Below are 72,089 nucleotides of genomic sequence, written 5' to 3' on the forward strand. Positions count from 1 at the left end.
ATGTTTGAAGCTTTACCTTGTGATGGTGTGTATGAAACAGTGACTTGTGTTGATAGCTTAGGAAATAGTGTACTTAATATTGACTTGTCTAATAGTGTAGACAAGGCATGCTTGTGGCATTGTCGTCTTGGACACATTAACAAGAAACGCATATCCCAACTCCAAAAGGATGGAGTGGTGGAATCATTTGACCTAAAATCAGATGATATGTGTGAATCTTGTCTTTTGGGAAAGATGACAAAATCACCATTCACAGGGTCTTGTGAAAGAGGTGAAGGTCTGTTGGATCTCATACACACAGATGTGTGTGGGCCCTTCAGATCAACTACAAGAGATGCTAATCGATTCTATGTGACTTTCACTGACGATTATAGCAGATATGGATATATCTACTTGATCAAGCATAAGTCAGAAACTTTTGAAAAGTTCAAAGAGTTTAAGCATGAAGTCGAAAATCAATTGGGCAGAAAGATAAAGATACTTAGATCCGATAGAGGCGGGGAGTATCTTAGTATCGAGTTTAACGACTATCTGAAAGAATATGGGATAGTCTCACAATTGACTCCTCCTAGGACACCACAGTTAAATGGTGTAGCTGAGAGGCGTAATCGAACCTTGTTAGACATGGTTCGTTCTATGATCAGTCGGGCTTCGCTTCCCATTCACTTCTGGGTGTATGCCTTAGAGACAGCCGCCCACATCCTCAATCGTGTCCCTACAAAGAAGGTTGCCAAAACACCTCACGAAATGTGGACAGGGAAAGTTCCCTCGTTAGCACATATTAAAGTCTGGGGTTGTGAAGCTTTCGTAAGACGAGAGACTCACGACAAGCTAGCAGCTAGAAGTGAGAAATGTGTTTTCATTGGTTACCCAAAGCAGTCTTTTGGATATTTGTTCTACAGGCCTAGTGAGAACGTGGTCTTTGTAGCACGAAGAGGAGTCTTTCTTGAAAGAGAGCTCATATTCAAAGAGGACAGTGGGAGCACTATTGACCTTGAAGAAATTCAAGAGTCAGCCAATGAAGGAACCTTATATGACACTAGCACTCAACCAGAGGAAACAGTTCCTGTTGAACCAATCGATAACTCATTACCTCTTAGAAGATCCACTAGGGTGAGTGTGCCACCTGAGTTGTATGGTTTTCATATTACTTCAGATGGTGACACATTCATAAGTGACAGAACACTGGTAAACTTAGATGAACCAGTCACTTATAAGGAAGCAATGGCAAGCCCAGAGGCTTCCAAGTGGAAAGAGGCAATGGACAACGAGATTAAGTCCATGTATGACAACCAAGTTTGGAATTTGGTTGATAGTGCACCAGGTCGTAAGACAGTTGGGTGCAAATGGATCTTCAAGAAGAAGACAGACATGGATGGAAATGTGCACACATTCAAGGCTCGACTGGTTGCAAAAGGTTTCACTCAAACCCCAGGGGTTGACTATGATGAGACCTTCTCGCCAGTGGCTAAGATTAAATCTATTAGGATATTGCTCGCCATAGCTGCCTTTCATGATTATGAAATCTGGCAGATGGATGTCAAAACTGCTTTCCTTAATGGGAAGTTGGCTGAAGATTTTTACATGAGTCAGCCAGAGGGTTTTGTTGATGCAAAGTTCCCCAATAGAGTGTGCAAGCTTGAGAAATCCATTTATGGATTGAAACAAGCATCTCGCAGTTGGAATCTTTTCTTCCATGAGAAAGTCAAAGAGTTTGGTTTCTCTAGAAGTGAAGATGAGTTCTGTGTGTATATCAAGGCTAGTGGGAGTATAGTAACTTTTCTGGTGTTGTATGTCGATGACATATTACTCATTGGTAACGACGTTCCAACCTTGAAAGAAGTTAAGTCTTGGCTTGGAAAGTGTTTTGCCATGAAATACCTTGGAGAAGCTGCCTATATTCTTGGGATTAGAATATTGAGAGATAGAAAGAAGAGACTAATTAGACTTAGTCAGAGCACATACTTGGATAAGGTACTAAAGAGGTTTAGTATGGAAAATTCCAAGAAGGGAGAGCTACCTATCCAGAGCAATACCAAATTGAGTAAGACTCAATGCCCGAGTACAGATGTTGAAATAGATGACATGAGTCGTGTACCTTATGCTTCCGCTGTCGGATCGATCATGTACACTATGACATGTACTCGCCCTGATGTGGCATTTGCTTTGAGCATGGTCAGTCGCTATCAGGGAAACCCAGGTAGAGCTCATTGGATAGCAGTTAAGAATATACTCAAGTATTTGCGAAGGACAAAGGACTGGGTCCTTGTGCTTGGTGGCAGTGATACTTTGAGAGTAGATGGTTACAGTGATGCCAGCTTTCAGACGGATAGAGATAACTTCCGTTCTCAGTCGGGCTGGGTGTTTTTACTGAATGGAGGAGCAGTTACTTGGAAGAGTTCCAAGCAAAATACGGTGGCTGATTCTACTTGTGAATCAGAGTACATAGCAGCAAGTGAAGCGTCGAAAGAAGCAGCTTGGTTGAGGAACTTCATCGGGGATCTCAGAGTTGTTCCAACCATCCAGGAGCCTATGGAACTGTTATGCAATAATGAAGGAGCGGTTGCCTTGACAAAGGGACCGAGAGATCATGGTAAGACCAGACATATCGAAAGAAAGTACCATTTCATCAGACATAGAGTTGAAGAAGGCCATCTTATAGTAAAGAGGGTGTCATCTGAAGATAACCCAGCAGATCCCCTCACAAAGGGTCTGAGTAGGGCTAAGCATATTCAGCATGCTCGGAGCATAGGACTGAAAGATGATATTAGTTTTAGTAGTTATATTAGTTTTATTCTGAAACTTGTAACAAAGTAAATGTAATTGACTTTTGGTGATTAAATAATAAAGTATTATTTATAAGTTTGATTTCTGCCTTTTGTCAATTGTTTATTATTGTGTTTCATTTTTGCATGTTTTACTACTTCCCGAATAATAAGATTATTCAAACTCCACAGTCACTCATACTTTTGGAAGTAAGTAGTGAATTAAGACTGTCATGAACTGGATTGTAGATTGTCTAAGGATAGACATGGCAATAGAATTGCTGCAACGTTCATGAGTACTCAGAAATTGAGATTTGAGTACTGGATAAACCCTCGCTCAGAGTATCACTTCATGGAATTCATCACGAGTAATACTGAGATGATAATATCTTATAATCTTGAAACGAAGATATATGAGTTGCAATTTACAAGTCGGTCATGCATTGGTGATACGAAAACGCATCAGTAACTTGGTGTTATAAAACGTATTGTCATGTATAATTTGATGAGTAAAAGATACAAGCATATGAGTCAACGTTTATTCGTTCCTTTTGCCCTAATAGGAAAAGCGATATCTGTGGGCCCCTCGATGATTTGGTGTTGACTTATGTGCTGGGCCCAGCCAGGACTAAATTGATGTGTTCAATTAGAAGTCCTACATCATCACAAATCAGGAATCGGGAAACATAGATTCTGGACAAAGAGATTGATTACATTCCATGTCTTTTGTCTAGGGAATCTAGCAGAACGAAGGATTATATGATCACTTATCTTAGCACACGTAACTGACTGGGTCAGAGTTCGACAGCAGCTTTTGGAAGCTACAATTTGCTGGTCAAATTTAGAAGGCATACTAGCAATTATAGTTACAGACTTATCCAAGTGGGAGACTGTTGGATTAGGTGTCTAAGCCCATAACTATAATTGGTATGTACTTGAATTGATAGCAGCACAGTCCTTTTGGGTTGCCCTCAACCTAGCAACTGGACAAGGAAATTATGAAAGGAGAGATATTAATTTATAAGATTAATAAATTAATATATATAAATGATTTATTAATATGTTAAAAGATTAATATATTAATTAGAAATCATTATGTTTAATTAATAGTTAGCCAGAAATTAATCAGAATTAATTTTGGGGTTAAAAGAATTAATTATAAAGTGCAGGGACTAGTTTGCAATTAACTAATAGTTGAGTGGAAGGTTCCAGAACCCGCTTGGAAGGAGGTGGACGAAATTCTTAGGGGAAACCCTAGAGATTTCGTCCAAGGGGTCCAAATAAGGCCTTTGGATCTTGCTTAGGCCCTAAGCAAAGGATAACTAGGGTTTTCCCTAAACCCTAGATCCCTCAGCTATTTAAGGAGCCTCCTGGCTCACATTTGAGGTCACTGATTTCTTTGGAAGAAACCCTAAGGCCGAAATTGCATACTCTCTCCATCCTCTCTCCTCCAAGTTTCCTTCTTGCTAGTTCTTGGGTGTGATTCCATTAGAGGCATTACATTTGTGGTGCTAAGCTTCCAAGAAGATCAAGATCAAGATCAAGAGGATTATCAATTGTTTGCTATAACAATTGAAAGGTATGTAACTCCTAAACCCTAGTTTGTTAATTTCGAAATTAGCCTCTCTCCTCTAGGGTTCTTGTTTTGCAATTCAAAGTTATATGTTCAATAGTTAAAACATAGATCCAAAGTAGGTTGCATGTGAACTTAGGAATTGTTTTCTAGTTTATTTGTTTTACCTAAAACCCATCACTAGGTGGCTTCCGCGTCAAATGCACGCATACGAGTACGCTGAGCTTACACTCCCGTACACCCCGCGTACTCATTCACCACCTTATTCCATAAAGGGACTAAAAGGGACAATCATTCAAAGACCAAGGGTTACGAGGTATACCTGGACTCGGGATGTTACACGTTTACACCATAGTTTTCAAAACATTTTCATTATTAGAGTTTCCCAGAAATCATAAGTTACAAAAACACAAGGATGTGTACGGTCAAGACTTCACCTAGCCACGATCCACTGAAGTACCTGAAACCATAAACCAAAACTGTAAGCACAAAGCTTAGTGAGTTCCCCCAAAGTACCAACACAACAATAACACATATAAAAACAACATACTCTGGGTCCAATAATCCTCACGACGGAATACCCCAGACCCCTCAACCATCAGGTTGGAATGCCAACATACTATGTGTCAAATCAACCATCGGGTTGGAATACCCTAGGCCCCACAACCATCGGGTTGGAATGCAAACATATTATGGGTCCAATCAACCATCGGGTTGGAATACCCCAGGCCCCTCAACCATCGGGTTGGAAATCCAACATACTATGGGTCTAATTAACCAGTGGGTTGGAATACCCTAGCCTATTGGCTTACACACAAAGCAGAGAAGCCTCAGCCACCAATCACACATATGCACATATAACAAATAATCATATAACAGTATACAGCCAGTCAAACAGATCTAATAGGTCACTGAGCATAGTAACATCCTATTTACCAGGATACCGATCCAACATATCATAACAACATAGCAACATCCTATCTACCAGGATACCAATCTAACAGATCATAATAGTGTAACAACATCCTATCTACCAGGATACCGATCTAACAGATCATAACAACATAACAACATGCATAACGGGATATCAATCGAATGGGCCAACATTGGTGCCTTTGACCCACAAGTATAGTGAGGAAAACTCACATCTCGATCTGATCCATAGCTGATGAGGTCCCAACTCTGAATCTTAGCTCCAACCAATACCTACCCGTCCAAATGACCAATAACCATCAAAATCCCAAAATACCAAAATACCCAAAATTCCCTCACGGTCAAACTTGGTCAAAGTCAAAAGTCAAAGTCAACATGCTGTGTTGCCTCGTAAAAATGGTTGAGAATAGGGGAATCATTCTCAGCCAATCATTTATTTTTGCCGCAAAACTCTTTGGCGTACCGGGCCGACGGAGGATGATTAATATTCATATATGAATATAAATATAAATGTATTCATATATGAATACACCACCTCCCTCCACCACCACCACCACCACCCCCACTACAACCAACCACCAACAACAACCGCCACCTCCGTCACCACTCACCGCCGCCATATTCATATACTTCCTCCGTCCTAAAGTTATTGTCCACAGACAAAAAACACACAAATTAAGGTAACATTAATTACTACTAACTTTATTATTTGAAATGACGGTTTTTACCCCTTTATTATTATTTTGGGACAAACCAAAAAGGAAACATGGACTATTAATATGGGATGAAGGGAATATGAATAATAACTTCTGTTATACTTATTCATATATGAATATGTGTATTCATATATGAATACACTTATATATATATATATATATATATATATATATATATATATATATATATATATATATATATATATATATATATATATATTATAATGAGTGGCCCAAATTGAGTGGCCCAAATTCAAAATGAGTGGCCCAAATTCATTCCCTTGTTCTCAATTTTTTTTTTCAATTGAACATTCCCTATATATATATATATATATATATATATATATATATATATATATATATATATATATATATATATATATGAAAAAGTTTCATAACCATATCAAAAGTTATTTCATAGTAATTTATAAAAGCTAAATCATAAATTAAAATAAGCTACTTTTATAGTTTTACTAAATAAGAAATTAAAATAAATTAATTTATTTTTGTCAAGACCAAACCAAACCTTAGTACGATATTTGAAATTCTTTTGATTTTGTCAAAATGTTAAATGTAATCATCTTTGTTGTTTTGTTCGCATTTAAGCAACTTATCTTTTTTGTACACATTTGACTATTTAACTTGTTAAATGTGTGCGCATATTACTGTAACGCCTGCAGATTCGGGCTAGTCAATTTAAGGACAATGAGCGTCAAAAATGACTTTTTGATGGAAGATTATTTAGAAGGATTAATCTTAACTAATTTGTAGTATATGTTACAAGGATTCCGTACATATAAAGAACGTTGAAATTCGAGTTATAACGAAGAAGTTATGACCCGTCGAAGTTTCGCGACAGAACCGGCACGACACAACGCGACGTAAACAGTGAATTTACGATAGAGCGATATTTGGCCTTAGCGATCTAAACGAAAGTCGTAGAATACGTTAAACCGAGAGCGTGCATAAAAAGAACGCCCAAATCTGACTTCGTATGAGGAAGTTATGATTTTTCGAAGTTTCGGTTTAGCAGTATGCAGCCCGAAATTCGAATAATAGATCGAGCGGTTTTTAGCCGACACAACCTAAATGAGAATCGAAGATCTCGTTAATAGTAGCGTAACGATAAAAAGACAGACGAAAACGAACATCGGATGAAGAAGTTATGAAATTTTAACGGACTTTTCCTGTCCCGGCCCGTTAAAAATATAATATAATATAATATTAAAAATAAATTTAAATTTAGCCGATGGAGTCTAAATGAAAGTTGTAGAGCATAATCTCACCTATGCGTGGATATAAAGAACGTCAAAAACGGAGCTCGTATGCGAAAGATATGGATTTTTGAAGTTCGGAGCACAAACTTCGAGAATTTGACTGCATTCACGACGTGAACACAGTGTTCACGACGTGAACTCAGTGAACAACGCGTTTCGAGCCTAGAAGACACACGGCAAGCCTAGGGGATGACCAGGATTAAAGTCACGACGTGAACATACCTGGTTCACGGCGTGAGAGTCGATTTTTCAGCCTATAAATAGAAATCGAGCCCTCCGATTTTATGTTACCAATTCTCATTTCTCTTTCACTTTAAACACTCTTTTAGCCTACTTTTAACCCCCCGAAGTCCCGGTATCGTCCCTAACACCCGAAGCTGTCCAGTCGTCGTCTTATCAAGTGAGTGTATAGTCACTTTCATCTTACACATAGATATGAAGTATTTTATATAAAATACGTGCTATATGTATATATGTTGTTTGTTTATTTGAGATGGATGTTGAATGAATGTTTTATACATGGTTAAAATGATTTAAAATGTATATATATTTTTATCTACAAATATGTTGGGTAAAACATGGGTAGATGAAAGAATGTTTTATACAGATTTTTGAACTGTATATGTATTTATATCTACGAATATGTTGGGTAAAACATGGGTAGATAACGAACGAGAGATGAAAGACGGAATAGATGTACGTTGGTAGCTATGGATTTAGTATCGTATAGATGTACGTTGGTAGCTATGGATTTAGTACCGTATATGTGACAACCCGAAATTTCTATTCTGTACAACCATTCACTTCAATAGGAGTCAAAACTGTTTCTGCTAATTTTCAAGCTTTTTGGAATAAGTTTGAGTATTTTAAGATTAATACTTCAGGAGATAACATGAGAGAGGATGGCCTAGGGTTTATTGTGCAACCATATTATTCCAAAACTCCAAGAGTTTGGAGTTTACGGCCTAAACAAAGGTGTTTACGGCCGTAAACCCTAAAAGAGGGTATAAATATGACACTTAGTCATTATTTATCACTTTTCACAATTTCAAGATCCAAAACTCAATTCTCTCTCAAGTATCATTGACTTTTCTTCTTGATCTTCAACATTGTAAGTGTTTCTAGCCCTAAAAAGTTGATATCTTACTTAATCTAGTGATCTAACATGATTCCATCCGTGAAATCATTCCAAAAGTGTAGATCTTCAAGTTTCACCAAGAACACACACTAGTGTTCTTGGACTTTTAGCACCTTTTCAAGCTTCTACCTAGTAAGTACTTCTATCCTAGAGTATTATAGAGCTTGTTACACTTCTAAACATCAAGAAAACACCCAAGAAACCAAGGATCAAGGGTGTTTACGGTCCAAGATGTTCTTGGACCATAAACCCCAAAAAGGGTGCCAAAGTGTGCCCTAGTCCCTTCTAAGCCTTGGAAACTAGCCTAGATCCATTCCTTGATGTGTTTATTACTTAAAAACATCAAAAGACCACAAACCATTTGGGTTTACGGCCGTAAACCCAAAGGGAAATGGTCCAGGGACCGTAAACTCCTAAAAGGAGTGAAATGGTGCCCTAATCCCTTCCTAAGGCTTAAACATGAAGTAGGAATGCTTCTTGTGATCTTTAAGGCTTCAAAACACAAGAGGGTCAAAGAAACATGAGTTTACGGCCGTAAACTCATGGGTTTACGACCGTAAACTCAATGAGTTATGGTCACAAAACCGTAAACTCAAATAAAGGGTTCCCTTGAACCCTAAACTCAATAGCAATGTCCTACAACACTTAGATGCAATCCTTACGACTTATAGCACTTACATAAGGTGTTTTACATGTCCTATGATGTCTTAACTTTGTTAATTAGTAGTTTAAAGACTAATTGGATACATACATGTGATATTATATGTTAACTAGGATCATCGTGGGTGTACAAGTCTTCACTTGACACCTAGCATCCTATACTTTCCGTTCATCCAAACCACTCACTACAGGTGAGTTCATACCCCTTAATTAACCTTTTAAATGTTTTTAAATGTTTTTAAATGCTTTTATGGGGGGGGGGATACAAGTTGAACTATTATAGTTATTATATCAATCACATGTGATTAATAACTACCAAACAAGTGGATTTCTTACTTTTCAAACTGTGTTATCAAACTGTTTTACTTCAAACTCTTTTACATATCAAATACTTTTATTAAACTCTTTTAACTTATATTCTGTGTATCTATATGGATATAATTATATAAGTAGGATTGAAAGGACTTAGGACTGATAGCTCACCTTACTTCTTGTTCCTTGTTTGGTTGTAGACTTAGGGTATTCGGGTTATTTGTCCGAAGGTCGTTTGAATCCTAGTTATATATCATGTATATGTGTATAGATATAAAAGGTTACTTCTTTCATTCAGTTCAATGCCTTTGGGTAGCAAAGGTATACAAACATGTTCATATACACAAACAACATTACTAGTAAACTATAATAGGTATAGTTTAGGAAGATATTATTACTAGAACAATGAAACATACAATGAGTCAGTTCATTCATGAGTAATACATAGTGATGAGAAACAAACATAATACATAGTGATGAGAAACAAACATAATACATAGTGATGAGAAACAAACATAATACACAGTGATGAGAAACAAAACATACAGGCTAGACAGAGAAAGAACACACAATACAGCTAGCACATACATATACATATACATATACATATACATTACTTACAGTTATGTGAGCCACTTAACGGGGGCATGACACTACCTGTCATGACCCGTTTTGTATCCAGAATCTCCTTAATTGGGGAGCGTATGAGTTTGTGTATAGATCTATACTGGATTGACTATCCTACACCTTGTTGCTCGCTACAGTGGGACTTGCAAGTCTACGGGTGCCAAACGTCATTTCTTACGACGTCTTACATCGTCGTTTTACTATAGAGTCGGTAGCAGGATACAGGCCGATCACATGGTACTTTAAATAACAAATAGTTTAAAGTAATTAGTACAGCAGTAGTTACTTAATACAACACTACAATACTATTTCATTTTCCCTTTACATTTACTTTGTGATATTCACACAATAAACAATAATGTAAAAACTATATTTTTGGTTAATGATAGTCAAATTTGGGAAAATACACACTCTTACAAGAGACACACACACGGATACTAGATGCCTTGGTAGAAGGCTACTTTTAGTAGGAAACATAGGGTTTTCTAGGAGAGTTCAAACAATTACAAACTTTTACAAAACTTATATATTTTACAGACTTACAAACACTTTCATACAAATACAGATACTAATATACTTATGATCTCACCAGCTTTAAAGCTGATAAACTCTTTCAAAATAACTTGTATTCTCAGGTCACCAGTAGACAGGTACCAGTGCCAGGTTCTGAGAAGATGGAGCTCGTTCAAGACTCATCTTTTATTTTTGATGTATATTTTTGGTGTCTATATAACTTGACAGAACACACTTGTATGAAATTATATTATTAATGCAATGGATGATGTTGTTGCTTGTTTACTACTTTGCATTGTTGTGATACTGAACATGACGTCCTCCACCCCCGAACGTTTCCGCTGTTCCGGTTTTGGGGTGTGACGGTATAGATAAATATTGGTAGCTATGGAATTAGTACCTTGGCAGCTATGGACTTAGTGCTTGTTGTATAAATCTTGGGAAGCGATGGACTTCGTGCCTATTCCTTTGGTTACCTTGGCAGCTATGGACTTAGTGCCTGTTGTATAAATCTCGGGCAGTGATGGACTTCGTGCTTATTCCTTTGATCAATCCTTAGGAATGAAGGATAGATGATTCTTAGGTGTAACAACGTAAATTTCCAAAACAATTTTTCATTTTTAAAACATACTTTTATTCATAAGGTAATATCAAAACATAATGTATCCAATGTTATCATAACAAAACATATCCCAGAATCTCAAGACATAAACTCCATGAGTGTGTACGGATCATGCCGGCGCCTTCCCGCGATCGTCGCTAGTACCTGAAACACATAACACAACAACTGTAAGCATAAATGCTTAGTGAGTTCCCCAAAATACCACATACGCACATACGCCACTCAAGGCTATAAGACCTTCCGGTCACTGTGTCTCAGAGGACTTCCGTCCCACAACCCTGGTAGACCTTCCGGCCCTACCCGTAATGACCTTCTGGTCCATATCATCCTGACCTTCCGGTCCACATCGTGATGACCTTCCGGTCCTTATCATTCATAACATACATAACACATACATATCATACAACAGCATACAACACATACATCTCATCGCATATAAGACCTTCCGGTCACACATATGTACCACTCTAGGTACAGTATAGTGAGAAGACTCACCTCGTACGAAGTCGGATAAACTCTCGTGCTTGACGTCCCGACCTAGCCTCCTCCTATCATACGAATAACATTCCTAATCAATACCCTCTCATAGCCTCATCTCTAAAGATTGGGTAGAAGGCCATCCTACCCCTCCCTGAACTCTCCTGAATCAGCTTGACCAAAACCCTAAGGTCAACTGAAGTCAACGGTCAAACTTTGACCCGACTCGTCGAGTGCACATGGGCGACTCGGCGAGTCCATGCGGGTCCTCAGAATCCTTCTAGCCTCACTTGGCACGTCGAGTCATCCCTTCACTCGACGGGTTACACCTGTCACGAATCGCGGGGCAACCCCGACTCGACTCGTCGAGTCCACTTATGAACTCGGCGAGTAGCGTCCATGGCAACACTCAAATGACCTTCTAAGGTCAGATCCGCTTCTCTAACCTATAGATCTGCCCTCCCCATTCACAATAATCAGGTAAAGGTCCGACCTTTACACTCATGCAACACACATAGGGCTCTCTTTGGTGAAATCATCTCTAAAAAGGCAACCTAAGATCATTTCTTCCATGGAACAACATAAAGCAGGTTGGATAAGGCTCTTTGGACCTCTAAAGGTCCAGATCCAGAGTCTAACACTCAAAGGGACAATATACTCATCATTTCAAGCCAATAAAAGGGTATAGAAAACCCTAAATTCAAGGATCTCATACTAAACAGAAGAAGGGATCGATTTACTACCTCAAAGTTGCAGATCCAAGCTGGAAATCCACAGAATAGCAATCCCCTTGACCTCCTCTTGCTGGAAACACCTTCTTCTTTGCAAAATCACACTAATAAGGATCAAAAAGGCTCTCTCTCTTATACCACTCGTTCAAGCTCTCTAGGGTTTCTCTCTCTAGAAAGGTAGCCGCAATTGAGGGCTATAAGGACCCTTAAATAGGGCAAAGGCCCAAAGATTTAGGGTTTCTATCCACAGCGCGGACTTGTCGAGTCCATCCATCGACTCGTCGAGTCCCTTCATTAAATGGTTTTAATTTTGAGTTTAATAATTGGAATTATGACGTTTTGTTGAATAGTTCAAATTAACTCTTATGGACTTTATTAATAGTTAATTAAAGCGTTTAATTAAAAGAGTATTATTAATCCATAAATATATGGTTTGAGTTTAATTAAATTAAAAGTCTAGTTTAATTAATAGATTAAACCACCAAGTATTTTAAATGTCTAAAATACACCCTTATACTATTATAATATTAAAAGTTTAATATATTATATGTATAAGAGCAAGTCGTCTTACCATTAGTAGGCCTCATTCACGAAGCCGGTCTATAAGGGGGGTATAAGGTTACTGCCTATAAAATGGCAGTTTAATGGGTGTCCACTCTCACTCACCGCTTCCTTGACTGGTGGATGGTCGTTAGCCGAACAGGTAGGACAAGGACTATAATTCTCCCTTCATTATAAGTATAATGATAAATACTAAGTAACTAAACACTTATAAATTCCCAATCTTAGTTACTTAGGAAAATGTGAATAAGGTGCTAATCCATGAAATTACACTTTGCACTTTGTTTAAGCTGTTAGTGGAGCGTGTGTGGTTAACCGGCACACTAACCTGGACTTAACAAGGTAGGCAAAGGGTAACTTAATGTTTATCATAGTATCGTTGGAGCGTGTGTGGTTAACCGGCACATCGATTGAGGGGTAAATATTAAGGGTACCAAGTATATTTGCATGGTTACTTCACACCTTGTTTTGTGATCCTCGGCATCCCAGTCACAAAACCTGAAGTGCACACTCGAGATTGAAACATGCCATTGAAAAGTTCAATGAATCTCAAAAGAATCTAGGAGTTTCAAAACCAATTAAAACCTAATAATACATTTCGTTTATCTTGGTGGAAATTGGTGAATCGTCATTCACCTACCTTCAAATATTTTATAGCTTGGATTACGGCATCCCTCTTCCAAGTTATAAAATAGTTTGTTGGGTCCTAGCCTTAATATATCATATTGGGTGTTATATTAAGGACTTAAATCAACTTTACGTGAATTTCTCCCATTGTTGATGTCTGGTTTAGACAACAATGATCTTCCCAAACCAAGCTTTCCTAATGAATATGACTTCCCAAGTTTGGCTCATGGAAGTCATACTTCTCTTCCTCCACCTCCTCCAATTATTCTCCCTAACCCACAAGTTCAAGGTCACTCAAGCCCTAATGGCAAGCAAGGTCTATGTGTGATCACATCTTAGAGATGAAGTCACATATTGACAAGCCGGGAGAGTTGGGTGTCAAAGTCTTGAGAAAGTTGGATGTTCAATCACTTTCTAAGTCACATAGTGAGTTCCTTTGGGACTACTATGAAACAGACTATGACATGAACCTTAATGATCATATCTATTTGCTTGGTGCTGCTGAATCAGCAATGATTTGGAACGATAGTAAAACAAATTTGATTAGAAGATCAACTTTCCAAAAACTTTATGGACAGTGACAATGGTGACACTGGAAATCCAGAAAAAGCATTCTCTTCCCAATGGAAAGGGATTTGGCCATAGTCAACCCGGTTGACCAAATGGTAAAGAGAAAGGCTAAGTCTGAGATAGTCCCATTACCAAAGGGTCCATATGTTTATTTTGCCAAAGGAAGGGCGTTGATTGCAAAGCTGCCAAATTTACCTAAGGATGTTAAAGTCAATAAGTTTGACTCTACATCAGGTAGAGCCCATTATCTAACTCTGTTAAGTTCTATTCTGAGATCCTCATTACATGATGTGACTGGGTCACATGTTGATGTTTTAAGAATCAAAGAATAGAGAGAAATCTTAAAGGAAGTATATGTTGATTCTGATCGCGAAGGTGGATTTCGATCGCATCAGAATTTTGAGCAGTTGCTTAAGAAGTTATGATATATTGCTAAGGAATAGATAACAACAATTTTCCATGTGGATTGTAAGGATAACTTTTTCCGCAAAGTTTTAAAATAAAAGAAAATTGTTTAATTTTATTTATTTGAAGTATCCTTACAATGGCATTTGTGGAAAATTGTTGCTTATATGATTCCACTGACAGCAATATTGGAAAATGGATTTGATTCTTTCATTTGTGGTAGTGTCTAAATTTACCAAATCAGGAAAGTTCCTTATCACCCAAGTTTCAATTGGACCGAAACTTGGAATCATGCAAGTTGAATAGTATGATGAATGAGAACTTTCAAGCATTGGAAAATCAAGACTAATTACTTGTTCACATGGATGTGTGATTCAAGTGAAGGACTAAAGGGATCGATTACACATTCTTGTGCACTGGTCATGTCCACCACAAAGCTCGTTAAGACTATTTGATTTACTAAAGTTTAGTAAATATGGTTATACTTACAAGTTTAAGTATAATTATGAAACATTGGAAAAGTCTCAATGTATGGCAGAACGAATGGGAAGAATCAAATTAGGAGAAAGATAAAAGTTTCTAAAATCTGAAAAGATGGGAGAGTACTTTAGTATCATGTTTGTGATCATCTTAATGATTTAGAAATCATATCACAATTAGTCCTCTAAAGGTCATCTTAGTGCATTTTTATGACTAAGAAGAGGAGTCATGAATTGTTGAAATGGTTAGATCAGGAAGATGAGTCATACTTCGTTCCAAAACAATTCTTAGAGTCATACTCCAAGATTGTAACTTGAGTAACATATCTTAAAGAAAGGTTTAAAACACTTGTCAAATGTAAGAGTAAAAGTGTCCTACTCTTGTACATTTGAAATTGGTAAGTTGTGATGTTTTGGATAAAACAAAGACCAACTAAGGCCAATTGTGTGAAGTGTTTGTCTTGATAAAGAATCCGAACTATCTCTTGAATATTTGGCAAGATAGTCTTATATGTCAAGACGATAGTGGGAGTCTTAAAGATCCTAAAAAGAATTTCAAGAACTAATCAAGAATAAAACTTGAGGTTCTTCACTAGCACACGATTTGAGGTTTATAACCTATCGTGTTGACATATTCTGTGCCCATTCCAGTTAAAGTTGGCTTTGCGAAGGAGTTCTGAAAGTTATCAATTGGTTGCATAACAACTTGGAAGCAATGGCAGACCCTGTACTGCCAGGTGGCAAGAAGTTAAGATTGCATAAGTTCAGTCCATATGAGTTTGGACTTGTCATTATCCTTGTCTTGTGACTATGGTTTTGACGATTCACATGGATAAGAACACATACACCATAAAATCTAAGGGTCATAAGGTTTCTCTCCGATTCATGAAAATGATGGTGAGGAAACACTTCCACCAAGTAGATTTGAAGCAGATGGCAAAAGGTCTAAACAATTGAGACTATGATTACGGCATTCCTTTTCATAGTTCTGAAATTGTTTAGACACACATGCATGCTATCTAAGGAAAGGTGTATGATTTTGATAAAGTTTTATCAAAGCATCTCGTATCAGAAATCTGAACTTTGGTAAGAAAGTCAATAAAGTATTGATTTCTAGAAGTCCAGCTGATTTCTGAGTACATGTCAAAGCTAGTGGGAGCATAAGTGTTATGCTAATAATCATCATGTTAGTGGGAGAATAATAATTATTGTTAGCGTTGCAAGTTAGCAATGTTAATTATAGAAAACAAAAGTTTCAATTCGTGAGGCTGCAGGGATTGAAAAAGTTGTTTTGCTATAATTAAGGGAGAGGATATACTTCATCAGTTCTAAAGGCTTAGATTGAGACCTTAATCATCTTTAGTTAAGAATATATATATGAATTTCATGTTGGATTGGTTCAACTTAAGGAAATTCTATATATTGCGTTCTCAAAATTCGATTATGATTACGACATCCCTCTTCATAGTCAAATTTTGAAAACATGGCAAATAAAAATATTGTGGCAAATAAAAATATTGTAACAAAAGACTGGTCTAGAATCTTGTCTTTATGTGAGACATCATGAATCGTGTACCATTTGCTTTGGGTACAGGATCGATTGCATGTGCTATAATATTTGTCATTTCTAAATTTTTCCAAATGCCCAGAGGCATTAAGAAGGGAAAAGGTCTACAATTGGATATGACTAAAATGATTAAGCAATTGTCGAGGACAATCTGAGGTTTACCAAAGATTGGTTGCTCAGGGACAGTTGGAAGTATAGTGCTAATTTTGGAAGGACCATATTGACATATTCTGAAAAGAGGCATCTCTTATTCAGAAGTGATAGTCAAAATGAGAATATGGAGTTGTCCCCATAGGTGGAAGTTATCTGTGTAAGATTAGAAAACTTAATGCAAGAAGCATGTCCAAAGCAATGTACTTTAAATATGAGACTTAGTTTCCATGGAGTTGATCTCCATTGGAATACCTTATAATGACTGTTGACAAGTCTTTGTGACTTTGTACATATTCATTACAGGAGGGTCAGTGCATATAAGTTTAAAATCTAAACAGATTTCGATAAATAATAGGAATTTGAAATTCTCACATTTTTTGATAAGGATTTGGGAGTGTCAAATTAGAATCAATGAAATTATGTTCAATTGGTTTATTTCACAAAGTAAGGATCATAGACAAACATAGAGTGCATACTTGGTGTATGGCAAAGCTATTGTTTAAGAAAAACATAGTGTACATGCTTGGAGCATGTAACAACTAGTGTTTTTAATTCAAGTATAAAGTTGATAAAACCGAAACAATGAATAATGAGTAATCAGTATGGTGATAAATAAAAGTGTTTATTTATATTCATAGGGTTTGATACCATATTTGATTCATTTATTCTTGTGTTTCACTTTGCATGTTTTGACTTCCAGAATAACTAAGTCGCTCTTCCTGAATGATTAAGTTATTCAAACCATCCACAGTCGGTCATATGTTGGAAGTAGATATGAATCAAGACTGTCATGGGTTGGTTTGTAGAGGTCCAAGTTGGTGGACAAAGTAGTGCTACAACACTCATGAGTGCTCATAAGTTCTGAGTATTGGATTCAACCCGCGCTCATTTGAATCACTTCATGGATTTTATCACGAGTGATCATGAGACGATAATATCTTATATTCTTCAAACCTAGAGATATGAGTTGTTACTATGAGTTGGTTATACATTGATTGCACAAAAACGCATTTGGTAACTCGATGTTATAAAACGTGCCTTTGTGTATGATTCAACAAGTAGTAGAACAAGCCATATGAGTCGAAGTTTATCCATTCCTTTTACCTTCGGGATAAAAGCGATATCTGTGGGCCCCTCGATGATTTAGCGATGACACATGTGAGTGCTTGGCCAAGCCAGGATTGATTTGATTTGTTCAATCAGTCAGTCATCATAAATCGAAAATTGGGAAACAACAAATGGACAGAGAGAATGATTATAATCCATGTCTCAGTCCATATGATATCTAGAATGGAGGAATATATGATCCCTTATCTAATGGACAAGTCATTGACAAGGTCAGAGTTCGACAGCGGCTTTAAGAGCTACTATTGCCAGTTAGGTTTTGAAGTCATACTCAATAATAGTTTTAGACTTATCCAAGTGGGAGACTGTTGGATTAATGTCTAAGTCGATAACTATATTTGGTATGTACTTGACCCGACCCGGCATGGTCCATTTGGGTTGCACTTCACCGGCACAATTTATATGGATAGTCTTTTGAGAATAGTATATTTATGATTTATATTAATATATTATAAGTTATAATATATTAATATGGAATCATATTATTTAATTAGTATTGATCAAGAATTAATTTAGAATTAATTAAGTGATCAAAAAGAACTAATTAAATATGGACTCTTATATATATGGAATGGGCCAAGTTCATTTAGGTTGGGCTAAGCTTTCATGGATGGTCCATGGAGCTTTTAACCCATGGATCCTATGTAAATGAAAGGTCATGGGTATTAGGGTTTACATGGATGTAACCCTAATCCTCCATAATATATAAAGGGGTCCTTGGCTCACAAAATTGGCACAAGTGTGTGAAAATAAGAGTGGGCCGATTTTAGTGTGCATACATATTCTCTCAAGTTCTTCCAAGGTGTTTTGGTGATTTGTGATTCCATTTGAGGCTTCCACACTATTGGGGCTAAGCTCTTAAAGCTTGAAGACATCAAGCTACATCAAAAGGTATGTCATCTAACTAGAACTTTGTAGTATAGGTGCTTCATAATATGCTAGTTAGGATGAAACCTTGGAATAGTTAATATTTGCATGTATAATAGAGAAAACATAGATCCAAGGTTTATAGGGTTGCATGTACACCATATGAGTGTTAGAATGCTCAAAACCCAACAATTATTTCCTTATCGCTTTTCTCGCGTAGATATAATGGTTGGATTCCATTTTCCCGGAGACCCGTACTACCCCAACAACGGCAATGCAAGATGGCTGGGAGAAGAGCCAGAAGATGATCACCCAATACCTTTGGATGATCACGAAGCTGAAGGCTTTTCTGATGGTTCTGACTCAGAGCCTGAGGTCAACAACCTACCCCCAGCTGCTCAAGACCCAAACCTGAACCCTCGTCCAGCATTTCAAGGACCCACTCCTCTGTGGGCCACAAACTTGAACAGATGGAGTCAGGAACAGGGTCAAACCATTCCCTACAATGGAGACAGAAGCTTTTACAACCTCACCGAGGGAGGTTCAGCTGATAGGGTCCTACCCATCATGGTCTGTAGGATTGCTCGGAACACTGAGCAAGGTCAAGCAGCTATCGACCGAGTCGTGGAGATTGACGCCAACTCTGGCGTTAACACTGTCCGCATTCGCCAACTAGAGTCTGCTCATGAAAGGACTCAGGTCCGCAATGCAGTTCTACAGAGGGAACTTGCTGAAACCCAAGCTGAAGTCAGGGAACTTCGAGCTCAGCAAGCAAGATCTGATAGGCGCGTGAGAGACATAGAACGTCTACTGTCGGATTCAAGAACTCACTCTAGTAGTTCTCGTCGTCGTTAGAGTCTCATCGACTTCTCTTTTGGATGTAACCTAGTTAGTGTAAAAACTCTAGTCTAATTTCCTATCTTTGTAAATCTTAGACCCGTTAGGTCTTGATTTGGTAGTAGTCTGTCAAAATTTTCCATCTTGGTTGATGTAAGACCTACTTCTAGGTTATTTTTCCCGAACTCATTACATCTGTAATCCCAGTATTATTGACAGATATCTAATCTCATGGAAATTATATCCAAATGCTTTCGTTTACAATCGATCGTGTTATTCATTTGTGCTGTTGGACTATGGAGAGTTAGTCCATGAGTCATTCTTATCTACTTCCTATTAAATTCTTATCAATATCTTCATCAATCTAAACTTATAGTTAAAAGATGCCTCCATGTAAATCGACAAGACGCGATCCTCCCGCACCGACACCACCTGCTCCTCAATTCGACACGGCAGCCCTGAATGCTGCTGTAGCTGCGGCTGTGGCTACAGCCATGGCACAATATCATTCTTCTGGTTCCACTGTAGGAGGAACCCCTGTCCTATCTACTCATGGTAAAATCCATGTGCGCTCCAGAGAGTGCTCCTATAAGGACTTCACAAACTGCAAACCATTGTCCTTCAAAGGGACTGGCGGAGTCATTGCCCTCTCGCAATGGTTCGAGAAGACCGAATCGGTTTTCGAGATCTGCTCCTGTCCAGAAGGGAGCAAGGTCAAGTTTGCTGCTTGCACCTTTGAGTCAAAAGCCCTAACATGGTGGAATAGCCATGTCAAGTCACTATCCCTTATAGTGGCAAATGCTATGGGCTGGGAAGCTCTGAGAGAGCTAATGGTTGAGGAGTACTGCCCGAGGGGCTAAATCCAAAAGCTAGAGGAAGAACTGTGGAGCCTAACCATGAAGGGCTCCAACATAGTCTCCTACACCGCCAGGTTCTGTGAACTGGTGGCCCTCTGTCCCAACATGGTTCATACAGCGGGAAGAAGATTGAAAGATACATATGGGGGCTGGTGCCTCCATTCCAGGGAAATGTTTTGGCTTCAAACCCCACTACATTTGATAGTGCCAAGCGATTGGCACAACGGCTCATAGCCCATGGGGTTCGTACCCCGGCCGCAACAACAACCCTGGCCATCTCAGAACCGCTGATTCCAAGCGGAAGTTTTGGGATGACAAGAGAAAGACAAAGGCTGCCAAAAAGCAGCAGGTCATGGCAGTTCATGCTGTGATAGCACCTGCCGCTGCTGCTCCGGTAAAGCAGTACGCTGGAAGTTTGCCTAAGTGCAACAAATGCAACTTCTACCACGTAGGAGCCTGCCGGGAAATGTAGTGTTTGAACTGCAACAGGAAGGGGCACACTTCCCGTTTCTGCAAAGCTCCGGCGAGGCCAATCACCCAAGTCCCCGGCGCTGGTGTGAGCCAAACTTGCTACGGTTGTGGCGAGGTGGGCCACTACAAAAGGAACTGCCCGAAGGCAGGGAATGCCGATGGAGTGGGAAGAGTTCTGGCCATAGGCCACGAGGAAGCGGTTGCTGACCCCATAGTGGTCACTGGTACGTTTCTCCTCGATAACTCTTATGCATGCATTCTGTTTAATAGTGGAGCGGAGAGGAGTTTCGTGAATCAAAAATTTGCTCATTTACTTAAGCAAAAATCACGAGCACTTAAAGAACCGTTCACTGTAGAAATAGCTAATGGAAAGACAGAGAGCACTAGCAGTATATTCATAGGGTGTACCCTAACACTAGATAGACATTCATTTTCGATCGACCTCATGCCGGTTCCTATTAAAAGTTTCGACGTCATTATCGGCATGGATTGGTTGAGTCTTCATCGTGCCGACATCATGTGTTACAAAAAGGCTGTACGCCTTAATCTGTCGTCTGGCGAAACTCTAGTAGTATATGGCGACAAACCCGGCACGAACCTTCGTATCATCTCGACCATTCAAGCTCAGAAATTCTTGCAAAAGGAATGTCGCGCATTCCTTGCTCATGTGGTCGATGTGAGTCAACAAACGAAAGACATTCAGAACATTCTAGTAGTACGTGACTTTCCCGACATCTTTCCAGAAGAACTCCCAGGATTACCTCCGCAACGTCAAGTCGAGTTCAGAATCAACTTAGTTCCCGGGGCTACCCCCGTAGCCAAATCGCCCTATCGTCTAGCACCTGCAGGGATGCAAGAACTTTCCTGTCAACTTAACGAACTGCTCAGCAAGGGCTTTATAAGACCAAGCTTCTCACCCTAGGGAGCTCTAGTCTTGTTCGTCAAGAAGAAAGACGGATCGTTTCGTATGTGCATCGACTACAGGGAGCTCAACAAACTGACCATTAAGAATCGTTATCCTTTGCCTCGTATTGACGATTTATTTGACCAAATTCAAGGGGCGAACTTCTTTTCAAAAATCGACTTAAGGTCCGGATATCACCAACTACGAGTGCTAGGGGAGGATGTTCCGAAGACAACCTTCCGAACTCGTTATGGGCACTACGAATTCGTAGTGATGCCGTTCGGATTAACAAACGCACCTGCAGTATTCATGGACTTAATGAATAGGGTGTGTCGTCCTTACTTGGATCAGTTCGTCATCGTCTTCATCGATGACATACTTATCTACTCTCGTAGTAAGGAGGAGCATAGTCAACATCTACAACTAGTCTTAGAAACCCTTCGTTCGGAGAAGCTCTATGCGAAGTTCTCAAAATGCGAATTTTGGATCCGACGAGTCGAATTCTTAGGGCACGTGGTTAGCGAAGAGGGAATACACGTGGACCCTTCCAAAATTAAAGCCATTGAGAACTGGTCAGCACCGAAGACGCCTACAGAAATTCGTCAATTTCTAGGTCTCGCTGGCTACTAACGCAGGTTCATTCAGAACTTCTCCCGCATTGCGAAACCTCTTACGACACTGACCCAGAAGGGCGTGGCCTTTGACTGGGAAGAGAAGCAGGAGAGAGCGTTCCAAACGCTCAAAAGAGCCTTGTGCACCGCACCAATACTATCCCTCCCCGAAGGGATATAAGACTTCGTTGTCTATTTCGATGCGTCAAATCAAGGACTCGGATGTGTTCTGATGCAGCGAGGTAAGGTCATCGTCTATGCCTCGAGACAGCTAAAGACACATGAGGTCAACTACACTACCCACGATCTTGAGCTAGGAGCAGTTGTGTTTGCTCTGAAGATCTGGAGACACTACCTGTACGGTACAAAGAGCACAATCTTTACAGACCACAAGAGCCTACAACATATATTCGACAAGAAAGAGCTCAACATGAGACAACGATGGTGGGTCGAGCTACTCAGTGATTACGAATGCGGAATTCGTTATCATCCGGGTAAAGCCAACGTAGTAGCTGACGCCCTAACTCGGAAAGAATATTCTGGTCGTAGAGTCAAATCATTGACTATGGCTATCCATTCACACTTGTCCACGCAAATTAAGGAGGCTCAGCTCGACGCTTTGAAACCTGAAAATGTGGCGGGTGAATCCCTGATAGGGATGGATAAGAACTTGGAGGCTAAGGGTGGCGGAGCTTATTTTCTCATGGATCGGATCTGGACCCCGAAACGCGGTGGTTTCAGAGACTTGGTCATGAACGAGGCGCACAACACTCGTTATTCCGTCCACCCGGGTTCAGATAAGATGTATCTGGATCTTAAAAAGTTATACTGGTGGCCTAACATGAAAGCAGAGATTGCTACCTTCGTGAGTAAATGCCTTACTTGCGCCAAGGTCAAGGTCGAATACCAGAAACCCTCCGGTCTACTGCAACAGCCAGAGATACCGGAATGGAAGTGGGAGCGGATCACTATGGATTTCCTAACCAAGTTGCCCAAGACAACGGGTGGACTTGATACCATATGGGTCATCGTCGACAGATTGGCCAAGTCCGCACACTTCCTGCCTATCAAGGAAACAGACAAGATGGAGAAACTTACAAGAACTTACATTAGGGAGATTGTACGACTGCACGGTGTTCCCATATCCATTATCTCAGACAGAGATAGTAGATTCACTTCGAGGTTCTGGCAGTCGTTACAAAGTTCTCTAGGAACTAGGCTGGACATGAGTACAGCCTACCATCCACAGACAGACGGGCAAAGTGAGAGGACTATCCAAACCTTGGAAGATATGCTGCGAGCCTGTGTGATTGACTTTGGGAAAGCATGGGATACTCATTTACCCCTTGTCGAATTTTCCTACAACAACAGTTATCACACGAGCATAAAGGTTGCTCCATTCGAGGCACTCTATGGCCGGAAGTGGAGATCCCCTATGTGTTGGGCTGAGGTGGGTGATACCCAGTTAGCTAAAGGACGAGTTCCTGAAAGCACTCTCACGGGTCCGGAGATCATACGGGAAACAACAGAGAAGATCGTTCAGATTCGTGAACGATTGAAAGCCTCTAGAGACCGACAGAAAAGCTACGCTGATAAACGAAGGAAATCGTTGGAATTCCAAGTGGGCGACCGTGTTCTATTGAAGGTCTCACCCTGGAAGGGCTTGATACGCTTCGGGAAGCATGGAAAGCTAAATCCAAGGTACATAGGGCCTTTCGAGATTCTTGCCAGAATCGGCCCTGTAGCTTACAAACTTAACTTACCACACGAACTCAGTAACATACATTCTACTTTCCACGTCTCGAACTTGAAAAAGTGTCTGTCCGACGAGACTCTTGTAATCCCACTCGACGAGATCGAGATCAACGAGAGCCTCAACTTCGTGGAAGAACCAGTAGAGATCATGGACCGGGAGGTCAAGCAAACGAAACAAAGCTTTATCCCGATAGTGAAGGTTCGCTGGAACGCCAAGCGAGGACCTGAATTCACTTGGGAGCGAGAGGATCAGATGAAACTGAAATATCCTCTTCTTTTTACTTAGTTATTTGTAACTACTTATTTGCTTAAACCCTAATTTTGGGATGAAATTCCTTCTAACGGGGGGATGATGTGACAACCCGAAATTTCTATTCTGTACAACCATTCACTTCAATAGGAGTCAAAACCGTTTCTGCTAATTTTCAAGCTTTTTGGAATAAGTTTGAGTATTTTAAGATTAGTACTTCAGGAGATAACAGGAGAGAGGATGCCCTAGGGTTTATTGTGCAACCATATTATTCCAAAACTCCAAGAGTTTGGAGTTTACGGCCTAAACAAAGGTGTTTACGGCCGTAAACCCTAAAAGAGGGTATAAATATGACACTTAGTCATTATTTATCACTTTTCACAATTTCAAGATCCAAAACTCAATTCTCTCTCAAGTATCATCGACTTTTCTTCTTGATATTCAACATTGTAAGTGTTTCTAGCCCTAAAAAGTTGATATCTTACTTAATCTAGTGATCTAACATGATTCCATCTGTGAAATCATTCCAAAAGTGTAGATCTTCAAGTTTCACCAAGAACACACACTGGTGTTCTTGGACTTTTAGCACCTTTTCAAGCTTCTACCTAGTAAGTACTTCTATCCTAGAGTATTATAGAGCTTGTTACACTTCTAAACATCAATAAAACACCCAAGAAACCAAGGATCAAGGGTGTTTACGGTCCAAGATGTTCTTGGACCGTAAACCCCAAAAAGGGTGCCAAAGTGTGCCCTAGTCCCTTCTAAGCCTTGGAAACTAGCCTAGATCCATTCCTTGATGTGTTTATTACTTAAAAACATCAAAAGACCACAAACCATTTGGGTTTATGGCCGTAAACCCAAAGGGAAATGGTCCAGGGACCGTAAACTCCTAAAAGGAGTGAAATGGTGCCCTAATCCCTTCCTAAGGCTTAAACATGAAGTAGGAATGCTTCTTGTGATCTTTAAGGCTTCAAAACACAAGAGGGTCAAAGAAACATGAGTTTACGGCCGTAAACTCATGGGTTTACGACCGTAAACTCAATGAGTTATGGTCACAAAACCGTAAACTCAAATAAAGGGTTCCCTTGAACCCTAAACTCAATAGCAATGTCCTACAACACTTAGATGCAATCCTTACGACTTATAGCACTTACATAAGGTGTTTTACATGTCCTATGATGTCTTAACTTTGTTAATTAGTAGTTTAAAGACTAATTGGATACATACATGTGATATTATATGTTAACTAGGATCATCGTGGGTGTACAAGTCTTCACTTGACACCTAGCATCCTATACTTTCCGTTCATCCAAACCACTCACTACAGGTGAGTTCATACCCCTTAATTAACCTTTTAAATGTTTTTAAATGTTTTTAAATGCTTTTATGGGGGGGGATACAAGTTGAACTATTATAGTTATTATATCAATCACATGTGATTAATAACTACCAAACAAGTGGATTTCTTACTTTTCAAATTGTGTTATCAAACTGTTTTACTTCAAACTCTTTTACAAACTCTTTTACATATCAAATACTTTTATTAAACTCTTTTAACTTATATTCTGTGTATCTATATGGATATAATTATATAAGTAGGATTGAAAGGACTTAGGACTGATAGCTCACCTTACTTCCTGTTCCTTGTTTTGTTGTAGACTTAGGGTATTCGGGTTATTTGTCCGAAGGTCGTTTGAATCCTAGTTATATATCATTTATATGTGTATAGATATAAAAGGTTACTTCTTTCATTCAGTTCAATGCCTTTGGGTAGCAAAGGTATACAAACATGTTCATATACACAAACAACATTACTAGTAAACTATAATAGGTATAGTTTAGGAAGATATTATTACTAGAACAATGAAACATACAATGAGTCAGTTCATTCATGAGTAATACATAGTGATGAGAAACAAACATAATACATAGTGATGAGAAACAAACATAATACATAGTGATGAGAAACAAACATAATACACAGTGATGAGAAACAAAACATACAGGCTAGACAGAGAAAGAACACACAATACAGCTAGCACATACATATACATATACATATACATATACATTACTTACAGTTATGTGAGCCACTTAACGGGGGCATGACACTACCTGTCATGACCCGTTTTGTATCCAGAATCTCCTTAATTGGGGAGCGTATGAGTTTGTGTATAGATCTATACTGGATTGACTATCCTACACCTTGTTGCTCGCTACAGTGGGACTTGCAAGTCTACGGGTGCCAAACGTCATTTCTTACGACGTCTTACATCGTCGTTTTACTATAGAGTCGGTAGCAGGATACAGGCCGATCACATGGTACTTTAAATAACAAATAGTTTAAAGTAATTAGTACAGCAGTAGTTACTTAATACAACACTACAATACTATTTCATTTTCCCTTTACATTTACTTTGTGATATTCACACAATAAACAATAATGTAAAAACTATATTTTTGGTTAATGATAGTCAAATTTGGGAAAATACACACTCTTACAAGAGACACACACACGGATACTAGATGCCTTGGTAGAAGGCTACTTTTAGTAGGAAACATAGGGTTTTCTAGGAGAGTTCAAACAATTACAAACTTTTACAAAACTTATATATTTTACAGACTTACAAACACTTTCATACAAATACAGATACTAATATACTTATGATCTCACCAGCTTTAAAGCTGATAAACTCTTTCAAAATAACTTGTATTCTCAGGTCACCAGTAGACAGGTACCGGTGCCAGGTTCTGAGAAGATGGAGCTCGTTCAAGACTCATCTTTTATTTTTGATGTATATTTTTGGTGTCTATATAACTTGACAGAACACACTTGTATGAAATTATATTATTAATGCAATGGATGATGTTGTTGCTTGTTTACTACTTTGCATTGTTGTGATACTGAACATGACGTCCTCCACCCCCGAACGTTTCCGCCGTTCCGGTTTTGGGGTGTGACGGTATAGATAAATATTGGTAGCTATGGAATTAGTACCTTGGCAGCTATGGACTTAGTGCTTGTTGTATAAATCTTGGGAAGCGATGGACTTCGTGCCTATTCCTTTGGTTACCTTGGCAGCTATGGACTTAGTGTCTGTTGTATAAATCTTAGGCAGTGATGGACTTCGTGCTTATTCCTTAGATCAATCCTTAGGAATGAAGGATAGATGATTCTTAGGTGTAACAACGTAAATTTCCAAAACAATTTTTCATTTTTAAAACATACTTTTATTCATAAGGTAATATCAAAACATAATGTATCCAATGTTATCATAACAAAACATATCCCAGAATCTCAAGACATAAACTCCATGAGTGTGTACGGATCATGCCGGCGCCTTCCCGCGATCCTCGCTAGTACCTGAAACACATAACACAACAAGTGTAAGCATAAATGCTTAGTGAGTTCCCCAAAATACCACATACGCACATACGCCACTCAAGGCTATAAGACCTTCCGGTCACTGTGTCTCAGAGGACTTCCGTCCCACAACCCTGGTAGACCTTCCGGCCCTACCCTTAATGACCTTCTGGTCCATATCATCCTGACCTTCCGGTCCACATCGTGATGACCTTCCGGTCCTTATCATTCATAACATACATAACACATACATATCATACAACAGCATACATCACATACATCTCATCGCATATAAGACCTTCCGGTCACACATAGGTACCACTCTAGGTACAGTATAGTGAGAAGACTCACCTCGTACGAAGTCGGATAAACTCTCGTGCTTGACGTCCCGACCTAGCCTCCTCCTATCATAAGAATAACATTCCTGATCAATACCCTCTCATAGCCTCATCTCTAAAGATTGGGTACAAGGCCATCCTACCCCTCCCTGAACTCTCCTGAATCAGCTTGACCAAAACCCTAAGGTCAACTGAAGTCAACGGTCAAACTTTGACCCGACTCATCGAGTGCACATGGGCGACTCGGCGAGTCCATGCGGGTCCTCAGAATCCTTCTAGCCTCACTTGGCACGTCGAGTCATCCCTTCACTCGACGGGTTACACCTGTCACGAATCGCGGGGCAACCCCGACTCGACTCGTCGAGTCTACTTATGAACTCGGCGAGTAGCGTCCATGGCAACACTCAAATGACCTTTTGAGGTCAGATCCGCTTCTCTAACCTATAGATCTGCCCTCCCCGTTCACAATAATCAGGTAAAGGTCCGACCTTTACACTCATGCAACACACATAGGGCTCTCTTTGGTGAAATCATCTCTAAAAAGGCAACCTAAGATCATTTCTTCCATGGAACAACATAAAGCAGGTTGGATAAGGCTCTTTGGACCTCTAAAGGTCCAGATCCAGAGTCTAACACTCAAAGGGACAATATGTTGGATAAGGTGTCTAAGTCCATAACTTATTTGATATATACTTGACCCGACCCGGCATTGTCCATTTGGGTTGCACTTCACCCAAACTGTTTATGGATAATTTTATGAGAATTGTATACTTACGATTTATTAATATATTATAAGTTATAATATATTAATATAAAGTCATGTTATTTAATTAGTTTTAATCTTGAATTAATTATGAATTAATTTAGTGATTAAAAGGAAGACTAATTAAATCATGGGTTATTATATTTATATGGTGTGGGCTAATACTCATTTGTTAATGGGCTAAGCTTATGTGGAAGTCCATGGATGATCCATGGAGCTTTTAACCCATGGATCCTTGGAAAGGAAAAGACATGGGTTATTAGGGTTTCACCCTAACCATGCACACTATATAAACAAGCTCATGTTGCATGAAATAACACCCTAGTGTGTGTGTAATAGTGGTGACCGATTTCTAAGTGTTAGTATACTCTCTCATATATTTTCCAAGTTTGTGGTGATTTGTGATTTCCATTTGAGGCATTCACATTATTGGTGCTTGGCTCTCAAACTCCAAGGAATCAGCAATCAACAAGAGGTATGTAATTCATCTAGTTCTTTTATGTTTAAAAGTACCCCATGCCATGCTAGATAGGTTATAAACCTTGGAAATTAATATTTTGCATGTACCTTAGACAAACATAGATCCAAGGTTTATTAGGGTTGCATGTACACTTAGGAAGTGTTAGAATGCTCAAAACCCAACAGTGGTATCAGAGCCTAGGCTTGTTTGTTTGATACTTGATGCAAAATAGTGATAAAAAGTCGATTTTTTGCTGTCTGACTGATGAACTCGCCGAGTCCATGGGGGGACTCGCCGAGTTCATGTGTAAACTCATCCTACTCGCCGAGTAGGTTCGTGCACTCGGCGAGTAGGAGCCTCAGAATGCAGATTTTCGACTTTTGCTGCTGGAAATGGACTAGAAACATTAACCTAAACTGTTTTGGTGTTTTAAAACTTGTTTTAGTTGGTGTAATGGTAGTTCTAATCCATTTACAATAGCTTATATCAAAATTTCATGCTTTCTACGTGTTCATATAATTCTTGAAACTTTGATGATCATGTTCATGTTCTTATGAATTTAGAAGATGATAGGAATTATTTGCTGAATTGTTTAGGATTAATTCTTGATCATTTATGTGTTTTAATGGAGTCCATAATTTGTCCTCAAGTTATGGATATCCAAAGGTCACTTCTTTTAAACACACAATTAAAACACATAAGTTACATAAAATGAAGAGTCTTCATTTTTATGAGCCTTTAATTCATAAGTTATGAAATGAAAAGTTTTGGATAGTTACAAAACTTGCCCTCAAGTTTTGGAATTTGTAAAGTTTCACACACTTTAATAAACTTTAATTCCAAACCCTTAGAGTTTTAAAAGTTAAAATTCAACCCTTATACTATTTATAACATTAATGGTTAATTATTATATATATGTATAAGATCAAGTCGTTTTACCGTTAGTAGGCCTCATTCACGAAGCCGGTCTATAAGGGGGGTATAAGGTTGTTGCCTATAAAATGGCAACTTAATGGGTGTCCATTCTCACCCACCGCTTCCTTGATCGGTGGAGGGTCGTTAGCCGAACGGGTAGGACAATGACTTTAAATTCTCATTAAAAGTATAATGAATATTATAAAGTAACTAAACCTTTTATAAATTCCCAATATTAGTTACTTTAGGAAAATGTGAATATGGTGCTAACCCATGAAATTCACACTTTGTACCTTACCAAGTCGTTGGTGGAGCGTGTGTGGTTAACCGGCACACTAACTTGGACTAGTAAGGATCACGAAGGGTGACTTAATGTTTATCATAGATCGGTGGAGTGTGTGTGGTTAACCGGCACATAGATTAGGTGATAATATTAAGGGTACCAAGTGAGTTTGCATGGTTATTCACACCTTGTTTTGTGATCCTCGGCATCCCAGTCACAAAACCTGAAGGGCACAATCGAGATTGAAACTTGCCATTGAAAAGTTCAATGAATCTCAAAAGATCTAGGAGTTTCAAATCCAACTAAAACCTAATAAATTATTTCGTTTTTCATGGTGGAAATTGGTGAATCGTCATTCACCTACCTTCAAATATTTTATAGCTTGGATAACGGCATCCCTCTTCCAAGTTATAAAATATTGTGTTGGGTCCTAGCCTTAATATTTTCATATTGGGTGTTATATTAAGGACTTGAATCAACTAACTTGATTTTCTCCCATTGTAGATGTCTGGTTCAGACAACTATGATCTTCCCAAATCGCTTGAAACAAGCTTTCCTCTTGAAGATGATGTCCCTCAACATCATGCTTCACTCCCCCCACCTCCTCCATTTATTCTCCCTGACCCACAAGCCCGAAGACTTGAAAGGTTCAAGATCACTCAAGCTCTACTAGAAATGAAACATAAAGATGGAAGACCTGTGTGCACTCATGTCTTAGGAATGAAGTCACACATAGACAGGTTGAGAATGTTGGGTGCTGTTATTTCAAGGAAGTTTGCTGTTGACTGGGTTCTTCAGTCACTTCCTGAGTCATATAGTGAGTTTATTAAAGACTACCATATGACAGATCCCGACATAACCCTAATAGATCTTTCTTATTTGCTTGTTGCTGCTAAATCAGCAATGATTTGGCGCAATGGTCGAGCAAATATTGATGGAAAATCTATTTCTCAAACTTCCATGGACATGGACAATGGTAACATTGGAAGTCCAGAAAAGCTTTCTCGTCCCAATGGAAGGGGATCGGCCTTGGTCAACCCGGTTGACCAAAAGGTAAAGGGAAAGGCTAAGTCTGTGATTGTCTCGTGTACCATTCCCAAAGAGTCTATATGTTTTTATTGTCATGAGAAGGGACATTGGAAGCGAAGCTGCCCTGAATACCTGAAATGTTTGAAAGCAAGTAGAGACAAAATGTTTGACTCGGCTTCAGGTAAGTCCACTATCTAATTTTGTTAAAGTTCCTAATTGTTGATTCTTATTACATGATGTGACTAGGTTGCATCTTGATGTTTAGCAGGATCGAGCAAAAGGAAGGTTAAAATAAGAGTGTGCTGAATCTGATCACGAAGATGGATTTCTATCGCATGGTTCGAGGATCGGATTTTTGAGCTACTACTTAAAAGTTATGATAGATTGCTAGGAAATATGTAATATCATAGTTTTCATTTGAAGATGCATTGTAAGGAATATTTTTTCGCATTTTAATAAAGAAATAAAAGTTTTGTTTAGTTTATTTTATATTATATCCCCTTACAATGGCATTTATGGAAATTGATGTTTGTATGTTTCTAGCAATATTGGAAATATGAGTTTGATTCTCTCATATGTGGTAGTGTCTGAATTTACCAAATGAGGAAAGGTTCTCATCACCCAAGCTTCAGTTAGACAGAAACTAGGAATCATACAAGTTGTATTGTATGATGAATGAGAATTTTCATCTTTGTAAAAATTGAGACTAATTCATTGATCACATGCATATGTGAGTCAATTGAAGGACTAAGGAATTAGGTACACTGGGTGTGTGCTGGTTAAGGTCCACCACAAAGATCAATTCGTCATGATTTACTAGAGATTAGTAAATATGGTTATACTTATAAGGTTAAGTATAATTCTGTAACATTGGAAAAGTGTCAATGTATGGCAGAACGGATGAGATGAATCAAATTTGGCAGAAAGATAAAAGTTTCTCAAATCTGAAAAGATGGGAGAGTACTTTAGTAACATGTTTTTATGATCATCTTAATGATTATGAAACCATATCACAAATTCATACTCTAAGGACATCTTAGTGCATTGTTATGACTAAGATGAGGGGTCATGAATTGTTGGAATGGTTAAAATCAAGAAGATGGATCATACTTCGTTCCAAAACAACTCTTAGAGTCATACTCCAAGATTGTAACATTGAGTGACATAAAGTAAGGTTTAAAACACTTATCAAATGTAGTGTAAAATGTTTTCTACTCCTGTACATTTGAAATTGGTAAGTTGTGATGTCTTGGATAAGACAAAGACCAACTAAGACCAATTGTGTGAAGTGTTTATCTTAATAAGAATCTGCACTATCCCTTGAATATTTGTTTTGTCAAGGAATGGTTCTTGACTAAGGAAACTTATATGTCAAGAGGACAGTGGGAGTCTTAAAGATCCTGAAAGGATTTCAAGATTTAATCAAGAGTAAAACCTGAGTTTTATCACTAGCACACGACTTAAGGTTTGAAACCTATTAAGTTGACATAATTCTTGTTTCTGTGTCTGTTTCTATTAAGTTGACTATGCATATGAGTTCTGTTAGTTCTAAACTGTGTGCATAACAGCTTGGAAGCATTGGTGGGCCTTGTGCTACCAGATGACAAGAAATTAAGATTGAACAAGTTCAATCCATGTAAGGCTGAATTTGTTACTAACCTTGTCTTGTGATTATGGTTTTGACAAATTCATATGGATAGGAACTCATACACCATAAAATCTAAGTGTCATTAGGTTTCTCTCCGATTCATGAAAATGATGGTGAGGAAATGCTTTCACTAAGAAGATTTTAAGTAGATAGCAGTTGTGATGTTTGCATTCTCAAAGTCGTTAGTGGAGCGTGTGTGGTTAACCGGCACACTAACATGGACTTGTGAGAAATGGCAAAGGTCTAAACAATTAAGACTATGATTACGACATCCCTTTTCATAGTTCTGGAAATTGTTTAGACACACATGTGAGCTATCTAAGAAAGGGTGTACGAATCTAAATTTCAGAAGTCCAGCTGATTTTTAGAAATATGTCAGAGCTAGTGGGAGTATAAGTGTTATGCTGATAATCATCATGTTAGTGGGAGCATGATTATTATGTTTAGTGTTGCAAGTTAGCAATGTTAATTATAGAAAAACAAAAGTTTCAATTCGTAAAGTTGTAGGGGTTGAAAAAGTTGTTTTGCTATAATTAAGGGAGAGGAAATTATACTTCATTTCAATTCTAAAAGCTTAGATTGAGTTTTAATCATCTTTAGTCAAGGATATATATATATATATATGAATTTTATGTTGGAATGGTTCAACATAAGGAAATTCTATATATATTGCGTTCTCAAATTCGATTATGATTACAACATCCCTCTTCATAGTCGATTTTTGAAAACATGGAAAATAAAAAAAATATTGTAGCAAAAGACTGATCCAGTATCAGGTCTTTATGTGAGACATCGTGAATCGTGTCCCATATGATTCGGGTATAGGATCGGTCACATGTGCTATAATATTCATCCTTTCTAAATTTTCCAAATGCTTAGAGCATTAAGAAGGGAAAAGTCTAGAATTGGATAAGACTAAAATGATTGAGCAATTGTCGAGGACTATCTAAGGCTCACCAAAGATTGGTTGCTCAGGGACAGTTGGAAGTATAGTGTTAAATTTTGGAAGGACCATATGGATATATTCTGAAAAGAGGTAGCTCTTGTTCAGATATGATAATCAAAATGGGAATATGGAAATTTTCCATATTGGGAGTTGGATATTAAGAATCTATGAGAAAGTTAGAAACTTTTATGAAAGAAGGATGTTCAAAGCAATGTACTTTGAATATGAGAGTTCGTTTTCATAGAGTTGATCTCCTTTGGAATCCTCTGTAATGACTGATGACAAGGTTTTGGTGACCTTGTGCATAATCATTACGAGATGATCAGTGCATATAAGTTTAAAATCTAACAGTTTTTTGGTAAATGGTAGGAATTAGGAATTCTTACATTTACAATAAGGATTTGGGATTGTGAAATGAGCATCATTGGAATCATGTTCAATTGATCTATTTCACAAAGTAAAGATCATAGACAAACATAGTGTGCATACTTGGAGTATGGCATAACTATTGTTTAGAAAAACAAAGTGTACATGCTAGGAGCATGGGACGACTATTGTCTTTGTTCAAGTATTAAGTTGATTATTTGAAACATTATACAATGAATAATGTGTAATCAATATGGTGATAAATAAAAGGTGGTTTTATTTATATTCAAAAGGGTTCTGAGACCATATTGGATTCGATTATTATTGTGTTTCACTTTGCATGTTTTGACTTCCAGAATAGCTAGGTTATTCTTTCCGAATGACTAAGTTATTTAAACACTCCACAGTTGTTCATATGTTGGAAGTAGGTATGAATTAAGACTGTCATGAATCGAGTTTGTAGATGGCTAAACGTGTTTAGACATAGCAATGGTTGCTACAACATTCATGAGTACTCATAAGTTATGAGTATTGGAATTAACCCACGCTCACTTGTATCACTTCATGGAATTTATCTCTAGTGATCGTGAGACGGTAATGTCATATAAGTCTTCAAACCTAGAGATATGAGTTGTTACCTATGAGTTGGTTGTGCATTGATTGCACGTAAACACATTAGTAACTTGATGTTATAAAACGTGCCTTTGTGTATAATTCAACAAGTAGTAGAAACAAGTATATGAGTCGAAGTTTATCTGTTCCTTCTAGTCCTTGGAGGATTAGAAGCGATATATGGGCCCCTCGATGATTTTGTTTTGACCTATGTACCGGGCCCGGTCAGAACCTAATTGATGTGTTCAATTTAGTTCTTTGTCAAACAAATCGGAAATCGAGAAACAAACTGCTGGACAATAAGTACGACGTTGTTCCATGTATTTGTCCGACTGATATCATGAGAACAGAGGATTATATGATCACTTATCTAAAATGGCGCTTCATAGTTCAACAGAGTTTTCGAGAGCTACGATTGCTGGTTGGTTCCTGAAGTAACATACGCAAATACAGTTATTAGACTTATCCAAGTGGGAGACTGTTGGATAAGGTGTCTAAGTCCATAACTTATTTGGTATATACTTGACCCGACCCGGCATGGTCCATTTGGGTTGCACTTCACCCAAACTGTTTATGGATAATTTTATGAGAATTGTATACTTACGATTTATTAATATATTATAAGTTATAATATATTAATATAAAGTCATGTTATTTAATTAGTTTTAATCTTGAATTAATTATGAATTAATTTAGTGATTAAAAGGAAGACTAATTAAATCATGGGTTATTATATTTATATGGTGTGGGCTAATACTCATTTGTTAATGGGCTAAGCTTATGTGGAAGTCCATGGATGATCCATGGAGCTTTTAACCCATGGATCCTTGGAAAGGAAAAGACATGGGTTATTAGGGTTTCACCCTAACCATGCACACTATATAAACAAGCTCATGTTGCATGAAATAACACCCTAGTGTGTGTGTAATAGTGGTGGCCGATTTCTAAGTGTTAGTATACTCTCTCATACATTTTCCAAGTTTGTGGTGATTTGTGATTTCCATTTGAGGCATTCACATTATTGGTGCTTGGCTCTCAAACTCCAAGGAATCAGCAATCAACAAGAGGTATGTAATTCATCTAGTTCTTTTATGTTTAAAAGTACCCCATGCCATGCTAGATAGGTTATAAACCTTGGAAATTAATATTTTGCATGTACCTTAGACAAACATAGATCCAAGGTTTATTAGGGTTGCATGTACACTTAGGAAGTGTTAGAATGCTCAAAACCCAACACAATATACTCATCATTTCAAGCCAATAAAAGGGTATAGAAAACCCTAAATTCAAGGATCTCATACTAAACAGAAGAAGGGATCGATTTACTACCTCAAAGTTGTAGATCCAAGCTGGAAATCCACAGAATAGCAATCCCCTTGACCTCCTCTTGCTGGAAACACCTTCTTCTTTGCAAAATCACACTAATAAGGATCAAAAAGGCTCTCTCTCTTATACCACTCGTTCAAGCTCTCTAGGGTTTTTCTCTCTGGACTGATAGCCGCAATTGAGGGCTATAAGGACCCTTAAATAGGGCACAGGCCCAAAGATTTAGGGTATCTATCCACAGCGCGGACCCGTCGAGTCCATCCATCGACTCGTCGAGTCCCTTCATTAATCCAGTCAGCAAATCGCGATCCTACTCGACGAGTCTAGGCGTCAACTCGTCGAGTCCCTCCTCCTAACTCAAAATAAATGAATAACCTAGAATACCTGGGAATCCGGATGTTACAATTCTCCCCCACTAGAATCAGACATCGCCCTCGAAGTCTCGCTCGACAAACAACTCTGGATGCTGTTCCCGCATCTCTAACTCCGGCTCCCAAGTCAGCTCGGACCCTCTCCGATGTTGCCACTGGACCTGAACCAGGGGCACCTCCTTGTTCCTCAGAACCTTGATCTTCCGATCCAGGATCGCGATCGGTCTCTCAACATAATTCAGGCTCGCATCCACCTGAATATCCTCCAGCGGCACCACCGCCGACTCGTAGGCTATACACTTCCTCAACTGAGACACGTGGAAGGTATCATGAATCTGGCTCAACTCCGCAGGTAGCTCCAAACGATACGCTACCCTGCCCACCCTCGCGGTCACCCTGAACGGACCAATGTACCGGGGCCCCAGCTTGCCCCTCTTCCTGAATCGGATCACTCCTTTCCAAGGAGACACCTTCAGGAGTACGAAGTCTCCCACCTGAAACTCAAGCTCGGATCGTCGCCTATCCGCATAACTCTTCTGGAGACTCTGAGCTGTCAACAACCTCTGCCTAACCTGCTATATCTGCTCAGTCGTCTGAAGCACTATCTCAGTGCTACCCATCACGCGCTGCCCTACCTCTCCCCAGCAAATGGGAGTCCGACATCTCCTCCCGTACAACAACTCGAGGGGAGGCATACCAATACTCGAATGGTGGCTGTTGTTATAGGAAAACTCAGCCAACAGCAAGTACGTGTCCCAACTTCCTCCGAAGTCCAACACACATGCTCGAAGCATGTCCTCGAGCGTCTGAATCGTCCGCTCACTCTATCCGTCCGTCTGTGGGTGGTAGGCGGTACTGAAATGCAACCTCGTACCCAACTCCTCATGGAACTTCTTCCAGAACCTGGAAGTGAAACATACATCTCGATCTGACACAATCGAGAACGGTACTCCATGACGCGATACCACCTCTCTCACATACAACTCGGCCAGCCTCTCTGCGGAAGAGCTCTCACTGATAGCAAGGAAGTGAGCGCTCTTCGTCAGCCGGTCCACAATCACCCAAATTACATCGACACCCCTCGCGGTCCTTGGAAATTTGGTGATAAAATCCATGGAAATCTGTTCCTGTTGGATATAGTGTCTAAGTCCATAACTATATTTGGTATGTACTTGACCCGACCCGGCATGGTCCATTTGGGTTGCACTTCACCCGAACAATTTATGGATAATCGTTTGAGAATAGTATAAGTTATGATTTATTAATATATTATAAGTCCTAATATATTAATATAAAATCATATTATTTAATTAGTATTGATCTATAATTAATCTAGAATTAATTTAGAGATCAAAAGTATGACTAATTAAATATGGGCTCTTGTATTTATATAGTGTGGGCTAATGCTTATTTGGAATGGGCTAGGCTTGCATGGAAAGTCCATGGATACTCCATGGAGCTTTAACCCATGGATCTCATGGAAATGAAAAGACATGGGTATTAGGGTTTACATGAATGTAACCCTAATCCACCACACTATATAAAGGAGGATTTGGTTCTTGAAATCACATGAGTTGTGGTGAGTAAAGTAAGAGGGCCAATTTCAAGAAGGTGATTACTATTCTCTCAAAGTTCCAAGTTTGTGGTGATTTGTGATTTCCATTTGAGGCATCCACACTATTGGTGCTAGGCTCTAAAACTCCAAGCAATCAACTACAACTACAAGGTAAGTAATCCTACTAGCTTTATTTGATTCAAGTTCCCCCATGCCATGCTAGATAGGATAAGAACCTTGGAAAAATAATTATTTGCATGTATCATAGTCAAACATAGATCCAAGGTTTCTAGGGTTGCATGTACACCATATGAGTGTTAGAATGCTCAAAACCCATCAGTGGTATCAGAGCCTGGTTTGTTTTATTTGATACTTGATGCAAAAAAATAAAATAAATAAATAAATAAATAAATAAATAACTTGAAAATCGAACTTTTGTTCAAAAGCTCGTATCAAAATTTCAAGTTTTGTATATGTACTTACGATTCCTGAAATTTTTGATATGAACATTTATAAACATATGAGTTTAGAAGATCATAGAAATTATGTGCTAATAATTGATTAGATTAATTCTTGATCTTTATGTGTTTTAATGGAGTCCATAACTAGTTCTTAAGTTATGGATAACCAAAAGTCACATTTATAAATAACCATTAAAAGAACACATAGGTTACAAAAAATGAAGAGTCTTCATTTTTAATAACCATTAACTCATAAGTTATGAGAAATGAAAAGTTTTGAAAGTTTACAAAACTTGCCCTCAAGTTTTGGAACATGTAAAGTCATATTAAAAACTTTAGTTCCAACCCCTAGAATTTTAAAAGTTAAAATTCAACCCTTATACTTTATAATATTATAAGTTTAATAATATTTATATATGTATAAGATCAAGTCGTCTTACCGCTAGTACGCCTCATTCACGAAGCCGGTCTATAAGGGGGGTATAAGGTTGTTGCCTATAAAATGGCAACTTAATGGGTGTCCACTCTCACCCACCGCTTCCTTGATCGGTGGAGGGTCGTTAGCCGAACGGGTAGGACAAGGACTTATAAATTCTCATTAAAAGTATAATGATAATACTAAAGTAACTAAACTTTATTGAATTCCCAATCTTAGTTATTTTAGTAAAATGTGAATAAGGTGCTAATCCATGAAATTACACTTTACACTTTGTTTAAGTCGTTAGTGGAGCGTGTGTGGTTAACCGGCACACTAACTTGAACTTAACAAGGTAGGTAAAGGGTGACTTAATGTTTATCATAGTATCGATGGAGCGTGTGTGGTTAACCGGCACATCGATTGAGGGGTAATACATTAAGGGTACCAAGTAATTTGCATGGTTACTTCACACCTTGTTTTGTGATCCTCGGCATCCCAGTCACAAAACTTGAAGGGCACACTCGAGATTGAAACATGCCATTGAAGAAAGTTCAATGAATCTCAAAGAATCTAGGAGTTTCTAAACCAATTAAAACCTAATTAAATATTTCGTTTTTCATGGTGGAAATTGGTGAATCGTCATTCACCTACCTTCAAATATCTTATAGCTTAGATTACGGCATCCCTCTTCTAAGTTATAAAATATTGTGTTGGGTCCTAGCGTTAATATTACATTTGGGTGTTTTGTTAAGGACTATCTCTATATCTAATCTAATCTATTCCCTCTTCTTTTCAGATGTCTTCTAATAACAATGCTTCTGGCTCAAACCCTACTAGCTCCTTCTCTCTCATGAATCTTTGTAGGAGAGTCATCTTTGATGGGTCCAACTTTACAGATTGGATCAGAAACATCAGGATGGTCACTCGGTATGAGAACAAAGAATATGTTCTCGACAAGGAGCTGAAGGTACCCGAGCCAACTGCTACTCCTGAAGAGCTTGCTGAATATGAGGTACATGAAAGAGATGCTACAAAAATGGCATGCATCATGATGGCTACCATGACAGCCGAGCTCCAAAAGTACTATGAGGACTATTATCCTTTTGAGATGCACCAGGACTTGATGGACCGCTACCATCAAAGTGCTCGTCAAGAGTGATATGAAATAATCTCCTCCATGATAACAACCCGAATGAAGGATGGTGAACCCATCACGGGCCACATGCAGAAAATGCAAAGGTATGTGGACCGTTTACTGAAGCTGAATGTGAACTTCCCTGAGGAGTTAGCAATAGACAACATTTTGCACTCCTTGCCATCGTGTTATGATCAATTCCGCATGACATATCACATGAACAAGGAAGAAGTCACCCTCAGCAAACTTCAAGGACTCTTGAAGACCGCCGAAAGTGGTCTAAAGGGTAAGTCGGTTGTTACTACTCCTACTCCTACTCCAACTGCGGCCAATGTCTTGGCAATCGGGCATGGCAAAGGGAAGAAGAGAAAGAACCCTTCTAAGGGTACCAAGGGTAAGACCCTTGAAGGCTCCTCTTCAAGCAAAACCAAGAAAGGTTTTGTCACTCCTTCTGCTAACCCTAATGAGGCTGAATGCTTCTATTGCCATGAAAAGTCGCACTGGAAGCGAAACAGCCCAAAGTACCAGCAACATTTGAAGGATGGGAAAGTAAAACCCAACCATGCAGGTATATACACTATATTGTCTAATAACTCACCTCATTCTAAGTCTTGGGTCCTTGATACAGGTTGTGGTATTCACATATGTTGTGATTTGCAGGGACTAAAAAGAAGTGAGAATGTGGAGCAGGGAAAGATAAACTTGATCATGGGAAACAGGAAAGCTTCACCTGTCACCAAGATAAGAGTTTATTCCTTAGTGCTAAATAGTGGGTTTACATTAGATTTGAATAAATGTTATTATTCGCCAGAAATGGCAAGAAATGTTATTTCCTTTCATGCATTGTATAAACAAGGTTTTACCTTTTATTTTGATAATAATAATGGTAGTATTGATGCTTTCTTTAATAATGTTCTTTATTTTAAAGCATTACCTTGTGATGGCGTGTATGAAACTGTATCTGTTATAGATAATATAGGAAATAATGTATTGTGTATTAACTCTTCCACTAGCTTAGATAAAGCATCCTTATGGCATTGTCGTCTTGGACATGTAAGCAAGAAACGCATAGGCCAACTCCAAAAGGATGGAGTCTTGGAGTCATTTGACCTAAAGTCAGATGATAGTTGTGAATCTTGTTTGCTTGGTAAAATGACAAAGTCACCTTTTACTGGCACTTGTACTAGGGGTGAAGGTTTGTTGGACCTCATATACACGGATGTGTGTGGACCCTTCAGAACCGCCACAAGAGATGCTAATCGGTTCTATGTGACTTTTACTGATGATTTTAGTAGATATGGATATGTCTACCTAATCAAGCATAAGTCAGAAACCTTTGAGAAATTCAAAGAGTTTAAGCAAGAAGTGGAGAATCAGTTGGGCAGGAACATTAAGATGCTTCGATCCGATCGTGGTGGTGAGTATCTTAGTACTGAGTTCCTTGACCATCTTAAGGAATGTAGGATTGCCTCACAATTGACACCTCCTAGGACACCACAATTGAATGGTGTAGCTGAGAGGCGCAATCGGACCTTGTTGGACATGGTTCGTTCCATGATGAGTCGAGCTTCGTTACCAATCTCATTTTGGGGGTATGCCTTAGAGACTACCGCCCATATCCTTAATCTAGTCCCTACAAAGAAGGTTGCCAAAACACCTCACGAGTTGTGGACTGGAAAAGTTCCCAATCTAGACCACATCAAGATTTGGGGTTGCGAGGCTTTCGTGAGACGCGAGACTCACGATAAGCTCGAACCCCGAAGGGAAAGGTGTATTTTCATCGGCTACCCACAGAAATTCTTTGGTTACATCTTCTACAGACCCATTGATAATGTGGTCTTTGTAGCAAGAAGAGGATTCTTTCGAGAGAGAGAATTCATGAGACAAGGAGACAGTGGGAGGCAAATTGACCTTGAGGAAATTCAAGAGTCAAGTGGTGAAGGAACCTCAAACCCTAGCCCTCAACCTGAGGAGGAAACTCCCGTTGAGCCGACTGAAGAATCTATACCTCTGAGGCGTTCCACCAGAGTTAGGAATGCACCTGAGCATTATTATGGTTTTCATATTACTGCAGAAGGTGAGACACTTATCAGTGATAACACACTGGTAAATCTGGATGAGGCTAACAGCTACACGGAAGCCATGGCAGGCCCTGAGGCTGCAAAATGGAAAGAGGCTATGGATAGCGAGATACAGTCCATGTATGACAATCAAGTTTGGAACTTGGTTGACAATGTACCTGATTGTAAGATAGTTGGGTGCAAATGGATCTTCAAGAAGAAAACCGACATGGATGGTAATGTACACACTTATAAGGCACGACTGGTTGCAAAGGGTTATTCTCAAACTCCGGGAGTTGATTATGATGAGACCTTTTCACCAGTGGCCAAGATTAAGTCTATTAGGGTTCTGTTAGCCATTGCTGCATTTCATGACTATGAAATATGGCAAATGGATGTCAAAACTGCTTTCCTTAATGGAAAGTTGACTGAAGATGTTTACATGGTTCAGCCAGAGGGTTTTGTCAGTACAGAGTACCCTAATAGAGTGTATAAGCTCGAGAAATCCATTTATGGATTGAAACAGGCACCTCGCAGATGAAATCTTTGCTTTGATGAGAAAGTCAAAGAATTTAGCTTTTCAAGAAGTGAAGATGAATCTTGTGTCTATATCAAGGCTAGTGGGAGTATAGTAAGCTTCTTGGTACTGTATGTGGATGACATACTACTCATAGGAAATGACATCCCAACCCTGCAGGAAGTAAAGTCCTGGCTTGGGAAGTGTTTCGCTATGAAGGACCTTGGAGAAGCTGCCTATATCCTAGGGATAAGGATTTTGAGAAACAGGAGTAAAAGACTAATTGGACTTAGTCAAAGCACCTATGTGGACAAAGTGTTGAAAAGGTTCAACATGCATAATTCCATGAAAGGAGAGTTACCCATCCAGAGTAACGCCAGATTGAGTAAGACACAAAGCCCTAGTACTGAGGCTGAGATAGCAGAAATAAGTCGAATACCTTATGCTTCAGCTGTAGGATCGATCATGTATGCTATGACGTGTACTCGACCTGATGTAGCCTTTGCTTTGAGCATGGTTAGCAGGTATCAGGGGAACCCTGGCAATGCACACTGGACTGCGGTAAAGAATATACTCAAGTACCTGCGAAGGACTAAGGACTGGGTCCTTACCCTCGGTCGGAGTGATGACTTGATAGTTGTAGGGTACAGTGATGCTAGCTTTCAGACTGACAGGGATAATTTCCGCTCTCAGTCGGGCTGGGTCTTTACCCTAAACGGAGGGGCAATTACTTGGAAAAGTTCCAAGCAGGAGACAGTGGCTGATTCCACTTGTGAATCAGAGTATATAGCAGCAAGCGAGGCAGCAAAGGAGGCTATATGGCTAAAGAACTTCATCGGAGACCTTGGAGTTGTACCAGCTATAAAGGAGCCAATGGAGATTTTCTGTGACAGCAATAGTGCGGTTGCCTTAGCTAAGGAACCAAGAGATCATGGGAGATCCAGACACATTGACAGAAAATATCACTTCATCAGACATCGAATAGAAGAAGGAATCCTCGTGGCAAAGATGGTATCATCGGATGAGAACCCAGCAGATCCCCTCACGAAGGAACTAACTCGGGCTAAGCATCTCCAGCATACTCGGAGCATAGGGCTGAAGGATGATAGTGTTGGATATAGTGTCTAAGTCCATAACTTTATTTGGTATGTACTTGACCCAACCCGGCATGGTCCATTTGGGTTGCATGGCATTGCAATACTTGGATAGACTAAATGAGAGAATAAGGCACTTATGATTATTAATATATTATAAGTTCTAATATATTAATAATAGTATTATTTAATTAGTATTGATCAGGTATTAATCTAGTATTAATTTGGTGATCAAAGTGAGACTAATTAAATATATAGGGTTGATTATGACAATCATCAATTCTTTTATGGTGGATTAATGATCCATGGTTTATAGGTTTGGTTATAACCATATGGAGCTCCATGGATAGTCCATGGGAGTTACAAATCCATGGGTCATGGGAAATCAAGAGTCATGACAATTAAGGGCATTCATGTGTAAACCCTAATTGTGACAACACTATAAAAGGAACCCTATGGCTAGCAAAATCATGAGCTAGTGGACATAGTGTTACTAGAGAGGGCATAACCGATTTTGAGTGCTAGAAGTATTCTCTCAAGTTATTCCAAGTCTTGTGGTGTTGTGTGAAGCATTTGAGGCACAACATTTGGGGTGCTAGGCTCACAAAGTCTTGAAGGAATCCAAGCAACAACAAGGTATGTATTTCTACTAGTTTTTATGTTTTATGTAATCCCCATGCCATGCTAGTTAGGAAATAACCTTGAAAAAGAAATTTGCATATATATAGAGAAAACATAGATTCAAGGTTATTAGGGTTGCATGTACACTTAAGAAGTGTTAGAATGCTCAAAACCCATCAGTGGTATCAGAGCCTAGGATTGTTTTCTGTATACTTGATGCAAAACTGCTTAAAAATCGAAAATTCTGCATTCTGACGACTGGACTCGCCGAGTCCATGGGGAGGACTCGCCAAGTCCATGAACAAATTCATTCTACTCGCCGAGTAGAATAATGCACTCGGCGAGTAGGAGCGTGCTGGGCAGTTTTTTCGAGTTTTGTTGCTGGAAATGGATTAAGATCATTATCCCAATCTGTTTTGGACTTGTAAAATCTGTTTTTCAAAATGATAATGATTATGTTAACCCATTTTACATGGCTTTTATCAATTTTCAAGTATTGTATATAGTTATATGATTTCTTGAAATTGCTTAACATGAATTTGTGTTCTTATGAGTTTTTAGAAGATCATAGGAATTATATGTAACCTCCATGTATGTTTAATTCATGATCTTAATGGCTATGATGGTGTCCATAACTTGTCCTCAAGTTATGGATAACCAAAAGTCACTTCTTTTAGTTGTGATTAAAGAACTAAAGAGGTTTCATAAAATGAAGAGTCTTCATTTTTATGAATCATTAAAACTCATAAGTTACAAATTGAAGAGACTTGGAATAGTTTCAATTCTTGCCCTCAAGTTTTGGAATTTGAAAAGTCTTACACTTTAATACTTTAATTCCAAATTAAACCTTAGATTTTTAAAAAGTTTAAAAATCAACACTTATACTATTATTATAATTTTATTATATAGATATGTATAAGAATATGTCATTCTTACCGTTAGTAGGCCTCATTCACGAAGCCGGTCTATAAGGGGGGTATAAGGTTGTTGCCTATAAAATGGTGACTTAATGGGTGTCCACTCTCACCCACCGCTTCCTTGATCGGTGGAGGGTCGTTAGCCGAACGGGTAGGATACGACTTTAAATACTCGTTAAAAGTATAATGAATTATAAAGTAACTATACATTATAAATTCTCAATCTTAGTTACTTTATGAAAATGTGAAATTGGTGCTAGCCCATAAAATTACACTTTGTACCTTACCAAGTCGTTAGTGGAGCTTGTGTGGTTAACCGGCACACTAACTTGGACTAGTAAGAGTGGCAAAGGGTAACTTGACCTTATTATAGATCGGTGGAGCGTGTGTGGTTAACCGGCACATCGATTAGGTAATATTGTTGAGGGTACCAAGTCAATTTGTATGGTTATTCACACCTTGTTTGTGATCCTCGGCATCCCAGTCACAAACTTGAGAGGGCACAATAAAGATTCAAACATGCCATTGAAAAGTTCAATGTATCTCAAAAGATCTAGGAGTTTCAAAACCAATAAAACCTAATAATAAAATATTTCGTTCTTATGGTGGAAATTGGTAAATCGTCATTTACCTACCTTCAAATATTTTATAGTATGGATTACGGCATCCCTCTTCCAACTATAAATAGTTTGTTGGATCCTAGCCTTAATATTTCATTTGGGTGAATTATTAAGGATTCCTAATCTAATGAAACTTGTCTTTCTTTCCTTTCAGATGTCTTCCAACAATGCTTCTGGCTCAAACCCAACAGGCTCCTTTTCCCTTATGAACTTGTGTGGTAAGGTCATATTTGATGGATCCAATTTCAATGAGTGGATCAGAAACATCAGAATGATTACCCGCTATGAGGACAAAGAATATGTCCTCGATAGGGAGCTTAAGGTTGTGAGTGAAGCCACTGCTACTCCTGAAGAGTTTGCGGAGTTTGTTGCACATGAAAAGGATGCTACTAAAGTAGCATGCATCATGATGGCCACCATGACTCCTGAACTTCAAAAATCCTATGAAGATTTCTACCCCTATGAGATGCACCTAGATCTGATGGAAAGGTACCATCAGAGCGCGCGTCAGGAGAGGTATGAAATCATCTCCTCCATGATAACCGCAAGGATGATGGTGAACCCATCACCGGTCACTTGCAGAAGATGCAAAGGTTCGTTGACCGGTTGCTGAAGCTAAATGTTGACTTTCCTGAGGAAATGGCGATTGACATCATTCTCCATTCCTTACCTCCAAGTTATGATCAGTTTCGTATGACTTATCATATGAACAAGGAGGAAGTCACACTTAGCAAACTTCAAGGACTCTTAAGGACAGCTGAAAATGGCCTTAAGGGTAAAGCGGTTGCTACTTCTACTCCTTCAACAGCCCCTGTTCTGGCTATTGGGCAGGGAAAGGGTAAGAAGAGGAAAAGCCCTTCGAAGGGTACCAAGGGTAAGACTCTTGATGGTTCCTCTTCAAGTGGGACAAAGAAAGGTCCCATTACTCCTTCTTCAAACCCAAAAGAAGCACAGTGCTTCTATTGCCAGGATAAGGGACACTTCAAGCGAAGCTGCCCCAAATATCTGCAAGATCTAAAGGATGGGAAGGTTAAACCCACCCATGCAGGTATTTACACAATATTGTCTAACAACTCATCTAATGCTAATTCTTGGGTGCTTGATACAGGGTGTGGTATTCACATTTGTACTGATTTGCAGGCACTAAGAAGAAGTGAGCAAGTGGAGCACGGGAAGATAAACTTAGTCATGGGCAACAGGAAAGCATCACCTGTTACCAAGATAGGAGTTTATTCTTTATTGCTTAATAATGGGTTAATGTTAGATTTGAATAAGTGTTGTTACTCGCCCGAAATGGCGAGAAATATTATTTCTTTTCATAGCTTGTACAGATAAGGTTTTTCATTTTCATTTGATAATAAAAATGGTGCTATTAATGTTTATTACAATGATGTATTTTACTTTAAAGCATTACCTTGTGATGGTGTATATGAAGCCGTGAATGTTGTAGACAATCTAGGAAATAATGTGTTGTATATTGATTCTTCAGATAGCTTGGATAAAGCATCCTTGTGGCATTGTCGTCTTGGACATGTTAACAAGAAGCGCATAGGCCAACTCCAAAAGGCTGGAGTCTTGGAATCATTTGACCTCAAGTCAGATGATAGTTGCGAGTCTTGTTTACTTGGAAAAATGACAAAGTCACCCTTCACAGGTACTTGTGATAGGGGTGAAGGTTTGTTGGACCTTGTACACACGGATGTGTGTGGGCCCTTCAGAGTTGCTACAAGGGATGCTAATCGCTATTATGTGACTTTCACTGATGATTACAGTAGATATGGATATATTTACTTAATCAAGCATAAGTCAGAAACCTTTGAAAAGTTCAAAGAGTTTAAGCAGGAAGTGGAGAATCAATTGGGCAGGAACATCAAGATGCTCCGATCCGATCGGGGAGGAGAGTATCTTAGCATTGAGTTCCTTGACTATCTTAAGGAATGTGGGATTGTCTCACAATTGACACCTCCCAGAACACCACAGTTGGATGGTGTAGCTGAGAGGCGCAATCGAACCTTGTTAGATATGGTTCATTCCATGATGAGTCGAGCTTCGTTACCAATCTCTTTCTGGGGGTATGCCTTAGAGACTGCCGCCCATATCCTTAATCTAGTCCCTACTAAAAAGGTTGCCAAAACACCTCACGAGATGTGGACTGGGAAAGTTCCCAATTTGGACCACATCAAGATTTGGGGTTGTGAAGCTTTCGTGAGGCGTGAGACTCATGATAAGCTTGAACCTCGAAGTGAGAGGTGTATTTTCATCGGCTACCCACAGAGATCCTTTGGTTACCTCTTCTACAGACCCAGTGATAATGTGGTCTTTGTAGCAAGAAGAGGAGTCTTTCGTGAGAGAGAGAATTCATAAGCCAAGGGGACAGTGGGAGGCAAATTGACCTTGAAGAGCTTCAAGAGTCAAGTGGTGAAGGAACCTCAAATGCTATCGACCAACCTGAGGAGGAAACTCCTGTTGATCCGATAGATGAGTCTGTACCTCCAAGACGTTCCACTAGGGTGAGGAACACACCTGATTTTTATTATGGTTATCACATCACCACTGAAGGTGATACGTTTATTAGTGACAGTACACTAATAGATTTGGATGAACCTAATAACTACAGGGAAGCCATGGCAGGCCCTGAGTCTGCTAAATGGAAGGAGGCTATGGACAACGAGATTCAGTCCATGTATGACAATCAAGTTTGGAACTTGGTTGACAATGTACCCGGTCGTAAGACAGTTGGGTGCAAATGGATCTTCAAGAAGAATACCGACATGGATGGAAAGGTACATACTTACAAAGCGCGACTGGTTGCGAAGGGCTTTACTCAAACTCCGGGAGTTGACTATGATGAGACCTTCTCACCAGTAGCGAAGATTAAGTCTATTAGAGTATTGTTAGCCATAGCTGCATTTCATGATTATGAAATATGGCAAATGGATGTCAAAACCGCTTTCCTTAATGGAAAGTTGGCTGAGGATGTTTACATGGCTCAACCAGAGGGTTTTGTCGATATAAGATACCCTAATAGAGTGTATAAGCTTGATAAATCCATTTATGGATTGAAACAAGCATCTCGCAGATGGAATCTTTGCTTTGATGAGAAAGTCAAAGAGTTTGGCTTTTCTAGGAGTGAGGATGAGTCTTGTGTGTATGTCAGGGCTAGTGGGAGCATAGTTAGCTTCTTGGTGTTGTATGTGGATGACATACTTCTCATAGGAAACGACGTCCCAACCTTGCAGGAGGTTAAGTCCTGGCTTGGGAAGTGTTTTGCTATGAAGGACCTTGGGGAAGCTGCCTATATCCTAGGGATAAGGATATTGAGAGATAGGAGTAAGAGACTAATTGGACTTAGTCAAAGTACTTACTTTGATAAGGTGCTGAAGAGGTTCATCATGCAAGAATCCAAGAAAGGAGAATTACCAATCCAGAGTAATGCCAAGCTGAGTAAGACTCAGAGTCCGAGTACAGAAGCTGAGATAGCTGAAATGAGTCATATACCATATGCTTCCGCTGTGGGCTCAATCATGTATGCTATGACTTGTACTCGCCCTGATGTGGCCTTTAATTTGAGCATGGTCAGTAGATATCAAGGGAACCCTGGCAAGGCATACTGGACAGCGGTAAAGAACATTCTCAAGTATTTGCGGAGGACTAAGGATTGGGTCCTTACCCTCGGAGGCAGTGATGACTTGAGAGTGGAAGGATATAGCGATGCTAGCTTCCAGACTGATAGGGATAATTTCCGCTCTCAGTCAGGCTGGGTCTTTATCCTAAATGGAGGGGCAATTACTTGGAAAAGTTCCAAGCAGGAGACAGTAGCTGATTCTACTTGTGAATCAGAGTACATAGCAGCAAGTGAAGCAGCTAAGGAGGCGATATGGCTAAAGAACTTCATTGGAGACCTTGGAGTTGTACCAGCTATAAAGGAGCCAATGGAAATTTTCTGTGACAGCGAAAGTGCGGTTGCTTTGGCTAAGGAACCAAGAGATCACGGGAGATCTAGGCACATTGACAGAAAATACCATTTCATAAGACATAGAATAGAAGAAGGACTCCTCGTGGCAAAGAGGGTATCATCAGATGAGAACCCGGCAGATCCCCTCACGAAGGGACTGAGCAGGGTTAAGCATTTACAGCATGCGAGGCGCATTGGGCTGAAGGATGATATTAGTTTCAATAATTAGATTCCTGAAACTTGTAAAATGTAATTGACATTTGATGATAAATAAAAGTTGTTATTTATTTATGAGTAAGGTGTTACTATCTTATGTTGATTGTTTACTATGTTTCAATTTTGCATGTTTTTACTTCCAGAATAATTATGTTATTATTCAAACCATCCACAGTCAGTCAAACTTTGGAAGTAAGTATTGATTTAAGACTGTCATGAATTTGGCTTGTATGATTTGTCTAAAAGTGCTTTGGACAATGCAATGGTTGCTACAACATTCATGAGTACTCATAAGGGCTGAGTATTGGATCCAACCCACGCTCACTTGCATCACTTCATGGAATTTATCTCGAGTGATCGTGAGACGGTAATATCATATAAATCTTCAAACCTAGAGATATGAGTTGTTGACTATGAGTTGGTTATTCATTGATTGCACGAAAACGCATTGGTAACTCGATGTCATAAAACGTGCCTTTGTGAATAATTCAACAAGTAGTTAGTACAAGCATATCAGTCAAAGTTTATCTGTTCCTTCTAGAAATAGAAGCGATATATGGGCCCCTCGATGATTTGGTTTTGACTTATGTATCGGGCCCGGTCAGAACCTAATTGATGTGTTCAATTTAGTTCTATGTCGAAACAAATCAGAGATCGAGAAACAAATGCTGGACAATAAGTAAGACCATGTTCCATGTGTTTGTCCGGCTGATATCATGAGAACAGAGGATTATATGATCACTTATCTTAAATGGCGTATCATCATCATCTCAGTTCCGAGAGACTTTGAAAGAGCTACGATTGCTAGTCAGATTTTGAAGTCATATTCGCAAATATAGTTATTAGACTTATCCAAATGGGAGACTGTTGGATATAGTGTCTAAGTCCATAACTTTATTTGGTATGTACTTGACCCGACCCGGCATGGTCCATTTGGGTTGCATGGCATTGCAATACTTGGATAGACTAAATGAGAGAATAAGGCACTTATGATTATTAATATATTATAAGTTCTAATATATTAATAATAGTATTATTTAATTAGTATTGATCAAGTATTAATCTAGTATTAATTTGGTGATCAAAGTGAGACTAATTAAATATATAGGGTTGATTATGACAATCATCAATTCTTTTATGGTGGATTAATGATCCATGGTTTATGGGTTTGGTTATAACCATATGGAGCTCCATGGATAGTCCATGGGAGTTACAAATCCATGGGTCATGGGAAATCAAGAGTCATGACAATTAAGGGCATTCATGTGTAAACCCTAATTGTGACAACACTATAAAAGGAACCCTATGGCTAGCAAAATCATGAGCTAGTGGACATAGTGTTACTAGAGAGGGCATAACCGATTTTGAGTGCTAGAAGTATTCTCTCAAGTTATTCCAAGTCTTGTGGTGTTGTGTGAAGCATTTGAGGCACAACATTTGGGGTGCTAGGCTCACAAAGTCTTGAAGGAATCCAAGCAACAACAAGGTATGTATTTCTACTAGTTTTTATGTTTTATGTAATCCCCATGCCATGCTAGTTAGGAAATAACCTTGAAAAAGAAATTTGCATGTATATAGAGAAAACATAGATTCAAGGTTATTAGGGTTGCATGTACACTTAGGAAGTGTTAGAATGCTCAAAACCCATCAGATATTAGTTTTAGTAGTTAGATAATCTTGAAATTTGTAAAATGTAATTGACATTTGATGATAAATAAAAGCTGTTATTTATGAGTAAAGTGTTGCTATCTCTTGTCAATCGTTTACTATTATTTCGTTTTGCATGTTTTGACTTCTAGAATAATTATGTTATGGTTTATATCATATTATTCAAACTCTCCACAGTCGGTCATATGTTGGAAGTAGATATGAATCAAGACTGTCATGGGTTGGCTTGTAGAGGTCTAAGATGTTAGACAAAGCGGGGCTACAACACTCATGAGTGCTCATAAGTTCTGAGTATTGGATTCAACACACGCTCACTTGTATCACTTCATGGAATTTATCTCGAGTGATCGTGAGACGGTAATATCATATAAGTCTTCAAACCTAGAGATATGATTTGTTGCCTATGAGTTGGTTATGCATTGATTGCACGAAAACGCATTGGTAACTCGATGTTATAAACCGTGCTTTTGTGTGTAATTCAACAAGTAGTAGAGCAAACATATGAGTCGAAGTTTATCTGTTCCTTCTAGGATTAGAAGCGATATCTGGGCCCCTCGATTATTTTGTTTTGACCTATGTACCGGGCCCTGTCAGAACTAAATTGATGTGTTCAGTTAACTTCTATGTCAAACAAATCGGAAATCGGGAAACAAATGCTGGACAATAAGCAAGACCATGTTCCATGTATTTGTCCGGCTGATATCTAGAACAGAGGATTATATGATCACTTATCTAAAATGGCGCTTCATAGTTCAACAGAGTTTAAAGAGCTGCGATTGCTGATCGGTTCCTGAAGTCATACTTGCAACTATAATTATTAGACTTATCCAAGTGGGAGACTGTTGGATATAGTGTCTAAGTCCATAACTATATTTGGTATGTACTTGACCCGACCCGGCATGGTCCATTTGGGTTGCACTTCACCCGAACAATTTATGGATAATCGTTTGAGAATAGTATAAGTTATGATTTATTAATATATTATAAGTCCTAATATATTAATATAAAATCATATTATTTAATTAGTATTGATCTATAATTAATCTAGAATTAATTTAGAGATCAAAAGTATGACTAATTAAATATGGGCTCTTGTATTTATATAGTGTGGGCTAATGCTTATTTGGAATGGGCTAGGATTGCATGGAAAGTCCATAGATACTCCATGGATCTTTAACCCATGGATCTCATGGAAATGAAAATACATGGGTATTAGGGTTTACATGAATGTAACCCTAATCCACAACACTATATAAAGGAGGCTTTGGTTCTTGAAATGACACTAGTTGATGTGTGTAAACCAAGAGGGCCGATTTCAAGAAGTTTGTGACTATTCTCTCAAGTTTCCAAGTTTGAGGTGATTTGTGACTTCCATTTGAGGCATCCACATTATTGGTGCTAGGCTCTCAAACTCCAAGCAATCAACTACTACTACAAGGTAAGTAATTCTACTAGTTTTATTTGATTCAAGTATCCCATGCCATGCTAGTTAGGATAAGAACCTTGGAAAAATAATTATTTACATGTATCTTAGTCAAACATAGATCCAAGGTTTCTAGGGTTGCATGTACACCATAGGAGTGTTAGAATGCTCAAAACCCATCATAAAATACCACACGCACATACGCCACTCAAGGCTATAAGACCTTCCGGTCACTGTGTCTCAGAGGACTTCCGTCCCACAACCCTGGTAGACCTTCCGGCCCTACCCGTAATGACCTTCCGGTCCATATCATCCTGACCTTCCAGTCCACATCATGATGACCTTCCGGTCCTTATCATTCATAACATACATAACACATACATATCATATAACAACATACAATACATACATCTCATCGCATATAAGACCTTCCGGTCACACATAGGTACCACTCTAGGTACATTATAGTGAGAACACTCACCTCGTACGAAGTCGGATAAACTCTCGTGCTTGACGTCCCGACCTAGCCTCCTCCTATCATACGAATAACATTCCTGATCAATACCCCTCTCATAGCCTCATCTCTAAAGATTGGGTAGAAGGCCATCCTACCCCTCCCTAAACTCTCCTGAATCAGCTTGACCAAAACCCTAAGGTCAACTGAAGTCAACGGTCAAACTTTGACCCGACTCGTCGAGTGCACATGGGCGACTCAGCGAGTCCATGCGGGTCCTCAGAATCCTTCTAGCCTCACTTGGCACGTCGAGTCATCCCTTCACTCGACGGGTTAGACCTGTCACGAATCGCGGGGCAACCCCGACTCGACTCGTCGAGTCCACTTATGAACTCGGCGAGTAGCATCCATGGCAACACTCAAATGACCTTCTGAGGTCATATCCGCTTCTCTAACCTATAGATCTGCCCTCCCCATTCACAATAATCACGTAAAGGTCCGACCTTTACACTCATGCAACACACATAGGGCTCTCTTTGGTGAAATCATCTCTAAAAAGGCAACCTAAGATCATTTATTCCATGGAACAACATAAAGCAGGTTGGATAAGGCTCTTTGGACCTCTAAAGGTCCAGATCCAGAGTCTAACACTCAAAGGGACAATATACTCATCATTTCAAGCCAATAAAAGGGTATAGAAAACCCTAAATTCAAGGATCTCACACTAAACAGAAGAAGGGATCGATTTACTACCTCAAAGTTGCAGATCCAAGCTGGAAATCCACAGAATAGCAATCCCCTTGACCTCCTCTTGCTGGAAACACCTTCTTCTTTGCAAAATCACACTAATAAGGATAAAAAAGGCTCTCTCTCTTATACCACTCGTTCAAGCTCTCTAGGTTTTCTCTCTCTGGACTGGTAGCCGCAATTGAGGGCTATAAGGACCCTTAAATAGGGCACAGGCCCAAAGATTTAGGGTTTCTGTCCACAGCGCGAACTCGTCGAGTCCACCCATCGACTCGTCGAGTCCCTTCATTAATCCAGTCAGCAAATCGCGATCCTACTCGACGAGTCTAGGCGTCAACTCGTCGAGTCCCTCCTCCTAACTCAAAATAAATGAATAACATAGAATACCTGGGAATCCGCATGTTACATTAGGGTAGATCCTTAAGATTAAAGAAGATAATGGGGATGGGTAATTGGGTTGATTGTTTGATGATTAAATATAATAATTATATTATTGTGGGTTGAAAACCCTATGTACTCACCAGGTTTCCCAACCTGGCCCACTCAGTTTATTTGTATCACAGGTGTCGATATGAAGCTACTTTACACTGAGAGATTTAAAAGAGATGTAGATCACTAGTGTAAATGAATGTAAGGTTTGTTTATGCTTATGTTTCAGTATTGACGATGACATCCCAAATGTTTTAAATGAATAAAATACATTTCTTCGGAAATGCTTTGATAAAGTATTTATCATGTATTTTCTGGGAACAAATTCCACAACATTTTTATTAAAAGGGTACTCTGATTTTTATAAAGCATAAACAAAATCGGTCTTTTCTGACCGTGAAATTGGGGATGTCACAGTTGGTATCAGAGCATTAGTTTAAGCGAACTAGGAATTTGTAGGATTTCTAGACTTAAACTTAGAATGCTAAACGATGATTGTGAGATGAGTGCCTACCATATTTTAGACACGAGCACTAGTATATTTTAGGAAAGATGCCTAAAATGCTTATATGTGCTAAATGCTATATGTTGCCATATATGATGTTATTTGTTCGGATCTATGGTCTGTTGCCGACCGGATCTGGAAACCTTATGGGTTCAGGATTCTAAGCGTATGACTACGATATTAGAACTAGCATGTAACGTTTCGGAGTAATAAGGAGGAATACACGTCGAAGCCTTCCTCTATCTATATTCTCGTTCCGATATGTTGAACGCCTGCTTCTGTGAACACAACGTCATGGTGAAGACTCATAGTGAACTTAGTAAATGGAGGAAATAAGGTGGCTTACGATAGTGAATGACACTTATCAGAAGATATCGTAAGAATGGTATCTTGCCTTTAGAATACGTCTAATAAAATAACAGTACGTATAGAGGAGTACGGTACATCCGAATGTACACATTTGATTAGCGGGATGATAGAACGGTTGGTGTAATTTCTGAAGTTGTCTTATCGTCTGGCGTTTTCATCACCAACCGAGTTGAAGCACAACTATGTTGAAGATATGCATGGAAGAAGTCCTAGTAAAGTCTAGGTAAAATTTTATGATTATTTGGACACATTCGTATGTGTTAAATCGTATTGTGATTTTAGGAGATAAGAACTTGGGGACTGTGAGACAATACTTGGGACGAGTATGAGTAGGTGTGAATAGTAGTAGAGGCCTATACTACTGGAAGCACAGGACTCACGCTTGGATCAGGGAAAGTCACAAGGTTACCAAGAAGCTAGTAATTGATCTCGTTTTATTCGAGTATGTCGTTACCATTGTTTCGGTAATGACTAAAAAGATGATTGATATTCCGACCTTGGAGGTCATATCGAATCGAGTCCGACTAAGATGAGTTTGTTACGTGGTTCAGAGAACCAAGTTCGATGTAACATCTAACTTAAGCTAGAAGATTGAAATCAAAGCGATCAATAGTATTGCGCTCGTTGTTAAAGAAGTTGATAACTAGAAATGCTACATGTAAAATGTGATTATATCACATTAGAACATGAAGGAAGGTATAGTCTGTTCTGGAATTTGGCTCTAAGAGACCTGAGTCTAAGCGTTGCGACATACGATGAAAGGTCATTAGAATATGACACATCGATCCATGGTAGTAATAAAAGAACTTGCCTTAAGTTTGTTAAGAAGAAGAAGGAGTCTCCAGTAAGGATCGAGATTATGACTTGAAGGTCATAATTTGGAGTTTAACATAAGATAGAAAGCAGGTGCAAGATTTGAGCACCGCCTGCAGTCAAGAAGTCCAAGAGTTAGATACTCGTTTGAAGTAACATAGATTACGGTTATTACCTAGGATGAAGAGAAAATGTATGGAATCATTATCAAATCCCTATTTCGTTGATGATTCCGGGACGTAATCATCCTAAGGGGGAGATAATTGTAACGCCCACAGATTCGAGCTAGTCAATTTAAGGACAATGAGCGTCAAAAATGACTTTTTGATGGAAGATTATTTAGAAGGAGTAATCTTAACTAAATTGTAGTATATGTTACAAGGATTCCGTACATATAAAGAACGCTGAAATCCGAGTTATAACGAAGAAATTATGACCCGTCGAAGTTTCTCGACAGAACCGGCACGACACATCGCGACGTAAATAGTGAATTTACGATAGAGCGATATTTGGACTTAGTGATCTAAACGAAAGTTGTAGAATACGTTAAACCGAGATCGTACATAAAAAGAACGCCCAAATCTGACTTCATATGAGGAAGTTATGATTTTTCGAAGTTTCGGCTTAGCAGTATGCAGCCCGAAACTCGAATAATAGATCGAGCGGTTTTTAGCCGACACAACCTAAACGAGAATCGAATATCTCGTTAATAGTAGCGTAACGATAAAAAGACAGACGAAAACGGACATCGGATGAAGACGTTATGAAATTTAAACGGACTTTTCCTGTCCCGGCCTGTTAAAAATATAATATAATATAATATTAAAAATAAAGTTAAATTTAACCGATGGAGTCTAAATGAAAGTTGTAGAGCATAATCTCACCTACACGTGGATATAAAGAACGTCAAAAACGGAGCTCGTATGCGAAAGGTATGGATTTTTGAAGTTCGGAGCACAAACTTCGAGAATTTGACTGCATTCACGACGTGAACACAGTGTTCACGACGTGAACTCAGTGAACGACGCGTTTCGAGCCTAGAAGACACACGACAAGCCTAGGGGATGACCAGGATTAAAGTCACGACGTGAACATACCTGGTTCACGACGTGAGAGTCGATTTTTCAGCCTATAAATAGAAATCGAGCCCTCCGGGTTTATGTTACCAATTCTCATTTCTCTTTCACTTTAAACACTCTTTTAGCCTACTTTTAACCCCCCGAAGTCCCGGTATCGTCCCTAACACCCGAAGCAAGTCCCGACACCCCGAAGTTTCCGAGAAAAAGAGTTTTTCGAGCCGAAGCTCTGCCCTCGTGAAGCCCGGTGTTTGAAGAAACATACCGGTTTCATCGAAGAATATTGTTTTAAGGGACGAAGCGCTGTCCAATCGTCGTCTTATCAAGTGAGTGTATAGTCACTTTCATCTTACACATAGATATGAAGTATTTTATATAAAATATGTGCTATGTGTATATATGTTGTTTGTTTATTTGAGATGGATGTTGAATGAATGTTTTATACATGGTTAAAATGATTTAAAATGTATATATATTTTTATCTACAAATATGTTGGGTAAAAATGGGTAGATGAAAGAATGTTTTATACAGATTTTTGAACTGTATATGTATTTATATCTACGAATATGTTGGGTAAAACATGTGTAGATAACGAATGAGAGATGAAAGACGGAATAGATGTACGTTGGTAGCTATGGATTTTATTTTTCATATTTGTTTGTATTATCTTTTTCAAAAATTATTTTTTAAGTATCCATAATGTCCTAAATATTAATTAAATATTGTTCAATTCTAAATTTTATTTTTTAATTAATAAATATGTTTTTGTGTTGTGAAATATTATATATAGCCTCTTATATATTTATTTCTTTTTTTTAAGCATATACAATATTTTTAAAGTAAATAGTATCTAACAATAAAATTAAATAAATTAAATATGTAACAATAAGTGTGGATGATCTTTTAAATAAAAAAAAAAGAAAATATTACGTAGAAAATAAAACAATAAAATATCTATATAATGTAAATGTTTTAAAATTATTACAACTTTTAATACTTTTAATTTAGAAGTTTATAAACTTTTAATTTTTTTAATACAACATTTTAAATTATTATTTAACGAAAGTATTTCAAAATGTTATAAAAAAGTATTAAATTGTCGTACAAAATCTGTGAAACACTTTAAGAATGTTGTAAAAAAAAGTTTTGAAATAATTGTATGAAAATTATAATAAAATTGTATGAAAATAATAAAAAAAATTTAAAAACTTGTAATAAAAATTTAAAACATTTATAAAATATCTAATTTAAAAGCATTTGTATTAAAATTATATGAAAGTATAAAAAAAAATTTAAAAATGTATAAACAAAGTTTAAAACATTGTATTAGAAAAACCTATAGAAAAAAAATATCATAAAAATATTATAATAAATTATAAAAAGTCTTTAATCTTGTAAAAAACTGTTTATGCAACTATTATTTTTTATACACGTTTAATAATTTAACAAGTTAAATTTTCAAATATATACAAAGAAAAGATTTTCTAAATATAAAAAAACAAAAAATAATTATCCTGATAAATATTTTCCGGTTAAACCAAGATCATCCCAAAAGTAGACTGTATAATAATGGATATGTCTCGTTAAAACATTAAATTTGCAATAAAAGAGTATTTGTTGCAATGGGAAAGAAAGAAAAGATGGCATGCATATTAGACGGTGGAGAGGGCGTTTGACCCATCAATTGTCCCGTTAACCAGTGGGCAAGTGACACTCCTAAGCCAACGCCACCCACGAGTCACCCATATATTATTCCCATTCTAAGAAAATTAATAACTTTTACATAATAACGCCACATTAATGCTTTTAGCTTTTATTACGTGTAATATATTTATGAAAGCTCAACCATTCTAATCTCAACCATTAAGTTATAACTTATAAGTATCAAATTTATTTATAATATTATATTAAATGTTTATTATATTAGTATTATTATACAGTATATAATAAAAACTAAGTGTCTTGTGAATAATATATTTTGTGTAACACCTGTTCCAGGTATTACTCAATTTAATTAAGATTTAGGGTTTTGGTGTGTGGACTCGGCGAGTTGGGAGTCCAACTCGTCGAGTAGATGGCATTTTAAGGACGCGGAATCTACACCCTACTCGACGAGTTGGAAAGTCGATTCGACGAGTAGGCGCTGTAATGATAAAACCCTAATTTTAGGGTTTGCACTCTATATAATCTCCTTATGAGCCTTGAGGCTGACCTCCCATCAGCCTCCAAACCCTAAGAACGTCTGTGCTAACCCTAATCCCCATTCTCTTCCATTTTGTGAGCTAGAGTGACCTTTAAGCTTAAGAAGAAGGAGATAGTGAGAAGATCCAGCAAACCAAGCACCCATCCTTGAGCTTAATCATCTTGTGGACTGTTGTAAGTCTTCAAGACTCGATTTTTATCATAGAATGTGGCTAGATCTTGAGTTTACTCTTCATTTCCTACCCTTCTTGTTGAATGCATGCATGGGATTCATAAAGTTTGCAACTTTATGAATCTCCAGAGCAAAATGGTCCCAAGGTGGGCTAGATCTGGCCTTTGGTTGAGCAAGGACACCATGCAAGGGTTTTAGGGCATATTTCCCTCTTTTTCGCCATTTTGACCTAGGGACATGTATTGGACATGCATGTCCATAAAGCCTCCATCTTTGGAACGTTTTGAGCACTAGAAACCTTTCTGGAAAAGAGGGATTTCAGATCCCTAGAGTTTTGTACCATATGGCAAAGCTTTGGAGCTTTCCAACCTTTATTAAGGGCCTTGGAGCATTTGGAACGGTTCTAGAAGGTAAAGTTGGAAACTTTATCCTTTTAGACACCTTAGGGCTTTAGATCTAAGCCCTGGAGTCCCTGGATTCGGTGAATCATCACAACAAGCAAAAAGGAAGGGGGACTCGACGAGTTGCTCTAGGAACTCGACGAGTCGGATCGAGTTCCCCGCTTTCTGAATATCAAGTGAACTCATCGAGTTGATGAAACAACTCGGCGAGTTGGCTAGGGTTTGATCAGGTTGTCTGGATTCGGTAGGAACTCGACGAGTAGCTAGATGCACTCGACGAGTTGAGGATCAACATGCACTGTTGACTTTGACTTTGACCACAGATGACCAGGGTTGACCTTGAGGGTAATTTTAGGATTTTGACAAGTCCATCTTATGATGCTTACAGGCAGTTGAGTCGGGGCAACACGTGGGACATATCTGGTTTTAGCATTGTCAGTTTCAACATTCGAGAGAGGTGAGTCTTCTCACCATACCAATGGGTCTAAGGCACCAAGGGCGGCCCATTTTATGTTATGTGGTACACTAGCGTTTGTAGAGATATGTGGTATGATAGTTAGCTTTGTGCTAAATAGTATGCTAGTGATTGTATGTGTTGCATGGAAGACCCCGGGGGAGCCCGTGGCAGTTGGATATAAGACCATGTGGGGTAGCCCATGGCATTCCCAGGTAAAGACCATGTGGGGTAGCCCATGACACGATGGTGTAAGACCCTGGGGGGAGCCCACGACATCCTTACAGGTTTATGTATGTGTATGTAATATGTTAGATACTTATGTGATATGATATGCTAGGTTGATTATGTATGTTATTGCATGAAAGACCCCCGGGGGGGGGGGGGGGTGGAGCCCGTGGCAGTTGGATATAAGACCATGTGGGGTAGCCCATGGCATTCCCAGGTATAGACCATGTGGGGTAGCCCATGACACGAAGGTGTAAGACCCTGGGGGGAGCCCACAGCATCCTTACATGTTTATGTATGCATGGCTTATGTGGTATATGTAGCTTTTATAGCTAATATGATAGGTGTTACGTGGACTGTATGTGGGGTATGCTCTGGGGAACTCACTATGCATTAGCTTACAGGTTGTGGATTTGTTTCAGGTACATCAGATCCCAATGGCAAGGGTAAGGTGTGATGGCGCGACGTACACTATCACACATGCGTTTTATGGACACTCTGATATTTTAAATAAAAGTTGTATTTGATATGGGTTTGAAAACAATTATATATGGGATTTTGTAATTTATGAAAATGTGTTTGGTAAATTAAAAATGAAAAATTTCCTTTGAAAAATCGGGTCGTTACATTTTGGGTTTTAGAATTTTGCCACACTACTTTAGCATTTTGGAATCTTTGGCTTCTATGTTAAAAATAAATTACAAAAGTTGTCCTATTATTTACAAATAAAAAAAAAAAACATCCTTATGTAGTTTTTTTTTTATTTTTTTATATTTTACAAAAATAGTTTATGTGTTTAAATAGTATGCTTTTTGGGTTTAACATTTTCACCACAAGTATCTTTCCGACAATAACTATCATTCAAATCTCATAGTATTCACATTAAGTTTGCAAGGAAAATGATACATGGTCGTGAAATTTGAATGTTTGCTACAATGTGAAATACAAGAAGGTGTTTTTTACAACCACCAAGGAAAAAGATACATGGTCGTGAAATCTTATTTCATTGATTACTCATCACAGTTATAAAGTCGGACTTTTGAGGTAATACCTAATTTATAGTTATATGTTAATACATCGGTATGTATTTATTTAATTTAATTTTGATTAATTTGTTAATTTGTGGATTTATATATGTTCCATATCTGCATATTGCTGAGAACCTAACAGATGTCTTACGAGATAGTATGTTGGACCACACAATCAACATAAAATTATCAAGTTTAATTATTGATAATTGTTCAATAAATAATTAGTTTGCTGATAGAAAAAATGTCTTCTAATAAAATGATTTTGGGTTGAAGGTTGTTTCATATGTGATTTGTGGCAAATATTTTAAATTTAATTATAAGGAGCGGGTTGTATTCTTTTAGTTATAAGAATGAGAAAATCTGTGACTATTTTAGTTTTTGGACAACACCAAAAGACTTGGGACAATTGAAAATATTGCAAAAATTTTGGATATTTCTTGTGAAAAGAATAACACCTGAATGTAAAACATGCTTGAATTCTATTATTTAATGTATGCTATAATGGTGAAATACAGAAAGATGTTTTTTCGGTTAAAACAATGTGAGACCCAACAAAAGAGCGTGCAAGATGAAAATGAGTGAGCTTTGGTAAATGAGTTTTGTGACAAACTAAAAATCTTCTATGATGTTAATGTCACAAAATTGTTTTCGGAAACAAAATATCAATCCAATACTTTTTCTCTAAAAAATGGTAATACAGTTAGCTTTAAAGAAATGGAATAAATTTATGACGTGTTCGGTACAGAGTGCTTGGAAGTTTTTAACTTGGATCCAATGTTTAAGATGAATATCCTAGAGTTTTTTTTTTACTATTATCTATGGAGTAGAATATATAACAATTAAATTTAGAACGTGCTTTAATTTTGTGAATATATATATATATATATATATATATATATATATATATATATATATATATATAGGTTTAGGTTCTTGTGAGACTACTATATTTTGTGAGACGGGGAGACGCAATTCTAGCCATTCATTTTGTAGATAAAAAAACATTTTTAAAATGCAAAATAATTGAAAATTTTTGAATTATTTTTAAATATTATTTTCGTCATTTTTTGTCCAAAAAAATATAAAAAATTACCGTTTTTTTTTAAATATCTGTGACATATTCTAGTAGAATATTAGAATATTATAATGGAATATTAGAATATTTTACATATTTGATAAATCTAGTAGAATACTAGAATATTCTAACATTCTAAAAATTATATTAAAATATTTACAATGTAATATTCTATTAGAATATTTCACGTATTTAAAAAAAACGGTAAATTTTATTTATTTATTATTTATTTTTGTTAGGTAAATAAAATGACGAAAATAATAATTAAAAAAAGAATTTTCGTATTTTTCCTTTTATTTTGCATTTTAATTTATTTTTAGATTGCGTCTCACGGTCTCATAAAATTAACATGGTGTCAAATAAACTTAAACCTATATATATATATATATATATATATATATATATATATATATATATATATATAGAGAGAGAGAGAGAGAGAGAGAGAGAGAGAGAAAGAGAGAGGAAGAGAGAGAGAGAGAGGTAGGTGCCGTTGAGATTAAAAATAAAATAGAGATCTTGAGATTTAACCTCAGCCACGTATTTCACATCTGCCGCTCAAAGCCTCCGACGTAATGGCACGGCAGACCTGGTATAATCATAAATGATTATACAGCGCCGCCCATTCCTTACCCCTCAGCCACCATCCCCACTACCATAACCGCCACCGCCACCACCATTACCACCACCTTTGACACCAGCCGACCCCACCACCGTCACCTTCGTTACTTATACCACCACTACCTCTGTCACCATCACCTCTTCTGCCACCAACTGTCAAAATCATTTATGATTACTCAATCTGTGAAAAGATATATGTGTATAATCATTTATGATTAGACATATACGTATAAACATGTATCATCCAATATGATTATACCTCTCTGCAATATAATCATTTATGATTAGGCATACCCAGTTGTTGTCGGTACGTTGGAGCATTAGAGCGGCAAATGAGAAATCTGTGGATGATGTTGAATGTCAAGATCTATACTTTTTTTTTAATCTTAAGTGAACCGTCCCCTATATATATATATATATATATATATATATATATATATATATATATATATATATATATATATATATATATATATATAGAGAGAGAGAGAGAGAGAGAGAGAGATAGAGCTAGGTTCAAGTATTCTAACTAATTATTGTGCGGATATCGTATGCTATGAGAATTACTAAGAGAATAAGTTGTTTAGCAATGCGAATACGTTCAACCTTACAAAAATATCGTCATTTTCATGCATTCTCGCTAATTATTATTTATTTTTGTTCTCACACATCGTTTTTCACTCATTTTCATTCTGACAGAATACAACCCAATAAACATTCTGACAAACATTCTGACAGAAATAAAAATAATAATAATAAGTGTATGATAACCTTAGACCATCTCCAACCCATCTCTATTTTTTCCCCCATAAATGGAGTAAAAAATGGGGTAAATAGTGTTTCATCTCAAACCCTACTCCATTTTCTATCTCATTTTCACCCCAAAAAGTATATTCCTAGAATAATCCATTTTTATAACTTATATATATATATTGTCAAATACACCCCTCTATTAATTAGATTTTAACAAATATATATTATATTTTAACTTAATATAAATTAATATATAACATGATATTATAAATATTAAATATTGCATTTAAATTATAATTAGTAGATAAAATAAACTAGAAATGTATAAAATAAAAATGAGAGGAACTAAAATTAACAACCAAACTTCACCTCCATTTTTGGAGATATGATAGTATTCCCCCATATATGGGGGAATACTACTCATATCTCCAAAAATGGAGGTGGAAATGGGGTAGGGTTGGAGAAGAATGAGGGAAGAAATGGAGGAAAAAAATGGAGTTTGGGGGTGGGTTGGAGATGCCCTTATAGACGATTTAATTAGTGAGAATGTGTGTTAATGACAATAGTTATGTAAGATTGAACGTATTTATATTATCAAACAACATATTTTTTTATCATTCTCATAGGATACGATATCCGCACAATAATTAGTTAGAATTGGATAACTTAACCCTATATATATATATATATATATATATATATATATATATATATATATATATCATTATCATTATCATTATATACTTATAAAGGAAGCATTTTTCCTTTCACCACATTCATTTGAAACGCACATGCATTTTTTCTTTCACCACATTCATTTGAAACTCCCATGACTTTTCAATTTCTTTCTAATAATAATTATAATTTGGTTAATTAGCTTAAATAAATATCGAACACAAAGTGTAATCATATATAAACTAAATTTCAATATTAAAATTATATCTTTACTTCTACTTATAAAGTTATGTTTTTTAACTTTTAACATATTATACTTAATTTGTTAGTTTAAATATATTGTTGGATGTTAACCATTATCAGTTTAAAGATACAATTTTGGAACAATTTGTCTAAAATACTTAAATTATCAATTTAAATATAACATTACAGGGTCAACTTAAATATAAATTTTAGTTTAACTTAAACAACCCAAAGAATATTTTGTAAATAGTTAAAAGTGATAAATTGTAGGGTCTTTTTAATAACGATTATAAGTTGGTTAATAAGGTTAAATAAATATCAACCCTAAAGTGTAATTTTAAATAAACTAAATGTTAATTTTAAAATAATATATTTACTTCTACTTATAAAGTTTTGTCTTTAAATTTTAATATATTATACTTAATTTATTAGATTTGATATGTTGTTATATGTAAACCATTATCAGTTTAAAACTACAACTTTTGAACAGTTTGGACAAAATACTTAAATTGTTAATTTAAATATAACATTACAATGTCAACTTAAATATAATTTCAGTTCCACTTAAAAAACCAAAGAATATTTTGTAAATAGTTAAAAGTGATAAATTGTAGTGATAAATGCAAAAACTAAATTGTAATCTAAATTTAACTAAAATATTTCCTAAAGATATTTTTATAACCGTTAAGAGTTTTCAAATAAGTAGCTTAAAATAACTTACAATAACAATACTTAAAAATAATTTTATATAAATGATTATATTGTTACCTTTAAAAACAAAAAACAATGTTTGATATTTTAAATAATTATTATGATAGAAATTAAAACATTAAGCAAATAAATTTTAAAAAAATTAATTAACAATAACAACATATATAAATAACATTAAACCATATATTATATTTAATTTTATTCATGTGTAACTCGATGGTTAATAAGTTGGTTAATAAGGTTAAATAAATATCAAACCTAAAGTGTAATCATATATTAACAAAATTTCAATATTAAAAGAATATATTTTTTTCTACTTATAAAGTTATGTTTTTAACTTTTAACATATTATACTTAATTTATTAGGTCTAATATGTTGTTGTATGTAAACCATTATCATTTTAAATCTACTATTTTTGAACAATTTGTATAAAATACTTAAATTGTTAATTTAAATATAACCTTACATGATCAACTTAAATATAAATTTTAGTTCAACTTAAACAACCCAAAGAATATTTTGTAAATAGTTAAAAGTGATAAATCACAATGTCTTTCTAATAATGATTATAAGTTGGTTAATAAGGTTAAATAAGTACCAAACCTAAAATGTAATCATAAATAAACTAAAATTCAATATTAAAATAATATGTTTACTTCTACTTATAAAGTTATGTCTTTAACTTTTAACATATTATACTTAATTTATTAGGTTTAATATGTTGTTGTATGTAGACCATTATCAGTTTAAAGCTACAACTTTTAAATAGTTTGGACAAAATACTTAAATTGTTAATTTAAATATAACATTACAGGGTCAACTTCAATATAAATTTCAGTTCCACTTAAAAAACCCAAAGAATATTTTTTGAATAGTTAAAAGTGATAAATTGTTGTGCTAAATACAAAAACTAAATTGTAATATCAATTTAACTAAAATATTTCCTAAAGTTTTTAAATAAATAGCTTAAAATAACTTACAATAACAATAATTAAAAATAAATCTATATAAATGATTATATTGTTACCTTTAAAATAAATAAAATTGTTTGATGTTTTAAATAATTACAATGATACAAATTAAAACGTTAAACAAATAAATTTTAAAAAATTAATTAACAATAACAACTATAAATAACATTAAACCTAATATTATATTTAGTAACCCGCAAGTAGAGGTCATTCAAAAGATTGAGATTATGCAATTTTAATAAATGTATATATTATCATATAATTCAAAATAATCAATATATTATATCAACTTAGTATACGAATTATTATATCAAATTTAACAACAACATTATTGTTAAATTTAAAAAATATATATTCGTAAAGATTTCGGTTATATAGATGCTTCTGCGCAACGCGCGGACATTCGCCTAGTATATATATAAAGAGTTCGGATCCAAACAAGTATGATCATATTACTAATATGCCCAAAATACAATATATCTCCCTATAAATGTGTTATTTTCAAAATTCATTACGTAAAACCTAATTAATTTTCAAAACTCTCCCACGACTATTGGTTATTTAGTTTTAAATTACTCGTTAAACTTACAATGTTACCCTTAAGTAACCGTTTATTTTAAAAAATAGGTTAGCAATTAGAGTATATTCATGGTTTTGCTAATAATAATTTGGACCATGGGTTTAATAAATATAACGATCCATGATTAAGGGTGTGTTCTGCAAAACTAGTTAGTAGCGGGTAGCGAGTAACGTTTGATTTTGGAGCGTTTTGTTGAAAGCTACTCCATGTAGCTTTTGATTTTGGAGCGTGCTAAAAGCTAAACGCTCCTGTCTCCGAACAAGGTTTTTCCTTTTTTACTATCGTTTTCTTAAAAACTAGAAGTCAGAAGCTCCCAAACGATGTGTGCCGAACACGCCCTACGTTTACAAGAATATTCAATTTCTATACTACATTACTTTTTGTTTCAAATTGAATACTTTTTTTTTTCAATTTGTTACAATACTAACCACTCAACAATCAGGCTAATAACCTGTAACGTCTCATTTTCACAATAAAAAATTTTCATTTTTTTATGGTAAAACCTCCAAATTATAAATCCATTATTAAAAAAAACGTTTATTCCAAAATACATTTATTGAAGATCAGAGTAATATAAGAAACGTGAAATCCTCAATACTGGTGATGAATGTGTACTGTCCCGCCTTCGCTTTCCCACGATCACCGATAAAACCTGGAAAACATAAACAACTAGATAATCACAAAGCTTAACGAGTTCCCCCAAAATACACCATATGATAAACATGCAAGCATGCATAACGACCCACAATCATCGGATTGGAATGCCTAGGACCAATCAGTCATCAGACTGGAATGCCAACATGCAACAGGTCCAATCAGCCATCGGGCTGAAATACCTAGGGTTTGTTGGCCTACCGCCTCAACCCAACCGCTCTTCCCGAGCATTCGTGCCTACGACTTACATCCGGTCCGCACCAGGTATCTTGGCCTACTGTACAAAGTAGGACCACCTTAACCCACTACCACCATATGTCGACATATAAACAAACAAGGATCAAGTAGGCACATAATACAGTCAAACATCAATCATACATCTCACTACCGCCTACTAGTCCTCTCACAACACACTTTCCCGCTACCAGCTATCCTCCATGAAATGTGTAACCATAAGTTACCATATGTGAGATAGCCACCTGAATAGACGATCCTACTCTAGAGCCACAACCAAACAAGAAACAAGCAAGAAAGCCTAGATCAAGAGTTCTCAGGCTATCATACATGACTACATACAACCCCTAGAGTACTCCACTAGATGACAACCAGTCTACTAGCGCTCTAACCAGCATACCACTACTACAACATACTATCATATAAGGATATATACACCGATCTAGTAGATCTGTACAGTACAACAAAATCCTATATACCAGGGTACAGATCTAACAGGTCACTACAACATAACAACATCCTATATACCATGATACATAACCTAGTAGGCCGCATTGGTGCCTTCGACCCACATGTACAATGAGGAAAACTCACTTGAATCGAAGAACTTTGAAACAATGTGATACAATCCCTTTTCTATATTGCTTGCACCCTCGAATCCACTAACACCAGAACTATATAGAATCTTAACTAATAGCCTAAAATCCTCAAATTTAACCCAAGGTCAAACTTGCTCAAAAAGTCAACGGTCAACGGAAGTCAAAGTCCAAAGATGGCTTAGTACGCCCATCGTACTCAACTTACGCCCAACGTACGTAGTTCTGACCCAGTATGCCTAACGGTCTAGTTTTCTCAAGAATCATATTAAAGTGATATTGCTAATTAACATATGATACTAATTGGTCACACTAACAACAACTTGATATAATTGATCATTTATTAGAAATTGATTTTAATAAATATTCAATAAAACTCTTATAATTAAATTGTAAATTATTTATTTCATGGAAATAATAATTTTTCATTAGCAAGTAACATATTATTCATATGGTATGAATTAATAAGTCATGTACAACTTTTTGAACTAGATAAATGTTTTTGTCTTTTACCTAAAAGTTAGAGTTTATATTTTATAAACTTGTTTTATAAAATTCAAACTTTTCTTTCCCTCTTTTTCTCTTATGGCCAAAAATAGATTTGATAGATAAGGGATGAGCTTTTGATTATTTAAAAGAAAAGAAATACATGTCTTAAGGTGCATGGAAGACAAGTTTGCTTTTGTGGATATTATTGTCTTAAAGTGTTAAGGACTTATGGTCCATAAAATCACTTTATGCATATAAAAGATGAGGCTTGCACTCACTCTTGCTTTTGGATGCAAATGGCCGAAAATAGTCTTCTCACTCTCATTATCTCTTAATTACTTAAGAGCTTTGAAGATTACTTGCTTTTACATGCTCTCTTTATGTTCATATTGGTTATGAAATTAAAGCTTAAGGGTTTAAGAGTTTATGGACTAGCATCTACATCAAGTTGAGTCACTGTTGATGTCTCAAAGGTTCCATATTCTTCATTAACTTCCAAGCCTCCCAAGAGGATCCAAAGAACAACAAAGGTTGTTATTTCTTCATCCTTTCTATGGTTGGTGTTTTAATTTTTCTATAACTTGCAAGAAGATCATTGGTGGGTATAAAATGTTTATGTTATTTCAAAAAATTTAAAGTCTTCCGTTTGCCAAATTTTGTAGTTTTTGAAAATATTTTTGAACTAAAACCCAACAATTGGTATCAAGAGTCACCTTGCAAGTTTGGTTAGATTTTTTTATTTTTGGAAATCTTAGTTTTTGGAGAATATGGATAACTTGTTTTTTTGTATAAAAATAAGTTCATACATATTTTCTATGACAACTTTATATTTTTTATTTTTGTTAGGTCATAAATTGTGGTTTATACTTTGCTTTTCATAAGCTATTAGAGTTCTCGGGCTAGGACCGAAAACACCATGTTTTGGTGTTGTTTGGACCGAAATCACATGTGATTTCGGTTAGGCTTAATGTTGTCTTGTTTGGGTTTTGGGTTGGGCCTTTGTTATTAGGTCTAGGTATATATAGTGTTATTTTAGCCTTGTATAGACAGAGAGACGTTTTTGGGTGTCGCCATAAGCCAAGAACACGTTCCAGAGAGAAACAGAGAGAAAACAAAGTGTAATCGTGAATATTATGTACCCCGACTATTCGTCAATAATAATGTGCATTGAAGATTAATCATCTTGTTCTTATTCCATATTACATCTTGCATCATTCACTACATTGGGATTCCGCACCATCATAGTGAATCCGATTCATACATAGCGATTTGGAATTTTAGAACTGGTATTAGAGCGAAGGATTGGTATCAATCGGATTATTGCAAAATATGAAGAGTTTCTTGAAGTTTTTCTTGGATTTCCGGGTGTTTTTGATTTATTTTTTACGAAATTTTGGTTGTTTGTTCTTCGTATTCTTCATTATTTTGGAGTTTTGATCGAGTTTGGTTTTAAAAACCTAAAATTTTGTGTTTTTTTTGGCAAGTTTTGGGTATTTTTGGTCAAAATTTGCTAGATCCCGACGGTAGACCTCGGTCCTCAGTCAAACCCTAGGAGATCTCGGCGGCCAGCAGCGTATTCGGTTAGGGTTGCGAAGTTCGCCGTGACGGATCTCGTTCTCGGTCCGCAACCTCGTTCTCGGTCAGCAGCCTCATGGTTCTCGGTGCGAAGGTTCTCGGTTCGGATTTATCAGCCTCGCTTCTTGGTCAGACTTCTTGGTTTTCAAGATCTCGGTCAGGAAGCCTCGCATTTTCGGTGCTATTCTCGGATTTTTCAAGATTTCAGTCAAGAGGCCTTGCATTCTCGGTCTAAAACTTAGTTTTTGGTCCAAAAGCCACGTTTTTTTATCAAATAACCTCATTTTCGGTCCTATAGCTTCGTATTTGGTCAAAAAGCCACGTATTTGGTCAAATACCCTCGTTTTTGGTCTAGAAACTTTTGTTCTCGGTCAAGGTTATTTTTTTGGACAAAAAGTTTGACTTTCAAGTTTGACTTTCAAGTTTGACCTTCAAGTTTGACTTTTTAAGGTTTCAAGTCAAATGGCATTTTTCTTGGCTTCACAATCAGTTCTAATTTTTTTTTGGTGAATAATGAGTTCTTCAATCACCAAGGTTAATGAAGCTTCATGCTCTCAGTCTTGTG

Source organism: Lactuca virosa, chromosome 7 (genome assembly GCF_052849685.1).
Source record: "Lactuca virosa cultivar CGN04683 chromosome 7, Lactuca_virosa_CGN04683_v6, whole genome shotgun sequence".
In the NCBI taxonomy this organism is placed as follows: Eukaryota; Viridiplantae; Streptophyta; class Magnoliopsida; order Asterales; family Asteraceae; genus Lactuca; species Lactuca virosa.